The sequence below is a fragment of the Setaria italica genome, chromosome V (genome assembly GCF_000263155.2).
Source record: "Setaria italica strain Yugu1 chromosome V, Setaria_italica_v2.0, whole genome shotgun sequence".
In the NCBI taxonomy this organism is placed as follows: Eukaryota; Viridiplantae; Streptophyta; class Magnoliopsida; order Poales; family Poaceae; genus Setaria; species Setaria italica.
This window is the reverse complement of record NC_028454.1, coordinates 2,840,204-2,907,680: the sequence shown is the minus strand read 5'-3', so window position 1 is coordinate 2,907,680 and position 67,477 is coordinate 2,840,204. Positions and strand designations below refer to the sequence as shown.

The 67,477-nt window shown below is 45.2% G+C and overlaps 9 protein-coding genes across 10 annotated transcripts; 2 read left to right on the top strand and 7 right to left on the bottom strand.

Moving 5' to 3' along the window:
* Window positions 1-1,536: 1,536 nt before the first annotated feature.
* On the bottom strand, window positions 1,537-2,951 carry LOC101780714 (peroxidase 5). The gene is made up of 2 exons (XM_004971466.2): window positions 2,578-2,951; window positions 1,537-2,446 (listed from the first exon to the last, which is right to left on the bottom strand). The coding sequence occupies exons 1-2, from the start codon at window positions 2,821-2,823 to the stop codon at window positions 1,685-1,687; spliced, it is 1,008 nt and encodes a 335-aa protein (XP_004971523.1). The 5' UTR covers window positions 2,824-2,951; the 3' UTR covers window positions 1,537-1,684.
* A 14,703-nt stretch (window positions 2,952-17,654) lies between these two features.
* On the top strand, window positions 17,655-19,078 carry LOC101776768 (ervatamin-B). The gene is made up of 2 exons (XM_004967541.2): window positions 17,655-18,211; window positions 18,303-19,078. The coding sequence occupies exons 1-2, from the start codon at window positions 17,689-17,691 to the stop codon at window positions 18,893-18,895; spliced, it is 1,116 nt and encodes a 371-aa protein (XP_004967598.1). The 5' UTR covers window positions 17,655-17,688; the 3' UTR covers window positions 18,896-19,078.
* Window positions 19,079-19,184: 106 nt separating this feature from the next.
* LOC101779898 (peroxidase 1-like) lies at window positions 19,185-20,631 on the bottom strand. The gene is made up of 2 exons (XM_004971465.2): window positions 20,337-20,631; window positions 19,185-20,088 (listed from the first exon to the last, which is right to left on the bottom strand). Exons 1-2 carry the CDS (start codon window positions 20,544-20,546, stop codon window positions 19,345-19,347), a joined length of 954 nt encoding a protein of 317 aa, XP_004971522.1. The 5' UTR covers window positions 20,547-20,631; the 3' UTR covers window positions 19,185-19,344.
* A 5,196-nt stretch (window positions 20,632-25,827) lies between these two features.
* LOC101776368 (peroxidase 5) lies at window positions 25,828-27,947 on the bottom strand. The gene is made up of 2 exons (XM_004967540.4): window positions 26,927-27,947; window positions 25,828-26,821 (listed from the first exon to the last, which is right to left on the bottom strand). Exons 1-2 carry the CDS (start codon window positions 27,149-27,151, stop codon window positions 26,054-26,056), a joined length of 993 nt encoding a protein of 330 aa, XP_004967597.1. The 5' UTR covers window positions 27,152-27,947; the 3' UTR covers window positions 25,828-26,053.
* A 5,901-nt stretch (window positions 27,948-33,848) lies between these two features.
* Window positions 33,849-34,836, top strand: LOC111257180 (BTB/POZ domain-containing protein At5g67385-like). Its single transcript, XM_022826257.1, has 3 exons — window positions 33,849-34,161; window positions 34,203-34,238; window positions 34,341-34,836. The coding sequence occupies exons 1-3, from the start codon at window positions 33,849-33,851 to the stop codon at window positions 34,766-34,768; spliced, it is 777 nt and encodes a 258-aa protein (XP_022681992.1). The 3' UTR covers window positions 34,769-34,836.
* Window positions 34,837-37,456: 2,620 nt separating this feature from the next.
* On the bottom strand, window positions 37,457-39,126 carry LOC101775962 (peroxidase 2). Its single transcript, XM_004967539.4, has 2 exons — window positions 38,819-39,126; window positions 37,457-38,648 (listed from the first exon to the last, which is right to left on the bottom strand). Exons 1-2 carry the CDS (start codon window positions 39,044-39,046, stop codon window positions 37,830-37,832), a joined length of 1,047 nt encoding a protein of 348 aa, XP_004967596.1. The 5' UTR covers window positions 39,047-39,126; the 3' UTR covers window positions 37,457-37,829.
* Window positions 39,127-45,021: 5,895 nt separating this feature from the next.
* On the bottom strand, window positions 45,022-46,584 carry LOC101775549 (peroxidase 2). Its single transcript, XM_004967538.2, has 2 exons — window positions 46,239-46,584; window positions 45,022-46,073 (listed from the first exon to the last, which is right to left on the bottom strand). Exons 1-2 carry the CDS (start codon window positions 46,464-46,466, stop codon window positions 45,258-45,260), a joined length of 1,044 nt encoding a protein of 347 aa, XP_004967595.1. The 5' UTR covers window positions 46,467-46,584; the 3' UTR covers window positions 45,022-45,257.
* Window positions 46,585-53,701: 7,117 nt separating this feature from the next.
* Window positions 53,702-55,989, bottom strand: LOC101775150 (probable protein phosphatase 2C 2). Its single transcript, XM_004967537.4, has 4 exons — window positions 55,810-55,989; window positions 54,991-55,185; window positions 54,677-54,912; window positions 53,702-54,585 (listed from the first exon to the last, which is right to left on the bottom strand). The coding sequence occupies exons 1-4, from the start codon at window positions 55,987-55,989 to the stop codon at window positions 54,000-54,002; spliced, it is 1,197 nt and encodes a 398-aa protein (XP_004967594.1). The 3' UTR covers window positions 53,702-53,999.
* A 4,933-nt stretch (window positions 55,990-60,922) lies between these two features.
* Window positions 60,923-67,014, bottom strand: LOC101774742 (probable tRNA N6-adenosine threonylcarbamoyltransferase, mitochondrial). Of its 2 annotated transcripts, XM_004967536.4 has the most exons (13): window positions 66,670-67,013; window positions 66,507-66,551; window positions 66,245-66,319; window positions 66,061-66,157; window positions 65,630-65,720; window positions 64,913-64,962; window positions 63,857-64,047; window positions 63,667-63,752; window positions 63,067-63,145; window positions 62,907-62,990; window positions 62,719-62,833; window positions 62,147-62,235; window positions 60,923-61,292 (listed from the first exon to the last, which is right to left on the bottom strand). In XM_004967536.4, the coding sequence occupies exons 1-13, from the start codon at window positions 66,955-66,957 to the stop codon at window positions 61,164-61,166; spliced, it is 1,419 nt and encodes a 472-aa protein (XP_004967593.1). In that variant the 5' UTR covers window positions 66,958-67,013; the 3' UTR covers window positions 60,923-61,163. The 2 variants fall into 2 exon arrangements, 1 of the variants encoding a protein (XP_004967593.1); XR_001393219.2 differs by lacking the exon at window positions 60,923-61,292 and having other exon boundaries at window positions 62,719-62,823; window positions 66,670-67,014.
* Between the last annotated feature and the right edge of the window lie 463 nt (window positions 67,015-67,477).

Sequence of the window (67,477 nt, the reverse complement as noted above, 5' to 3'; positions counted from 1 at the left end):
TTAGTAGGAAGTAAGGGACGGCAGCACTTCTACTGGTTCTCGCAATTCACATTGTCCTGGATCAGTATATCTGGGAACTGCAAAGGGAACTGGTGATGCGTGGGGAGGTTCTGTCAGTAGTATTAAGACAGCCATTGTTCTTAGTCAGCTCATTGTCCCAAGGAAAAAACATCCGGTTTTAGTGTTCGGATTTTTACGATCTATTTAGATCCAAGAATTATTTTGAGCTGGTCAGTGCACCACCATTTCTTTTAATGGAATTTTCTGAAAAATATCGCATCTCCATGCTCTTGTTCATCCATCATTGGGGCGGGTGCTAGATCCGCTCCTAGCTCTGTGGCTGTTGAGTGTTGGTGGTTCAGTCCTTGTCGATTTGGTTCCCGAATTCCGCCGCTGAGCCAGCCGAGGTCAAATGGGCTCAAGTCGTTGTAGCCTCAAAGTACAGAGGATCCTATTCCAGTAAAGATAGCATACCAGTAATCATACTTTTTCATTTAATGAGTTTAGATTTAGAATTGTATTCATGGTTGTACACAGATCATTGCCTGGTTTTAACTTAGGCTAAATTTTTTTTAGAATGTCTTAATATAGGTTTTATCGAATTTAATTTTAAGAGATGTCTTTGTCACAAACTTTTGAAGAAGAATGGTCCAAGTTGTATGTCAAATGGAACGATCGTTTCTGAATCAAACCGGCATGCATAAATTACTCCTCCCTTGGCAACAAGATATAGGTCCTATTTAGATCCTTGCTAAATTTAGCTGAAGATTCGTTTAGCTAGTTGAACCTATCTAAATTCAACTAAACTGCAAAAGATCAAATTGCACTACAACTTCCTCCAGTAAAGTTTCTAAAGTGGGAGGGAGGGGTAGGATACGCAAATACCTTTTTAACTATAATTTAGCTAGTGGATCCAAATACCTTTTAGTTAGCTAAAATTTAGTTAGGTGAATTTAAACAGAACCATATTCGTACTATTCAGTAGCCAAAAAACGCTACGAGAGCGTTCTGGTTATAGACAAGAAACTCTAATAAGGACATGATAAAAGGGTGTTGTGGCCAAATCTGCCTGTAACTACCGTTACAATTAACAGCAAAGAACAACGACCCAACAGCCAGTTTACCTGTTACTTTCATAATATTTTTATTCATAATTGTTCTACACGTATTTACCAATTTAACTATATGTGGAAAATGGTTGTTGACTCTACTTACTACTTCATGTCAATCATAATGAATCCAAATACAATGTATTTACTTTTGAATGCTCAGTTATTAATAGTATATTATATATACGCTATCAAGTCCTAAGAGGACGTTTGATTAGAAAAAATACGAAATGATTTAATTGTCCTTATCTATTAGTCATATTCGACGCTAATCGACTGAAATTATATAATGACTTTGTTTTAGCCTTTTGGGGATGGAGTGAATGTGTTTGATTACCTCATTTAATTTTCTGTGCAACATCTTCTCCAAATATTTATGTAAAACTATATATTTTCTTACGCTATTACAACTTCAACCAGTCCAACACAATGCTCTATGCAACGAAGGTTGTTTTTCAGAAACTAATACAATGAATTTTTTTGAACTCCAAAAGAAACGGCCAATATCTAACTTTTCGCCAACTCAGCGACCGAAACAAAATTAATATGCATACAGAGAAATTAACTATAGCTAGCTAGTTTACTCTGTTGCAGAATTTCCTGATCTCCCCTTGGCTGCCGGTGAGCACGTCGAGGTGGCCCATCTTGACCATGGCGGCCGCGAACCGCGCCGCCCACAGCGTCCGGTTGCGCGCGTAGAGGTCGACAAGCGCCGCCGTGTCGTTCTGGCTGAGCAGCGTCACGTCCGACGTGAAGAGCACCTCCCGCGTCTGCACGTTCCTGTAGTACTGGTTGTCCAGCAGGAGCTCCGTCCTCGGGTCCAGGTCCACCACCCTGTCCCGGCGGCCCGTCGCCGCGGGGCACCGCTTCCTGAGGCGCGCGCCGTAGGTGGCATTCATATCCTCCGCGATCCGCGGGTAGAGCCGGAAGGAGAAGGCGGAGCAGTGGGAGCGGCCGAAGGAGTGCGCGCCGGAGAGCGCGACCATGTCGTCGGCGGTGAGGTTCTTGGCGGCGAAGGAGCCGACGAGGTTGGTGACGTTGGCGAAGGGCCCGGGGAGGTTGCCGAGCACCTCGGAGGCGTTGGAGACGCGGCCGTCGCGGCGGCCCGCTGGCACGGCGAAGCCGATCCCGCCCATGATGCGGCAGGCGTCGCGCGCGGCGAAGGCGACGATGTCGGCGCAGGAGACGGTCCGCCGGCACCGCCGCTCCAGCACGCGCTTCGCGCGGTCGATGACGCCGAACCCCCGGAGGCTTGGGTTGTTGGCCTGCGACGCCTTCTCCACCGAGGTCGCGTTGCTGCCGGGGGCGGTGTCCAGAAGCACGGACGCGTCGCACCCCTGAAACATATACAGTTAAAAATGGAGTGGTTAGCTTCACTACTCGCATCCATGCTTCAACCCTGTTGATGATCCTCTATCAAAAAAACCCTGTTGATGATGACGCAGGCGAACAGAGCTAGCTAGCTAACCCTGACGAAGCAGTCGTGGAAGTAGAGGCGCACGAGGCCGGGGCCATTGCCGGGGTCTCGCCGGATGGCGGCGTGGACGATGTTGCGGATGAGGTCCTCCGCCCGGGGACAAGTGCGGTTGTAGTAACCGACTTGTAGGCGCGCCACCTCCGATGACGCGACGGAGGAGACGGCGATCCACGACAGCAGAACGGGAAGAAGAACAGCCAGCAGAGGAACACCGGTGGTGCTGTCTCTCTTCGTCATCTACGGTGCTGTGGATTTTGTGTCAGGCAGCTCTTGGTCCTCGCAGCTTGTGAATTTGTGATACAGCAGTGCTGGATCAATGTGTCCCTAAATGGAGGTAATTAAAGAAGATGGTGGCGGTAATTTGTATACGTCAATCGATGCAGCCATGGACTGACGAGTGCGTAGTATGGCCACACTGGTTATAGAACCGAGCAAACAACTGGAACAAGAGTTGACCGGCCCATACGGAACAGCTGGCCTTGGGAAAGGGAGTTGCTAGTTTGAGTATCCGTTGCTGCGGGCAAGGTGAGCTCCGTGTATCGAACCATCATGATCCTGTATGGAATGCTGAAACTTTTTACAGGCATCATGTGGGGATAAAATCTTGTTTCAGGTCAAAATATTGTAGAGCTTTTGAGATACTTGGCTATTCAAACAAGATCACCTACACGGTTACCTGTACCTAGAAACGTTTTTCTTGTTTTTTTGGCAAAAAAATTCAAATAGACATGTTGGTTGTTTTAGGTACACCCAAGGTTTTTTTTCTTTTCTTTTTTGGAAAATTGTTATCCATGTTGATATGAACCATCCACTTAGTGATCAAAGGTTTCATTTTTTTTGGTTTCATTTTTTTTTCTCTTGTTATGGTATGACCGTATGAGGTTAATAGGCCATCTATTAACATGCGAAAGGATGCTAGTGCCAATTACAACTGAAGTAAATAAGACAATGAATATTTTTGGGCTGTGCAATTAGTAGTGACGTGGCTCTTAATATGTACTCCTAGTTACTAGCGTAATAACACCACTTGCTAAATTAACATTACTCCCTCCAATCACCAAAGATTAACGTTTTGGGGTTATCTAAGTCAACGTTCTGAACTTTGTTTATACATTATTTTTATATTTTAAGCATGGATATTTATTGAAAAATATACTATTAAGATTCATTTCGCAATTTAGTTTACTTGTTTTGCTTTCTATATTTTGTAAATATTTTTTTAGCAAAATGTATTAGTTAAAGTTGTGTTTATGCGGACCATGCCAATCACTACGGGAAACAGTAAAGTTGCTAAGTGTTTTCTATTTGCCGAGTGTTTTATCTCGGGCACTCGGCAAAGGAGGTGTTTGCCGAATGTCAGACTGAAAACACTCGGCAAACATTATACACTCGGCATAAATCCTCTGTATCGAGTGTCAAACTGAAAACACTCGGCAAACTCGTAACCGACACTCGGCAAATCTTAACCACGTGACCGGCACGTGCGGCGTCCGTTAGGGGGGGCGTGCCGGACGTTAGTCCTTTGCCGAGTGTCCGACGCAAAATTTGCTGTGTACTAAATGCCGAGTGTTACAATATTTTTAGACCTTCGCCGAGTGCGAGGGGCACTCGGCATCTTATTTGTTTCCCGTAGTGAATAACCAAAACATAACTTACGTCTGGCCGGAGAGAATATACAAATATGCTGAAGCCATCTCTCTCTTTTGAGATTCAGCATTTTTATATTGTAGCACACGCGCGGTTCCATCCTCAATAAGCATTTAGAATTTCATAGGATTATAACTATTTAGCAACGTCATCCTCACAGACGTTGCCTTGTTGCCCTTCGTGCCAGATTTGCTCTGCAGGGTATGACTTGCCAGATTCTTCTGTCTGCTTGTTCTTCCAACGGTCCTGAAAGCAGATGCTTTTTTTTGGGAAAGAAAACGTAAGCGGTTGGCCCAGTTGCGCACTGCGCAGCATCCAAACTTGTTGCCTATAATCCCTAAAAAATTGATACCCATCGGCTGCCACTGCCGATGCGCCCGGGGGAGGATGGAAGAGCTAGGAGGTGGAGCTGCTGTCGACGGCATTGGGTGACAGCAGCTCGTGCATGAATGAAGCGTCCTACTGCGTGCCCACGGTCGCCTCGCGAACATGGACCACTGCAGACGTGCAGAGAGGGTCCTGATGCAGACCATCCGCAGGAGGTGCCGGCGTCCATGGCCTCTGGTGAGTTCACTAAGGGAGTGCTCACTCCAAATTTTTGAGCTCCACTCCACCAACTCCACCACATTGCAGCTCCACTTCACCGACTCCAAAAAAAATACCAGAGCTGTCCACGTGTTTGGCAAAATGCATAGATCAAACTCCGGAAATAGAAGATCTTGCTGTGTAAAGTCCATTATACCCATGTGAATGGGTCCCACTTGTCAGTGTCCTTTACTTCTCCCCTTCTTCTCCTCTTCTCCTTTGCTCGGAGCAGGCAGGCCGCGCAGGACCGGCAGGTGGCGCGGCGCACGGCGGGCCGCGGCGGCGCGGCGGGTGGGGACGGGCGGGCGGCGCGGGCCGCGGCGGGCGGGGGTGGGCGGCGGGCGGCGCGGGGCGTGGGGCGCGGCGGGCAGAGGCGGGCGACGCGCGGCGGCGGGCGGCGCGGGGTGCGGCGGGTGAGGAGCAGTGGCGGGCGGCGCGGCGAGCGGCGGGCGGCGGCGCCGGGCGGCGCAGGGCGCGACGGGAGGGAGCGGCGCGGCAGGCATGGCCGGCCGGCGCGACGGGAGCCTTTTTTATTTCGCGAACCGTTACGTTGTGTAACGAGTGGCAGTGGTGGGTAAATACCCACCAACTCCACGAGGAGGTCTGTAAAGCAGATTTTTGGAGCACCTCTTGAGGTACTCCACAAAAAACGTGGATCTACCCCCTGCTCTACCTTTTTTCCTGGAGCCGGAGTTGCTAGAGCTAGACGTGTTTGGCTGCGAAATTTTTGGAGTTGGTGGAGTGGAGCAATTTTTCGTGAAGTGAAGTGCTCCCAAACACCCCCTAAACCTCTGGAGCAGTGCCAGAGCCGGTTGAGAAAATGAGGGAGCCGAAAATAGCAGCTCCGTGCGGCTCCTTCCCCAACCCGACATCGAAACATACGGATTGCCCCTGAAGTTCACGTTATTTACAAGAAAAATACCATCGCACCATCCTATCCTCCCGCACCGTACCGATTCGTCGTCTCACGTCCACCTCCTCGCGTCCTCTCCTCTCCTCTCTCTTAGATGGAACGTTGGCGAAACCGATGGATCCGGTGGTAGGGAAGATGACGCAGCCGTCGGATGGGCGGGAGGCCACGCATCAGGCTCGGGAGGCAATGCGCGGTGAGGAGGAGCGGTGGCGGCTGTGGCTATGATGATGTGGTGAAGTTTCTGGTTGCAGTTTGTGATGGATAAAACTTGTATTCACCATTTCAGCCAGTAGCCCAGTACTATTCACTTTTCATATCCATATTTGCTTGGTGAGAACTTGCACAAATGTCACCCAGCATAGTGAGTATTCTTTGTTAGCCTAAATGGATCACTTTCTTATTAACCCAAGAGCAATAGTCCAATTTTGGTACATATACAGGCTGCCAACCAAGAGGTAGCTTGGTGGCTAAGCAAAGGGGTAAAATAAAAATAAAAGCTAATAGAGCTACTAGACTTAACTAACAATCTCCCCCTAAGTCTAGCAACTTTTACATAGAAAGGAAAGCATAATTGGTGATAAGGTGCACGTAGGCACGAACCACCCACGGATACTAGTGCTCACAGGTACTAAGTACACACAGGCACTACTAATATATTATTCTAAGGACTTAACTCTTAGAACTTGACTCTTCCTGAGTGTTGATGTAGTTGCCTTGACGCTCCCTTCGTCCGCGAACTTGAGTGGACTTGCTATCCAGCATCCATCTGCATGCGTCAGGCCACGTGTCCCTCAGTCTTAGCGAAGGAGCGAGACTCACCGTCGTCGCGCGTCAGGTGAAGCACAGCACCGGTCCCGTCCCATCCCGGCACTGGCTAGTCGCCGAGAATGTCTGCCATGGTGCGATACCGCAGTGGCTAAGCGTAGTGAGAGAGGTCCTCGTCGTGAGAGAGCGGAGACCAAGCGGTCCAGTGAAGAGCTCGCCGTAGTCGGTGGAAACCCGTGGACTGGGGTAGGCACACTCGGCGAAAAAGAGCTGCCCACTCCCCTAACTCCCTTGAAGTCGAGCCACCGTCCACCATCTTACCCCGCACGATCTCCTTGTTGCCGAGCTGTGCCACCTTCGCGTAGAGGACGTAGAGGTTGTTCTTCCCCCTATCCACCTTGGCAAGGAGGCGGTGACATCAATCCCAGATGCGGAGCACTCTGCTATCGATCTCCACACGCGACCCATTCTCATCCAGCTGCCCGAGGCTGATGATCCAGTTCCTCTGCATGGGAATGTAGTAGACACTGGTGAGGAGCCAATGCTCGCCAGTCTTGGCGATGAGTACGATAGAGCCGATGCCCTTGATCTCCATGGCCGAAGAGTCGCCGAACTTGACGGAGCCGCGCACGTCAACATTCAAGCTGGAGAAGTACTCCCGACGCTCGGTCATGTGGTGTGAGGCACCACTATCCAGCAACTAGCTGTCAATCTTGTCGTCACTGGTACCGTCACCGAGGGAGATGTGCGTGCGCGGAAGAAGCTCGATGGTCCCGTGAGCCAGCAACAGAGCCGACTCCTCCTCCTCCTCCTCCTCCACAGCCTGCACAACGTGGGCCTGGCCGCGCTTCAACTGGTTGTACTCCCTGGCCCAATGGCCAGTCCTACCACAGTTGTAGCAGGTGTCGTCTCGTGCAGCCTCGCGCTCGCCGGTGGTACCGCCCTGGGCACCTCCTCACGTGCCACCCTTGGCGCCTCCTCGCGCCTTGGGCGCCTTGCACGGCTTGCCGCGCCTACGACTTCCTGTCGAGGAAGAAGGTTCCCCCTTCTTCCGCTCCCTCTGGCGAGCGATCCACTGCTCCTCAGTGAGGTGGAGCTTGCCACTGATGGTGATAGGCCCACTAGACGTCATCTCCTCGCGGTCGTTGAATGCCTTGAATCACCCCGTCAGCTTCTTGATCGACAACACCGAGAGGTCGAGTAGCGTCTCGATGGAGATAGCGAGTTGCGAGTATTTCTTCGGAACGACGCGTAGGAACATCGCCATGGCTTTCTCCTCGTTGATCTCATCATTACTGTACCTCTCCATCAGGCTGGAGAGGTGGAGGGCGAACTTGTCGACGTCCTCACCTGGCTCGAAAGCCAGACGATCCCATTCCTGCCGAAGCTTCTGCAGAGTGGACTTGCGGACGCGGTCGCTGCCAACTTGGGCCGCAACAATAGCATCCCAAGCGGCCTTGGTAGTCCTCTTCCCTAAGAGGTTCATCGCCATCTCCATCGGGACCGCGGCAAGCAACGCCTCGAGCACTTGCTGGTCCTTGTGGCTGTCGACGTTGCCGTACTGGACCACGTCCCACATCTCTCGCACCTGGAGCTTCACCTCCATCACCGAGGACCACTCCATGTAGTTGGTCTTTGTCAACATCGGCCACTGCGTGCTGCCGACGGACACCCGGATGATGGTCTTCATGACCCTCGGGGGTCGGTGCCCGGACTCGAGGTTGGAGTCGATGCTGGACTCGTGGATGGAGCTCCTCCTGCTCCGAGGACGCCCGCCGTCCATGCCTCGACGTAGGTCCTGGACCCACCGGTCCACCTCCGCGTTCCGCCGCCGGTCCGCCTCCTCCGGCTCGAGACGGTCGCCCTGCACCTCGACCGCGACGCCTTGCACCGTGCGCCTCAGCCCCATCTCATCACGACATGTCATCTCGCGTGTCACCTCCGCCTCCTCGCGCAGCCGGTCCGCCTCCAAACGCCGCTACGTGGTGGCCGCCGCTGCCGCCTGTGCCTCCTCCATGCCTAAGTGGGCTGCCTCGACTGCACGCGCCACCGCAGCCTCCACAGCCACCCTACGCGCTGCCTGAGCTGCAGCCGCCTCTTGCCCGTTGCCCTGCGGTGCCACCCACTGGTTGTGGCCGAGTGGTGGGAGGAAGAGGCCTGTGAGGCTTGCGAGCGGGCCGGGGAGCGAGCCGGGCGCACTGGCAGCTTGCCAACCGCGTGCACCGCGCCGGCCGCGCGCCCCGGGTTGTCCGTGGGTGCTGCGCTGGTTGTCAGAGCCGCGCCGGCCGCCTGACCAGCACCATCCGCGCCTTCTGTCGTCCGCCTAGAGCCGCTCGTACCTCCTCTGCTACACAGCTGCAGCCCGTGCCGCCGCCTGCGTACTGCACGCCACCGCCGTGTGTGCCATGCCGCCTGCTGCTGCCTGCCGCCCGCGTGCGCCTGAGCCCGCCGCGTCCGTGCCGAGCCGCCGCCCGTTGCTGAGCTGCCTCGCTGTCGCGCAACGCCCGCACGGGCCTGGGGGCCACCGTCGCCTGAGCCGCAAAACCAGTGTATCACAAGTTAAAATGTTTTCTTCATATTAGATCACAAGTTAACTGCATTTTTATGTACATTACAAAAATCTATACTATGAAGAACAGATTTTGTGAAAATGTTTGTTACCCACTGTATCACACCCAAAACCACATACAACTGTTATATGGGCTCTAAGATTGGTGCAAATGTTGGTATCCCCACCTGACATCTTAGCTGACTCCTTACCTCTGACACCAGCTCTTTGATTTTGGTCAGTTTATTGCGCTGGGCACATTAGTTAGCATGTTAGGTGAGGGAATCTCCCTTGCTTGTTTGTTTCATTTTGACCATAATCCCGATTATTTTCTTTATTTCTATATTTGGTTTAACCTTCCTGTGCAGACATGAGCATACATTACGCAGATTTCAATATTCTAATCTACAGTGGCGGAGCTTGAAGACAAATCTAGTGGATGCCAAGCTAAGGGAAAAACCTCAAATCTCATTCAACATGGTAAGATACCTTCGGCCATAACTAAGTTCCGCCCCTGTTAATCAATTAGGATTGTCACAAAATGGATCACATTCCCATGGCCTCTACAATGCTTCAGTAGCATATTCAGAGAGCAATCTTCAAGTTTTGTGTCGGTAATTTTTCTTTCCTTTATTTTACAGAATGTAGAAAAAAAAATCTGAGGTATACTAGATTTCTTGAAAAGAAAGGTCTATCCCATTCACCTTTTCATAATACATCCTTCCTTTTCAATCCGGACATATTAACTATTGTAATAATTGTTAAGTTGTCAGTTAAATTCAGTTAATAATATGTTATTAATGTGGCAAAGAATTCTTCCCTAGGCATATGAATATAGCAACAATTCCTAGCACATTTTCTGTTGGATATATGTCTCTTCATTATTCAAAGCCCTATCACTTGACTTTGCTGAGAAAATTATGGAGACAAACTAATGAGCATGAAGTTAATTGTGAAATATCATCATTTCCATTGCTTTCAAAAATAGATTATCCTCTACAGGTCATGTGAGGCTTCGATGTATCATTCTTCTCAGAAATGTAAGAAGTACATGTGGTCGTGCACAACTTGACAGTTTTGAAAACATTATTACAACTTTTTGGGCTATTTATAGAAGTAAAAAGACCTTTGACATTATTGCTCCAAGGAAAAAAATGAGGACTATGCTAGTACCAGCATCAACTCCATTGACTTTTTTTGAGCCGAACAGCATGGGAGGCCCCTACTGTTTTTTTCTATTTATATGTATAAAAGAGAGTTATGTACAGGAGTTGGACTACAAGTCCAAAGAGAAAAGAGGGGGTAGGGAGATAGTATCTGAAACATATCCACGTTTCCAACTCCATGATTTTTGTCCACCAACTGTAAACATTTAATTTAGTTACATTATGTTTTCATACTTTCTTCAGAAAGTGCTCTTGGTTAATTGCTTCCTATATTGAACTTTTAACATGAGCATTTGTCCTACAAAAATGGTAGTGGAGCTTCATGTCTTTTTAACTTGGAGAAGGTATGAAGATCGATCTTCTGACCAAGTATGTGGTGTACTAGGTAAGGTGGCTTGCCCTTCTAAAATTATAGTTCAGTATGACAACATAGATCCATGCTAGTCAGTATATACAAGTCAACACGCAATACTTATTCCTTAATGTTTGTTTTGGCAATGATAACTATTTATACTTTAGCCACACAATTGTACTCGCCACCTTGGCTAAGGATCCTGCAGAATTTTAAGCTGAAAGGAACTCACAAGGGAAGAAACAAGGATAGAGTCTAGTGTCCTGTCCTATGCTAACGATTTTTGTTCAGTTCCAACCGAGATGAAGAAGAGGCAAAGCACATGTACTGAAATCATTTTGGACAAGCATCACAAATTTGAATACCACTACTAACCTTGAGCTGCAGTAAGGTCATGATCCCACTGATTCCTAATCCATGCTTACAATAATATCTCTAGCATTATTGTCTCACATGCTCATCCCGTCCAATCCCATTACAATCATATCTAGCTTACTCAGCACAAATCAAATTAAACATTTGTCTAATCCTTGATGTCAACGCTTGGATCAGAGCAACTAATTCAGATCCATCCATCTCAATATGTACTCCTTAGTAAATCACACATTCTCCACGTGTTCTTAAGAACAAGTTAAACAAATATGTCCTAGCAAATGAAAAATTCAATACTTATTTTGTTATCGTTTGAATGCAGCATATTATAACTGAATAAATTATAGCCACGCAACTGTCTTAGCTAGTTTATAAGAAAATTGCAGAATTTGAAATGGAAGGAAACTCGACAAAGAGAGAGAAACAATAAGGATCGAGTCTACTGCTCCATCCCATTCCCATGCTACCGAGTTTGCTGGTTCAGTTCCAACCAAGATGAAGAGGCAAGGCACATGTATAGGAATCTTTTCAGATCAAAGGTATGAGCAACACATTTGAATACGAGTTATTGAGTTTGAGTACATAGAAGGTTCTTGACGCCAGTGATTGCTAATCGAACTTTACAACAATTTCTCTAGCACGGTGTTAGGCAATCTCAAATTGGAAATTTCACCTCTGTGTTTCCAAGAGTGCTCCATATGTAATTGAGCAGAATTGATTATTAAAATAGCATCTAGTGCATTGTTTCATTTTTGTTGTTTCGTAGGCAACATAAGCAAGAGAATATGTGTTAGAAGCGGTGTAGTCAGGGTCTTCCCTCCCTCCCTCCCTCCCTCCCTCCCTCTGGCATTCTATTCAATGAAAATGGAATCCCATTAGGATTGGGACTGGCCTTACATACTCAAATTCGACTATGGGATAAGCCTACCCAGCTCAGCATGAACCAAATTAAACATTTGCCTATTTCTTTCCCGTAAATGATAATGATGGGATCGCAGAGTAACTAATTAAGGATCCCTCAATCTCGGTGCATCAGCGAACCACAGATTCTCCGCGGACAAGTTAAACATGTAGCACATGAAAAAACAAGACTTGTTTTCTTAAGTTTTTAACTAATACTGTTCTGCATGTCATAACTATATAAGTTTTAGCCATACAATTTTGCTGGCCGCTGTGGCTTCTTTATAAGGATTATCCTGCATAATTTTAATTTGAAAGGAACTTGGAAAGGGGAGAAACAACAAGGAACGAGTCTGGCGCCCCCATCCCTTGTTACTGATTTTGGTTTCAGCCTAAGGATGGCAATAAAGAGTTAATGACGAGCCTTGAAGCAAAAGGAAGGTAATTCGACTCAAAGTCAAATTCGAGCCGAATTTGACCGAAATTGTAATTTGGAGTTGCAAATTTGGATAAATTTGGCAAAAATATGAAGTTGAGGCTTGAGGGTGTTTAGAACTCAAAGGCGTGCAGTTGGAGTTTAATTCTAGTCTTAAACCCCTCAAGAATGTAACCGAAAAAGGAATCAACAGAGTTACTATTTCCCGTTCGAAAATACGCGATTCTGAAAATCATAATGAGTACCCAACTTTGGAATTAGTTCCTGCATAATTTTTCATACAAGTGAGCAAAGGTTTCTGAACAGCAGTGAGATATGGCCCTTAGACAAGCTAAGTGTGATGTTGTTGGCCAGAGAAAGTGGAAAACTCAAATTTTAAATGAAGCTCAAAATCGGCAAATGAGCAGATTTCAGCCGAGTTGCTGAAATAAATCCTCTAAGTCTGAAAATAGCAGTGGATGACCATGTTTGGAGCAAGTTTCAGGGAAATATAGTGCAAAAGGTATATGAGTTCATGTGCAAAATGGAATCTTTGTTAGTTATAGAATACGAATAGATGAGGGTTGAACCATATGGAGCAAGTTTGAGCTACTCAAATTGAGTCAAAAGAAGGGCAAATGGACCTGTTACAGTGCCTGACGAACTGAATCAAAGGGGTTTAGTACAATTCGGTTCTGCGAACTTGGGGCTTAAAAATTTCGGCCCTAGAGTGCTTATCTCGGGTAGAGGCCAATTTATCAATTGAAGTGCTTGAATTCCTCTACGAGTTTTCTTAAAGGACTTTTGGACCGAAGGATTCGAAATCGACCGATTTGGAGGACTAAACTTTGGGGCAAAGGAAAGTGGAAAGAAGGAAAGACAGGGAACAAGCAGGAAGCAGAGTCGTGTCGCCGCCGGCACTCTCGCCCGTCGTCCAACGTGATGCATAGGGCCACATCCGCACCCACGCAAGCCTACAAGCTAGTCAAGGTGGCACTCATGCACGCGGTAAAAATTTCGTATATGTACTGTTCCTGCCGTTGCGCTTATCCCTTTTACCGCATCACTCTGTTTTTCACCATCACGAGTAGAGCACGGCCGAGCTACTATCGCTGGCCGATTCCGCCATTCCACCACTTCTCGCATCGATTCCTCCCACCCAAATCCCCACCAGCACCTCGCCAAGAACCACACCTCCCCGTTCTTCCAGTTTCCACGCCGGCGAGCTCCTAGTCGCCGCCGTTTCCATCCGCCCGCCGCCAACGTCCTGCTCACGGTGAGCTCCTCCTTGCCGCCATCCTCTCTTCGTGTGGAAAGTCTTGGGTAAGTCCATAGGTCTCTAGGGAGTCTTAGGAGGAGTTGAGGGCCGTGTGTGTGCCGTCGTCGTGCTTGGCCACGGCCGGTCGCCGGCCAAGCCGCCCGCCGCCGTGGAGAGGCCAGCTCATGCCATCTCCCGGGGGGGCGCCGCCGCCCATGGGTGCGCCGTGGCCTGGGGGTGCCTCCCCGGCCCAGCCTCGTCGCCGGCAGGGCGCCGGCCGTCGAGCCGCGCTGCCCCCTATCGCGCCCTACTTTTGGGCGCAGGGAAGAAGAAGACCCCGGCGCCAAGGGGCCCACGCGCCAGGGGAAGGAGAGAGAGAAGGGGTGGGCCGACGGGTAGAAAAGAAGGGGAAAGTAAGGCCGGTCCAGGGGGGCCAGCGCGTGAGAGAGGAGGTAGATAGAAGGGTAGTGAGAAAAGTTTGTCCGAAGGTTTTGGATAATCATAGGTTTTTCCTTTTGTAGATAAATAGTTTAAATTCGGTTTTCACCATTTAAATAACAGGAAATTATAGAAGTGTCCAAAAATAGTGAAACCAATTTTTTTAGGATTTTTTTATTTTCCTTTATGCATTAAAATTTTTAAACCTTAGGAAAAATAATAAAATTTAGGTATTTATTTAATACCTTTTGATTAAGGTATTTAAATAAATGCTTAACCTTTATTAAATGCATAAAATTTTGGATAATGTTTTATTATTCACAAATTATTATTAAACTATAGGAATTAAGTTTTGAGATTAGCAAATATTTACAATGCTTTTCTAAAATGAAAGAAAAGGCCTAAGGTAGGTTAGTAAAGAGATTAAAAATGGTGGGTTAATCTTTATGGGTAGTTTAGTGTTGGCTTGCAACTTTATCATGAAAATAGGTTGTATAGTCACTTGTTGGCTTGCAACTTTATCATGAAGGAAAGTTGTATAGTCATGTGTTCAAAAGTTTGCATCTCTAACCCCTGCATGTACTAAATCGTAGACACTGAAGCTCCAAAAGTGGAATTCTTGGATTTCTCTGAAGAACCTTCGGAGTTTGAGGAGATTTTTGAGTTGATCCCCTGTGAAGCCGGACCTTCGGACAACACTAACCTTTTTACAGATCAAGGCAAGCCCCGGTGCATCTATACCTACCTACTTTGGAGTTATTATTTCATGTGTTCAATTGTTGGTTATTTTCCGTATGAATGCATTAAGTCTAGGAGTTGATTGAAACCTATTCTTGTGCATGATCCTACCTGATTTAGAGGACATCTTTGCCACTTGTTCACTAATTAGTAACTATCCTATGCTTAGCAATGCTTAGATACTTCAAGCAACTTGGATTGCTTAGCTCTAAGGAAAATTTTGGTCATACATGTTAGTTAAGGAAAAATAGCCTGGAAATTGGAAATGCAGACAGAAGCTAGAGATGGTAGTTCTGTTTGCTAAGTTAATTTGGTTAAGGCCCGATCGTTGTCTTAACCTTTGATCAAGTGAGTTCTACCTGGTTGCTTACTGGGTATGGGACCAGTAAAGCCCGGTAGGTTAGTTGGCTCTTTGATCGGGAATATTTCGTACCCGTGCTTGACGTGCTGGAGAATGGTAGGGGCATAGCCTGAAACTCACATGGAGATCAGGCCAGACGTGGGGTCCCATGTGGGGTGCGTCCCTGGGTTCGGGTAGTCATGTTCCCAATTTTTGGGTACGGCTAATAGAAAGGTCATTATATGCAACCTAGACAGTTGTACATAGCTGGTGGTTGGGTATCTCCTGCAGGATGTAAATTGATCCGGATCGCCGCAATTCTCGGATATGAATGCACTTGATCACCGTTAAGCATCATACTGTAATCCAGTTGAATATAATGTTTTTCCTAGAATGAATATGCTGTATGACTTAGTTCCACTGAGTGCTCAAAATGTTTTATTCATCTAGACTGGTTAGGTAACAACTAAACAAAAATAAAAGAATAAAGTTAAGGTTCCACTTATAGTAAGCCTTTCCGCAAAAATGTGAGTCCGCCAGTATACTAAACAGCTATCATTCAGTTTTTGGAAAAAAAAAACTATCTATATTGGTTAATCGGGTCAGTCTTGCTAAGTACCCTCGGACTCAGGGGAATCCTTCGTTGCTATTTCAGAACTACAGCAAGAGTCCGCCGAGGGAGAAGCCCCGAAGAATTAGGGTATTTTTACGAGTCTCATAATACCCTAGAAATAAAACTCAGATGTTTAACTTTCACCTGGACTAGTTTATGTTTTAAACTCTTAGAACTGTTCTGACCTGCATTGTTAAGTTTGTTTCAAATTATGGTTGTAATAATTCGCACCTCGATATGTATGTAAAAATGTAATATTTGTTGATACCTTCCCATCGTGGAAGTGATCCTGATGTATGGCTATGGATCACGTCGTGGATGTTTCGAGGAGTCCTAAGGACACTCGACGGAATACCGGACTTAGACTGTTTTAAGTGCGTTTCGGATAATTGTTGTTCTGATAGCGATTAGACGCGCTTAAACCAGTTTAAGTTGGGCGGTTCCGCCACACTATCCCTTATTACTGATTTTGGTTTGGTTTGGGTCCATCCGAGATGAAGAAGAGGCAAGCACATGTACTGGAATAATATTCCTGGATCGAAGGTATGAGCATCACACATTTAAATGCTAGTATTAAGAAGAGGCAAGCACATGTACTGGAATAATATCCGAGATGCAAGTTTACAACAATAACTCTGGCATTGCATCACCTGCTCAACCCATGTCCAATCACATGATAATCCTACCAAACTTAGCACGAGCTGAATTAAAATTTTCCTTAATCCGTTTTATATATGTACAAATGCCACCATTGCCACATAAATGCATAAGTTCTTCCCAGATAATTCTATAGGCCACCATTGCTATTTTATAAGAATCCTTCAGAATTTTAAGCTGAAAGGAACTTGACTAAAGGAGGAACAACAAGGATAGAGTCTAGTGCTCCATCCCATGCTACAGATTTTAGTTCAGTTTTCAACCAACAAGAATTAAAATTTATTTTCTAGCAAATGAAAATTCAAGGGTCATTTTCTTAAGGTTTGAAGTTATACCATTTTGCATATATATCATAAGTATACAAACTTTAGCCATATAATTTTTGCTGGCCACACCTTGGCTACTTTATAAAGACCCTGCACAATTTTAAGATAAAAGAAATTCGGCAAATTAAAGGGAGAAACAACAAGGAACGAGTCAGGTGCCCCATCCCATGTTTCCATCGAGATGAAGAAGGGGCAAAGCACATGTACTTGAATATATTGGATCGAAGGTATTATCAGCATCAAATATTTGAATACGAGTAGTATTAATAACTTTGAGCAGCGCGGAAGGTTCTTATGGCCTCAGTGATAGCTAATCTAACTTTACAATATCTCTGACATTGCATCACATGCTCATCCCATGTCACATGATAATAATCCTACCAAGCTCAGCACGAGCCACATGAAATTTCTTAATCCTTTTTATATATATATATAAATGCAAAAGATTGGATCAGAGCAAGTAGCTAAGTATCCTGCATCCCTCTTCATGTCCATGAATCATATCCCCGATGAACCACATAACCTCCTTTTATTCTTTCAAAACAAGTTAAAAAATTTTGTTCTAGAAAATGAATTTTTAACTCTGGTTTTCTTAAGGTTTGATTTTTTTGCGTCTATATATAAGTTCTTTACAGATAACTGTACCTTTGCTAGTTTATATGAATCCTGCAGAGTTTCAAGGTGAAATTTAAGGAACTTGGAAGTGGGAGAAACTGAGGATCGAGTCCAGTGCTTTATCGGTTTATCATCCCATACTAATGATTTCTTTTTGTTCAGTTGCATGTTGCAACCGGGATGACGAATCGAATATGCAAATCACATGTACAGGGTTTACTGGCATCTTTTTTGGATCGAAGGTACGAGCACCGCATTTGAATATGAGCACTGACGTTAAGCTTCGTTAGTGGGTGAGGTTTTGCACTGTGTAAATTTCTCTACTCGTGATTCCAGTGATCTGCATAATGTCAACGGCCGTATAGGAGCAACTACTATTTAAGCATCCATTCGCCCATCTATTTCGATCAACGCTCACTGAAACATCTACATTCTCCACACGTTGAGCTCATCCATGGCGGCCTCCTCCACCAAACGCTTCCTGCCATGCGTACTCCTCCTCGTGGCCGTCTCCCTCAACGGCTGCTTGTCAGCCCACAGCCTCGCCGACGATGGCGTGGCTGACAACAATGACGATCTGATGCTAGCAAGGTTCCAGCAGTGGAAGGCGGAGTACGACAAGTCGTACGCGACCGCCGAGGAGGAGCGTCACCGTTACCAGGTGTACGCCAGCAACGTGCGCTACATCGAGAGCACCAACGCCGACGCCGAGGCGGCCGGGCTCACGTACGAGCTCGGCGAGACGGAGTACACCGACCTCACCGACGAGGAGTTCATGGCCCTGTACACGGTGCCCCCGCAGACGCAGCTAGCTGAAGAAGACGACGACGAGGGCATGGCGGTGATCACGACGCGCGCCGGGTCGGTCGATGCCACCGGCCACGCGGCGGCGTACACGAACCTGTCCGCCGCGCCGGCGAGTGTGGACTGGCGCACGAAAGGCGCCGTGACGCCGGCAAAGAACCAGGGCGCGTGCGGTAATAACAAGCACTACAATTATTTTATTTCTGACATGCACGCGTCCTTCGTTTGGTCGTTGCGTTAACCAAAACAAAACTGCTCGTGCAGGGTCGTGCTGGGCCTTCGCGGCGGTGGCCGCAGTGGAAGGGATCAACAAGATCCGGACGGGGAAGCTCTTGTCCCTGTCGGAGCAGGAGCTCGTGGACTGCGACACGCTGGACAAAGGCTGCAAGGGCGGCATGCACTACCGCGCGCTGCAGTGGATCACCAAGAACGGCGGCATCACCACGGAGAAGGACTACCCGTACAAGGCCCGGCAGGGCAAGTGCGACCGCTCCAAGCTGAAGAACCGCGCCGCCACCATCTCCGGGTTCCGGCGGGTGGCCACCCGGAGCGAGGCGTCGCTGCAGAACGCGGTGGCGATGCAGCCCGTCTGCGTGGGCATCGATGCCGGGGGCAGCAACTTCCGGCACTACAAGAAGGGCATCTACAACGGGCCCTGCGGGACCAAGCTCAACCACGCCGTCACCGCCGTCGGGTACGGACAGCAGGGCAGGGACAAGTACTGGATCGTCAAGAACTCGTGGGGGGGCAAGTGGGGAGACAAGGGCTTCATCAAGATGAAGAAGAACATCCCCGGTAAGCCGGGGGGACTGTGCGGCATCGCCATCCTCCCTGCCTTCCCACTCAAGAAGAAGTGATATGTTTTCCTTCTTCTCAGTCAACCTAGCTATATGGTGGAGTCAAACTTTGTATTTTTCATTTTTTTACTCCTTTACTTGTTAAACTTGTTTTTTGTCCGAAGTCATATGTGTAATAAGACTCACCATGTTTGAAAGCGATATGCAATTAAAGTCAGGATGATTCTTGACTAGCTGAAGTGATATGCATAGTGTTTCTGAGTCAATTGATCAAAATCTTATCTTTCAAAAAAAATTGATCAAAATCTAAGGGTCCAAATCAGAGTGTTGGGCCTTCCCAAAGCACTCGAGCGCCACGTCCTTCCAAAACACTCGAGTATGAAGTAGAAGACAAATAAGCGAAGTGCAAGTGTGCAACACGAAGTGCATGTGTCGTTGGACTCGAGACTTGTCATGCGACCCAAAGGCACGGCACCCGCACCGAGTAAATCGGGCCATACGAAAACATCTTAGCCGCTGTTGGTGACGTTACAGAACCTCCTGACCTCCCCCTGCGCCCCGGTGAGCACCTCGATGGCGGCCATCCTCACCATCGAAGCCGCGAACCGCACCATCCACGCCGTCGAGTCGGCGGCGCTGGCGTTCACCCTCGCCGCCGTGTCGCTCCTGGTGAGCAGCGCCGCGTCCGACGTGAAGAGCACCCGCCCCTCCAGCGCGTTCCGGTAGTACTGGTTGCTCAGCGTGTTGGGCGCCACCGGGCTGTTGTTCACCGCCCGGTCGGCGCCGCCGCTCGGGCACGTCGCGTTCAGGTCCGCCGCGTAGGCCGGGTCCAGCGACGGGTCCACTGTCGGCCGGAGCCGGTTGGTGAACGCCGAGCAGTGCGCGACGCCGATAGCGTGCGCGCCGGAGAGCGCCACCAGGTCGTCCACGGTCAGGTTCTTGGCGGCGAAGCTGTCGACCAGCTGCTGCGCGCCGAAGAACGGCGACGGGATGCTCGAGAAGACGGAGAACGCCGAGGACGCGGCGCCGTCGCGCCGGCCGGACGGGATGGGGAAGGTGAAGCCGGCCGACCTGGCCACCGAGTCGCGCGCGGCGAAGGCAAGGATGTCGGCGCACGACACCTTCCTCGGGCAGACGGACTCCACGGCCGCCTTGATCTTGTTCACGGCGTCGTAGCCGCGCAGGGGGATGGCCGTCTTCTCCGGCTGGCCGTTGGCCGCGGTGGGATCCAGGAGGATGGATGCATCACAACCCTGACGAAACCAACAGCCAATCAAGTCAACAAAAACATGCTTGCATTGATCAATCATAAAAAATAATTATAACACTACCGCACTACGACTAGCAGTTTTACCAAAGTTAAAATTTCTCCAAAAAATGACTACGCTACGAAATATGACCTTCAATTCCAACAATTTTTCAAATAAATGACAATATAAACACCACGCGGAAAATGCCTAACTAGATATTTTATTGTTGAAGAGATACTAGCATTGCGTACCATGACAAAGCAGTCGTGGAAGAGCAACCGAATGAAGGCCGCGGGCATGGTCGGGTCTGCGTCAAACATGCCATTGACAACATTCCTCACGGTCTCCTCGGCATTCGGGCACGACGAGCTGTAGAAATTATACTGCAAACCTGCAGACGACATGGTGATGAGCGTGGCCTGGAAGGCTACCATGAGCAGCTGCAGCCATGCCAGCTTCATCCTAGTCTTTCTCCCGAGTTCTTTTGGGGGAACAACAATAACCAAGGAAAACGAATGTGTGTAAGAAGTTCTGCCCAAAAAACTGACGTCTCTGATCTGATGGTGGGATGGGCAAGCTATTTCGCTGTATTTATATGGGCACCAGAGGAATGATGTACCTCATGGTTTATGATGAATGTATTTGAAGAAGTAGACTGAATAAGAGATTTGAGGAATATTTGGGGTGCAATTATACGAATATATGAGCCAGTTCGTGTTGTCAAATAACATGGGGAGCAGCGTAGCTGCTTGATTGCAGAGCGTGTAGGCGTTGACATCAATCGTCAGTTCGTCACCTGCCGTAGTGCCGGTGGATTTGTATATTTGGATAGGAATTTGTGGAAGCATTAATAGTTGACTAACGTTTAGACCAAGCGACGTCATGAAAAAAGGATGATACTTACAGTATTACTTTGATAGTATCATTATTTGAGATTACACATGTGTATCTTTGTTTGTAAAACCGTGCGAGATATATTACTCTATCACTGTTGGAGGCTCCTTTTCAAACCTCCACGTGAAGCCACCTAGGATTCCTAAGTGGACACTCTAGAAAATAGAGAAATCCTAAAAATTCTCTCAAAAAATCAAAACATCTGGCCATTAATTCGGTAAACTAAAATATCATAGCCGTTGAATCTGTTATGTTTTATAAAAAAACTACCCACCTCTACCATTATGAAAATAGCCTAAAGTAACCCTCTAAATTTATATCTAAATTACCCAACCCTTCCACAAAATAAACTAAAATAACCCCTAATCTTCATCTAAATTACTCACTTATACCATTATAAAAATTATTTAAATAACCCCCTAAATTACCCACCTCACCGCCGGCTGCACCTGGTACTCGTGCGCCTGGGAGGAGGAGGGTGGAGGGAGGCGGACAGGAGTGATGGTGTGGGGTGGAAAGGGGCACTAGCGCATGGGAGGAGGGAAGAAGGAGGCCGGAGTGGGCAGCGACCGCTGCTAACCAGGGGCGCGGCCGGCCAACCCTAGCCACGAGTCGCGACCCGAGCGTCAGCCGCGGAGAGAAGTGAGAGAGTGAGAGGGAACCGCGGGGGAGAGGTGACGGGATAGAAAAGAAACATTGAAGGAGTATGCTCTTGAAGTCAATTGTACGGGGTTACCCTTTTTGTTGGTTTTTGGTTTTTTTTGAAGCCAAAGCACTTTGAAAAGCCCAACCAAAGGGACCTAGCACTATTAGTACAGAAAATAATAATTAAGGTATATATAGTGTATGTCATCATTTATAAATATATAGAGGAAGTGATGAGAATATAGATTTTCATGTTAAAAATATAGCTCAAACTTAGAATTCATTAAAAAAATAAAAAGTCAAGCGTGCGATGCAAAAATAAAAAAAATATTATAAACAAGGATGAAAATGATATAGAGTACTCCCCCAATCCTAAATTGTAGGTCGTTTTGATATTTCTACGTTCATAGAATTTGCTATGTACCTAGATATACACTATATCTTGATAAATAGTAAAAACTATGAATTTAGAAATGCCAAAATGACTTACAATTTAGGACGGTAGTAATTATTAACTAAAGTCTATCACAATCGAATGAATGTAATAAGTACATATCCATATAAGTATTGTGTTAGAATATTTAATAAATAAAAGAACTCAAAGTAACATTGTTAACTATGTGCCTTAATTTTCGTTAATTGAATACTCTGCAGTAATCTTACGAGATACGCTAGGAAAAAGATAAATTCTAAAAATTCTCAAAAAATCAAAAACAGTTGGGCATAATCCTATAGACTCTAATAATCAGCTATTGGTCTATTATATTTTTAAAAAAATAACCACAACTATCATTATGTAAATATTGTAAAATAAAATACTAAATATATATCTAAATTATCCAACTTTACCATTATAAAAGATAATCTAAAGTAATCTTTTTCTAAGTCACCCATACATGTCATTTAAAAAATAACTTAAAAAAACCTTCTAAATTTATATCTAAATTACCCATGTATGTCGTTATTAAAAATAACATAAAGTAAACACATAAATGTTAATCTAATTATCTACACCTTCATTATATAGAAATATCTAAAAGTAAACCAATATATGATTCTAAATTACCTATTTCTAATATTATTAATATAGAAATACTAAGTTTAGATATATACATGCATGACGGGTCACCACGTAGACCATTTATATATGTACGGAAGGAAGCAGTAAAAAATACTGATTTTCTTGTTAAACACAATGTATGAAGGTGTGATGTAAAGTGAAAAAAAATGAATTTGGATGAACAGTGTATAAAGTAATTACTGATTAAAAGTTAATCATAACTATATAAGTATAAATACACATCCAAATGAGTATTGTATTAGTATATTAAATTAATGATAGAGTCGTGGTAAATAATCTTGATTATTAAAAGGGGTCTAATTTTTGAATAACTTTGTAATACATCAACTCTTAAAATTATTAGCCCGTGCGGTAGCACGGATTGATGAACTGGTGATACTAATTAGAATATTTGCTCTTTGCTGGGCATTGTGGCTCAGTAGAAATGATTTTTTTTACAAAACACGTATTGATCATATATGCTGGGGAATGGGGATCTATAGGGTGACATACCACCTTCAGCATTGGGGTTTACTTCAATGCATTGAGGTAACAAAGGATCATATACATGCACCGTGCCAGGCCTTAAAGACCTCAGATATGCAGATATTCACACAACACCGGTAGAGATTCAACAATAGGATATGTTCTGAATAAACTCTCGGATTAAATCTTTGTGGTTTTGTGTTTCATTTTGTTTACCATCATGTTCTGTGTGACGAACTCTATCTTGGATCTGATTATTCTAAGGTTGAATGTGCGGTGCTTTAAAGACCAGAAAATGTTTTCCATTATCTAAAAAATTAAATAAACCAATATTAGCATATATGTTTGGAAAAGTAGCCAAAATTGTGGACATGTCACAAGGTAAATCAGACCAGAGGCCGAATCGTCGGGCGGTAGGGCAATGGTAACCTTTTAAAATAAAAGGCACTACAATTGCAAGGAAGCATTTTACCGAAGAATCACATAAAGAATCACTTGAGCAAATAGTTCGGAATTCAGGTTGAAGTTTCTTTTGAAGTTGGAATTTAGTTTAGCCTCCGGACCTGGCGGCATCTAGGTGCGGGGTACAATGGTTGGCTGTCTATGCAACTTAATTAAAGATAATCATGTAATATGTAGAGGATTACGGCCTTACGGCTCAAAAGACAAGTTTAGTAACCTGGATTCAAAACAAAATATAGTGGAGTCAATTTTGGCCTCATCATTGACGCATTTCATAGTGTACAATGTACCATCATCAAAACTTGAGGGCAAACTGCTTACAATTCTTGTTGACCTGTTGGGAGGCAACCAACACTAATTGGTGGCCAATAAACAATGATTAGCATGACTTTCAATATAATTATACAATAACTGCAGCATATGAGGTGACATCCCATGTTTCCACGCATATGCATGCATATTGAGTTTAGATTTTTTTTTTCTCTCTTTTGGCTACGGCACTGATTAGTGAGGTGGAGTCAAATACTGCCTCCAATCATGAAAACATGACACTGTCCAGACATGACTGGAGGGGGGTATTTTCTTAACTTGGAGAGAGAGAGATAGTCACACGTTACCACATTTCTCCTAAACGTTTCTAACTAAACATAGATGTAACAATTTACCAAAATTACAATAGATAAATGCATTCCCCAGAAAAGGCGATACTCCTTGGATCGAAAACATAATCTCATTTGGATCCAAAATATCAATGTCAACATGCACTCCATGGCTAAGTTTTAAGTAACAATTTTGACAATGATCTTATTTTAAAATAGATTTAATTGTAAGTTACGCATATAATTGTCGTTGTCAAAGAACTGTATGTTATGAACATAATTTCATACTGCATCTCGTAACATCAAGTTTTTGTTCCTTCTCTATGTAACATTTTTTTTATATTGACCGCTACTCGCCAGCAAAAAAGAAATGCTCAACCGACATGTTTCTAAAACCATCTCCATTTTAGTGTGGAAGTCATATAAGGTTGCGTAGAAACATTTACAATAAAACGTATTTTGTGATGAGGAAATCAAAAGAGCTGCCACACATTCTGGTCATTGAGAACCTTGGGCCCATTGGACTACTAGAGTACTAGGGAGAAACCTATACTTACATCATGGAAGATGTGGGCTTTAATTTGCTTCCACTGCAAACAGACCTGCATGCGTTGCAAAGTTGCAAACATCATCACAGAGCCAGGGACTGTGAGGACAGGCCACTACACATGGACACATGGTCTGTCTGGACCGGTCAGGGTAATGGACGGCAGGATCGGAGCTGGTTTCAGAACTTTTAAAGTTCAAATGCATTGACATCTGAAATTGAATTAATGTTCACTTTCTGTTTGAAAATAATGTGTCATTCACAACTAGTTATGTCCATATTGAATGTATTCGTTTTATTTATAATTTATGAACAACATTTGACAGTTCACATTTGCAAATATTTTTTTTCTAAAAGGTACTATTGTTGACATGTTTATGGATAATGAGGGTGAAATTATTGTATGCCTTCAAAGAACATTACGTAGACAAAAAAGAAGAATAGGAAGGATGGATATTTCCATTCGTTGCGTGTTAATTCAAAAATTGTGGCAACAAGTACTTAAAATTGTTGAGTGCATATTAACTATAAATACATATATGCATATTTAATAGTTTATTAATTTTAAGAAATAAAAGATATTTTACCTCTGCTCGCTGGTCTAATAGGTTTGTCATTGGCTCTGTGAGAGTGCATTTGTTTCGTCCAACAGCATTCTTAGCTCGAGAGAATAGAAAGATGTTAGGCCCCGTTTGGGTCCCTTCATTTGAAGGAATTGGAATCTATTTAATGGAGTAGGCTAATTTATGCTGGAATGTGGCATTCCACAACTTTCCAAAGTTTAGATATAAGCCTCTCTTAAATTCATGGGGTGGGAGATGGAAATTGATTCTATAGATTATGGTTATTAGAATGGAATTCAATTCTTATAGCACGCTCTTGGACTCGCTTCTCTCTAGTAGAAGTGCAGCATATAAGTATCTCTCCCATATCACCAACTATAATATACAACTATATTCCACATACAATTATATTAGCTTAATTAATTTATGTCTAAATTATGATTATTAGGATGGAATTCAATTCCAATGATCCAAACGGGGCCTTAGTGAAATTTTACAAGTGGCACAGTTGCAATAATGATTAGATAACAGAAAAGACGGTCGATATTTAATTTCTATGTATGACTGTACGTAACTAAGGAAAAAAAAACTTTTGTGTCACTGGACTACTGGAGAGAAACAGTCCAAGCAATGCAGCAGTAGCGACTGGCCATATGTACGTTGTTTAGGACGTCTCCATTTTACACTGTTTCGTCGGTGACGACGTGCTCAGTCAGCCGCTGTTGGTGACGTTGCAGAACCTCCTAATCTCTCCCTGGTCGCCGGTGAGCACGTCCAGGGCGCCCATCTTGCGCATGGCGTCGATGAACTTGGCCGCCCACTGCGCCTGGTTCGCGGCGTTGCCCTCCACCATCTGCCTCGTCGTGTTGTCGCTGATGAGCGCCCAGTCCGAGTTGAAGAGCACCTTCCCGGCGAGCACGTTCCCGTAGTACTGGTTGTCGAGGTCGGCCGGCGTGCCCTGGTCCTGGTCGACGAATACCGCCGCGCCGTCCCCGGCGTCCTCCGCGCACCGCCGCTGCAGCCCGGCGCCGTACTCCGCGTCCATGGTCTCGCTCACGTTGGGGCGTATCCGCTCCGCGAAGGACCCGCAGTGGGCGCGGCCGACGGAGTGCGCGCCGGAGAGCGTGACGAGCTCGTCCTGCGTGAACCCCTTGGCGGCGAAGAGCTCCGTGAGGCGGCCAAGCTCCGCGAACGGCGGGGGCAGGCTCTGGGTGGCGTCGGACGCGGCGGAGGCGAGCCCGTCCCGGCGGCCCGAGGGGACGCCGTAGTTGATCGCCCCGGCGCTCAGGATGTTGGACGCGTCGCGGGCGGCGAAGGCGAGGATGTCGGCGCAGGACACGGTCCCCGGGCACGCGCCCTCGAGCTGCCGCTTGGCGTCCTGGATCACCTCGAGCCCGCGGAGGCCGCCGTTCGACGGCGAGCCCTTCTCGGGGTCCGGGTTGACGGGGCTCGGATCGATGAGAACCGAACCATCGCAGCCCTGGCACGTACACATCACGAAAGCGATTGAGTTGCTGTACATGCTCATGCCAATTCAACATTTCAACTTCATGTCAAACTACCTGCCACAAACTTGGGTTCGTACCTTGACGAAGCAGTCGTGGAAGTGGAGGCGGATGAGCCCTGCGCCGACGCCGCGGTCCGCGGAGACGTACTGCTGGACGACGCTCGCCACGGTGGCCTCGACGTCGGCGGTGCAGTTGGTGTTGCTCTTGTAGAAGCCTTCCTGCAGACCGGCGTCGGTGATTGCCGGCAGCAGCGCGTAGAGAGACACCAAGAGCAGCGTCACGCCGGCGCCGCAACGCGCCATGCCACGTAGGAGGGAGGCCGAATCGATCCAGAGGCAATGCTTGTGCGAGCTGAACACTGGATCGGAGAAGACTGCAAAAACGGCTGCAAGATCTGGCGAGGAGCTAGCAAGTGGTGCTGATGGAGTGGCGAGTTGGTGAGTGGTGACTGATCTGATGAGAGGATCGTGCTAGAACTGCAGCTTGCGATATGCGTTCGCATATATAGCTGCCACCTGCACCCTGCTGAACACAGGAGAAGCTTCGGCCATGGCGCCGACACATGGAGCGTTTGACTTTGGCAGGCCACCACCTGGGGATTCCCATTCTCCTGCTCACCATTCAGGGTGGCAATGGCCAGTGGAGGGATGATGGACAGCCAGGACTCGATCGCAAGAAGATGGGAGGAGGATCATGCAGCAGCCCGGTTCGATCGGAGCAGCAGGATTTCCGCTGTTAATTCCATCTGGGATCCAGGACTCATGGACCACACCACTGGAGAGTGGAGACAGGTCGCACCAAATTTTAATGTCGTCCAGGTAGGCATTGTACCATACGCCGTCGAGCATATCAATGCATGCATGGGTAGGACAGATCCATCCCGATGTGATCCTGCCGACAGCAATGACACGCGCACAGAAGTTTTAAACGTCCGCCGACCCCGTTTAATCTCCAAGCAGAAAAACTGTTTCTCTGTCGTACTTATTCAACAGTTTGCTACTGTTGTGGAATTTGTAGATGTCTTGGTCACTGAACCTCCCAAATTGTAAATTCTACCTTTTCCTTTTCTTTTGTTAGGGAAAAATCTACTTTCCTGTCACTCATTTCAACACACAGTCACAAGGCTCTGCTTGGGCTAGCTTGCAATTTTGTCGAATCTTCTTGCTGAAAAAGCCCATGAAAAACATGCCCTCATTATCTATTTAATTCTCATATTGTGCTTATTGATAAGCTGCTATATGCAGAATCCTGGTAGATGTTGGGCACATCTTCTACTCCATCTGTGGAGAAAAATAAGAAGTGGCATGTAACAAAACAGGCCCGTATGTCATGTGTTGAATTTCTGGTTTTTTTTTCGAAATACTACGAGTTGAATTTCTGGCGACGGATGGCATGGCGCAGGTAAAGTCATATAACATACCGACATTATTTGGCAAGGTAATACATTATTATTGTGTATCAAACTAAAATTTATGAAAGTATTTCTCGTGATGAATTTTGACTGTCAACCTGGATGAGGTAGTTCGCACCCTGGCCGTGCATCCTCTAATTTTACGCTCTCAAAGATATACGTAATTGTCTTTATGTCCATCAAGCTAATCCCATTGCAAGTTTCATAGAGGTTTTATGCATATTATTAAATACGGTGACGTATCAGCATATGTGATGATATGACAAGTTAATTATGAAGTGAGAGAGGGAAAGAGTTTCATCACGATGAAACTGTATATGCATTGTTTTCAAGAATATGAAACCTGTTGAAACTTGCATTAGGGGATATAGAGTTTCATTTCATCTTATCATATCCAATCATATGTCTTGTAATTAAATGGTATGGGTAACCTATGAAATTGTAAAATGAAACTCTGCATCAGGGGACATTGTTTCGCTCATCAACTCAAACCTCTTTTGATGATGTCACTCTTGAAAACTGCAAAACTGCGAGATGAAACTTCCCATTGGAAATAAACCTTACATCGTTTATAAAAAGCTCAATCGACATAATAGATTTCTGCAGCTGCCCAAATCCAGCAAGCGGCTCACGGAAAAATTGGCCTCTCTAGTACACAGAGTCTGAGTGGCCCATTTTCGGGGCAAAAGAAGTCTGAGGGAGAGTGACCCAATAGATTAATGGGCTTCAGCAAAGATGTTGGACCTATTTGGACTTGGACGCCTTTTGCCGCCTCAAAAACAGTCCCAGTAACTGATGTTCCGAGAAATTTGCTTGGAACATGCAGGCACTATGCTTTCGGAAGTGGTGGCCTTAGATTTGGCTAACTTTAGCTACTAAATGAACTAAGGGAAGAGCAAGTACATTTGCTACATATCAGTAGTCTTATAGTTGCTACATCTCAGTAGTCTTATAGGTTATCTCATGCAATATCACATAGAATTTTTACTTATGGGGAAGAGAGAGGGTTAGGAGAGATAAAGGGGTCATTGTTTTGCGAAACAACCACCTCAAAGGTTAGATTTTAGGACTATGAGATAACTGCTCCACCATTGTACGAGTTGTTATTACCATGCAACTCATAATATTTCTTTTTTTTTCTATGAGTCAACTTAAAAAACAATCAATTGTAAAGATGGTTTGTTAAGTCGTCTTAAGATTACATGTCAATGCATGAGATCGTCTATTAGACAACACCAATGTACTTGCCTTAAGGTGGCCAAATAAGAGGCTACTACCAGGACAAAATTTGGCACACAACCAAATGATGACTAAAATTGGTCAAAGTAGCCAAAATTTAGATTGGCTACCTAGCTTGGGCACATTTTGGCACAAACCAAACACATTCTAATTCTTTCATGAAGCTCAACGGTGAACGCTTTTTGCATTCAACAATCACACTTTAAACAACGTATTGCAGAACTGACTTGCGCTTAACAAAAATGTAACCAACCCACAGGTACCGAAACTAAAAATCTATATTTGAACAGATTGTATTCTACAAGAGACCTTTTCTTTATTTGTGCAATATGTAAAAATTATTTAGTATACAAACTGAAATAAGAGAGGAACCAAATCACTGAATCAGAGATGAAAATACTTAATTGGACTAGATTCCCATCAACTTAGGTTGGCTAATTCCTTTTTTTTTTGCAAGGAGGCTCACACCACCCGTAACCTGCAAAAATAACTGAACAAAACAAAAATCATGCAACCACATTGGACGCAACAAATAAACCCAACCACTATACTTGCAAAAGATTAAAAAATGTAACGCGATTTTGTCACCAATTAATTCGAATCTTAATTTTGCTTCTTGCCATCCGCAGATGTAGCGTAGCTACGCGTAGGTAGTGATCAGTAGTTAGTGGCACGGCACGTCTTCCTGATCTCCCCGGTGCTTCCCGGCAGCATGGTCAGCTTGCATAGCGGGGGGTGTCGGATTTAGTAACCGGCAGTCCACTTAGAGGGTATATAGATGGTGGATTTGTAGGCAGAGAGGATCGCAAGACCATGAACTTGATGGTAACGCAAGGTACAAGACAGAGATTTATATAGGTTTGAACCGCTATTGTAGCATAATACCCTACGTCCTATTTTGGGGATTGTATTGCACCCTACGCTCGGGTGTTGGTTGTTGTGTTGAGGGATTGGATCGGTTGCCCTGCTAAGGGTACCCCTACCTCCCCTTATATACTCCAAGGGGTAGAGTTACATGGCAAGACCCTAGTCAGTTACTATAGATGAGATCTAGTCGGATTACAATACGTAGGGAGCTCTAGCTGGACTCTATCTTCTACCTTCTTCATCAAGTCGGGCCGGCCCATTAGTAGTCGGCTGGACCCTCCATGAGGGTACCCAGGTATCTATAACCGTCAAGCCTCCAAGCGGTGTGGAGTTGAACAGCAGCCCGACACGAATGCCGAGTTGGATAAGCTTCGCCCGAGTGCTTTCGTCGTCTGTTTCCCGAGAAGCTGTGCAGTGCTCAAAGAAAAATCCTTGATCTTGTAGTCTTTGTTTTCTGAAACGCCATGGACGCACGTCAAGTGATATCCTACGCCCAGCCTTCGAGCCCCCCGAGCGCGAGGATTAGCAGAGCCACGGAGGCACACCGATCCTGTTGGCGCTAAAAATCAGCCGATTGAATCTCAGCATCGGACACACGACCCGGGAGAATCTGCTTAGCTCCTGTTCGGGTAATCGCCCTGGTGCGGATCGCGCGGCGTGCCAGCCAATTTGACCTGTTGATTGGCAAGGAAGAAAACGTGTCAGATCCCAGAGGTTGCGATCGACTAAGGTTCCGATCTTGAGGAAGCTTATCAGCGAATCGGCCGATTTGCTATAACAAGGTAATCGGCTATGGTGCAGCCGACAACTAGGTAACATTTGTGAAGAAAACTACCAGAGTAAACTAGACAACGCTACAGGAGCAACACTTGAAACAAATCTAATCAGCTATGCGAAAGCGATAGATAAGCAATAAGGATAAATAAGCCGAAAGCTCTAATTTCAAGCTAGATAACTGGTGATAAAACTAGAACAATAGGTAAAACCTAGAATTCTAGTAAATATCGATAACTGGTGAATAAATCTAAACGAAACGATAGCGATGCGCCCGAAGTTAAAGCTTAGATATTACTCGATAAACGGAACTTACAGAATCGGCCGGAGATCGTGTCGATGCAGCCCTACCAACCTGTACGAACTCGTGAAAAAAGAAAAGTATTGGCGGAGTCGCCGACTGGAAAGTAAAGTACGAGGAAATAGTAGATTGTTGTATTGATTTGATGTTGTTGTTACAGATCTCTAAGGATGGCTATTTATAGCCTGTTACAACCAATCTCTTAACCGACTAGGATTCTATCTCTAATTTTAAACGAAAACGAATATTTACAAGTACAACTCGCATCGGAGTTGGTCGTTGCGCCCCTGTGGGCCAATCCCCCTTCATCTTCTCTTTGCAATTCACTTTAAGCCCATACTGGCCCAATTGCCCCAGCCTCTTAATCGGCCGATTTCTACCAACTCCATCCGCCAAAACACTGCAGTGCCAATTGGCCGATCTCCAACTGTAGCACCAATCGGCCGATTCCCAATTGTGACCTCTTCGACTCGCCGCATCGGCTAATCCTTTTTCCTTTCTTGACGCCGATTCCATACGTGTCAAAATCTAGCATAATAGTTTGCAATATTTTTCCTATTTCTCAAAATAAAAAATGTATAATTATATATTTACCTAAATGGACGGTCTACGGTCACTTAGGAGCATTGTAGCAAAACCCACAAACAAGATGAAATACTTCTAGAGGTATAATTGGTTTATTCCAGTACATTTTGAAGAATTCAAGATCTAAGAGTGTCTTCTTCGCCTCACATCCGACAATGATTTAGGAATGGAGGATGGAGGAAGCACAAAAAGGTCAAAGAGAAAGTGAAACCAGAGGGTTGAAGTAGTGCCTTGGTTAACATAACGATGGGACCACAGCTGGAGGCACGATTTCAAGGAAGCTGGAAGAAGTATGTACCTCTAGGCAGGGCAGCACGGATGTAGCTTTGGCCAGAACCGGGGAAGGCCATGCCAATTCTGAGAGCCTGTGCAATTATATGCGCCGCCTATCATATTTCCAATTTCGGTTGTAAGCTGTCAAAACTATGGTTGCTGAGACCAGATTCATTTCCTTAATCTAAGAAATCATATTTCCAATCCAATTGGAGGGAAACAAGATAACCAGAATCCTAATAGATACAATCCCTCTGTAGCCTTACTGTTTTCAGGCCAACTATAGGTTCAATTCTTGCAGGGTGATTAAACCCAAAAGCAAGATAGGATTTGGTGCCCCCCCCCCCCCCCCCCCCACCCCACACACCAAAAAAAAACAAAATTTAAACTGTGTTTAGATGGGTTTCATGTACGTTTTACCGAGATTTGTGGCATGCCCTAATCAGCCCAGTGGCCTCATTTTCCAACCTGACTGAGCCCATATATTTCCCAGTGCAGCCCACCTACACGGCCCAGATGGACCGGTCGGAAGTGACCAACCCATGTCTGCAGTGTTCGTAGACCGACCATTTGATTGATTGAGCCACTTGCATCGCAATCATCCTAGTTGCAAACTTACCTTTTTAAATAAAAAAGCGTGCATCCAACTCTGGGATTGCAATGCATGTGGCTGTACATCATCGTTGGTAGGTATTGTCTCGCGTGTTCTGTCCAAGAAGTGTCCAACATGCATTGCACTAAAGGGATATCTTGAGCCAAGAAATCGATATGGTTGTAGCCTGATGACACAGAGTCACGGATAAAAGAACGTGTTAGCTACTGCTAAAAGTGACATCCCTGTCTTTATACAAGTACTCCCCTGTTTATTTTCATATAGATTTTACACTAGATATATATTATGTTTAGATACACAATAAAATGCTAAAAACGACTAATAATTAATGTCGGACGGAGGGAGTACCACACGTCACTTTAGTTGTCTTAATTTATTTTACTACCTCTGCATCTCTTTTACTCGCCATTCTGGACATCGATCTAGTTTACAATTTGATCAGCAGTTACATAGACGTCCTTACTCCTTAGTCATCCCCTCGTGATCTTTTTCTAGCCTCTGCTTTACCATCACCAGTCTTCGACCAACATAGCAAGCAGCTGGTGGCCTGTCACGTTGCCGCCCATTAGACCTAATCATGGGCCACCCGACCCGACGAACCCGGACCGACCTGCTTGAAAAGAATCTGACCCGACAAGTGCACGGGTTGGGCATGGGCCTATTTTTTGACTCACAAAGAATTTCGGGTTGGGCACGGGCTAGAATTTTAGCCCGCGTGCCGGTCCGACGACCCGACTAGAACAGCATGCACCATTTGTTTCTGGAATATTTAATTATTTGCCATCTTTAAAATGAGCGTTCCTTGAGATGCCAGTTTTATAACAGCACTACATATTTACCACCGGAAAGAAGTTTTACCAACACATTTACCATTTTCTCCGACATGGCACGCCAAATCACACCTCCACACTGGAATCGTCACGCAAAATGACTCCCATGCCCCTGGCCTTACCCGCTGGAATTGAGAAGCGGATGTCCTCGCACCTCGGGCAGGCTGTGCTCGACGACCTCCTCATCCCGTCCTCCTCGCTGGACGCCGGCATGACGTTCGACGTCGACGCGGTGCAGAGGATCCTGGCCGGGTACCTTGAGCACGAGAGCGAGGCGGCCCAGCTGGACTACAACACCGACGACGACTTCATCTCAGCGGCGTCGCCACCCAACGATGTCGGCATGATCGGCAGGCTCATGGAGGCGTACCTGGCTGAGATCGCATCGGACACGAACCTGCCCATCGACAAGTTCACCGGCCTCGCCGAGATGATCCCAGAACGCGCTAGGTTTAACAAGGACAGCATGTACCGCGCCATCGACATGTACCTCAAGGTAAGAATCTCAGATCAATTTTTTTTTACTGCATTGTTGGCTATGCTTTGTTCCTCAACTCGATGATTCTGTTCACGATGGGGTATGGATTCCTTCCTGCAGGCGCATCCGCATCTGAGCGAGCCGGAGAGGAAGAAGGTGTGCAAGGCGATGGACTGCCAGAAGCTGTAGAACGACCGGCTGCCGGTACAGACGATGGTTCAGGTCCTGTACCACGAGCAGCGGCGCCTGCGCGAGGCGCCCACCCAAGCGCCGAGCGGCGCGTCGTCGTTCCGGCGCCCACCCACGGCGGCGAGTCCCCGCCCCCGTCGTTGCCGTACAAGCCGACGCCGAGCCTCATGGGCCGGCACACTCGGGGCGGCGCCGCGCCGGCGGACGAGGTGTCACAGCTGCAGCGGGAGAACGACGAGCTCAAGATGGAGCTGCTGCGGCTGAAGATGCGCCTGAGGGGACCCGTCCGCGCCGCTCCCTCCGACTGGCGGCTTTGTATGGGAGTCATTTCGCAGGGTGATTCCAGCGTGGAGGGGTGATTTTTCGCATGGTACGGTGATTCCAGCGTGGAGGGGTAATTTGACGTGCCACGTCAGAGAAAATGGCAAATGTGTTGGTAATATTTCTCTCCAGTAGCAAATGTAGGTGCTATTCTAAAACTAGTATATCAAGAAGTACCCATTCTAAGGATGACAAATAATTAACGGATGTGCTAGCACCCGGACGTCCGATAAATTTTTTTTATCGTACGTTCCGTCGCAACATTGAAAAATAACTATCGAAACATTAAAAATCAACACTTGCAACATGAAAGTATGCACTAAAAATAGTTTCGGAACTCATGCACGCCATCCATCTTATTATAAGATAAAAAATCCCCGTGCGCAGCATTTTATCATGTTTCACACAACATTCATCAGAAGATAAATTTGCAATACCTTTACGTGCATGAAACATCTTGAATCGTTTTGTGCAACATTCAAAATAGACATATTGCAACAAATAAAAATCACAAGTTGCAACATCTCGAATAGAAACAATCTTGCGATCTCGGCCAAATCAAGTGCAACATCTCGAATAGAAACAATCTTGCGATCTCGGCCAAATCAAGTATTGCAACAATAAAAAAATATCTCTTACAGCATTGCAACAACAAAAAATATCTCTTACATAATTGGAACAACGAAAGAAGAAGAGGCCGAAACAAAGAAAACAACTATATGCAACATCGTGAACAAGTTAGTGCAACATCCGATTGCTAGCAAGTCGGACTGTTGCAAACAGATGAAATATCAAAAGCTAACTTTTGCAACATCCAAAAAATTCTACTGCAACACCATGACGTACCTATTGCAACATGGCCGTTGGGAAGAGAATTATCTTCAGATCTACAAACAGGTCGGTCGCCGGACCCGACGACCCGTGCAAGTGAGCTCTGGTTGCTAAACCACTCACGACACTGTCGCTTCACCGGCAGGCCGGTGGTCGGCAATCGGCGCGGCGCAGGCGCGGCAGGCAACTAGCAGCTGTTAGTTTTTGGGTGGGTGGGCGCTAGCGGTGGGTACGCACCTGCCACTCCTGGAGGCCCTGCACATCGTGGGTGCACTTTTACTCATTGGGCTCGCCAACACATCGTGGGTGCGCACAGGCACACAGCAATGGCAGGACTGCAGCACGGGCTGATGGCCCTCGTGGATGGAGATAGAACAATAACAACTGGAGACTACTCCGTTGATGGACGGGTGTAGAGGAGGTTCAGCTGGCAGCTGGGTGAAAGTGGCGCCACCGCGGAAGGGAACTCGCCGGAGAAGTGGATGCTGTTAGCGGATTGGAGAGCAAGGGGAGAGAGATGAGGGGGCCCTTGGCACTCGTGAAGCGAACTGGGAACAGCTCATCTTGCGTGTGTAGCTCATCTCGGAGAGAGAGGAGGCGTGTGCGGTATGGAGCAGGATAGGGTCATCGGACATGAAAAGCAGCTGTTAATTAGAATGGAATAAAACCTCGGGTCCGGTGGTTTGTTATCATCAATGCCATCTGACTGCTTGCCCAGACAGTACGCCACATGCGTCCGATCTGCATAGCTCGTGTCAAACGCCCGGCACATAGCATTTCCGAATAATTAAACATCCTTTGTTTCCCACACCAGCCCTCCATCCAGGCCTCCATCTTGCACATTGCAGCCCGCCCAACAAACCCAGCCATATATATACTGCACTCTAACCCTAATCCCCTCATCTCCATGCCTGCAGTCTCCTCCCCATCTCATCCACCGTCAGGCGGCGGCCGCATCTCGCTGGTCCTCTCATCCTCTGCCGGTCGCTTGGGTTGCGGGCTTGCGGCGCACTCGGCGGGCGGCAGCAGCAGGAGGACGCGACGAGCCACGCCCTTCCCTTCCCCATCTGTATCCGTACTCCAATCACCGCTAATGTCTCCTGTTCTTGGCTTGACAAGTTGACTTACTCATTTGTCATTTCTTTCTATCTGTGCGGAGCTCTCTTTGTTTGTGCAGTTGTGCGAATATGCATGCTACGGGTGATGGCCACATGGAAGTCACTGGGAATTGGCTTGTCTGATGTCCGCTTGTGTTGCTTATTGCGTTTTTTTGCTTTTGATTTTTTCTGTACATATGTGAACTGAGTATGTATGTACTATGGTGTGCATTGATGAGTTGTGAGACTTTCTTGAATCTGCAGATTGTGATGGTGTGGGATTGTGTGCAGCTCGTGATTTTTCACTTGTGTTATATCTCTGCATTGAACTTTTAATCGATCAATCGAGTTCTGTACTCTCGGCTCTGAGAATATGCGTTAGCGTCGGGTCATGGGTCAGCCCGCGGGCCGTCGGGTCATGCATCGGGTCGGGCGCAGGTCACAATTCCCAGACCGATGCTTGGGTCGGGTCGGGCGCGGGCCAGCAAAGGAACTCATCGGGTTTCTTTTGGTCCGACCCGAACCCGACCCGGCCCAGCCTATGATCAGGTCTACCACCCATCCACATCCAGCGTGCACGGCCACCCCATCCACATCCACATCCCTTTTTCATCTCTCCACTCTAAACCCAGGGCAACGGTAAACCCCAGAACCACAAAGCCTAATAATATACATAAAAGGACACCATAGATGGTTCGCATCACCAGACAATAAGCAGCTCTAGCCGGCCAGAACACGAATCATCACGTAGGATCAGAGCGTAAAAAAAAACAATTCTCCTACACCAAACCAGTCGACTATTCTCTAGCATACCCATGTTTATAGTTTATTGCAGTGAGACATGTACACAACTGTTTGACATATATGAGAAATACACAAAGGGAAAAAAAGGTATTTCCTTCGTTCCAAATTGTAGGTCGTTTTAGATTTTATAGTTCATAAATATTATTATGCACCTAGATATCTAGATGCAGAATAATATAATCTAGAAAAATTAAAACGACCTACAAATTGGAACGGAGGGAGTACAACCAATGCAAACCAAAAGAATGAATGGAACCAAGAAAAACCACAATGCAAGTTTATGGCTCAACTTGATGTCAACATTGTGCTGGCTGGCATCGCAAGGGCCTCTTCTTCGAACTACCTGCATGTGAATTTGGCACCCGGCTTAGTACAGGCGGTGGTTGATGACGCTGCACTTCTTCCTGATCTCGCCCTTGCTCCCGGCCGGCATGGGCAGCTCGCTGAGCTTAACCAGCGACTCGGCGAAGTCCTCGTCCCAGAGCGTGCCGTTCTCGGCGTACTCCTTGACATGGCCGAACGCCTCCTTGTGCGTCAGCAGCGTCCAGTCGGAGTGGAAGGTGACGATCTTGGCGAGGTTGTTGTGGTAGTACGAGTTGTCAAGGAAGTCGGGGATCTTGCGCACCCGGCTGACGAACCCCGGCATGAACCTCGCCACGACGTCGTAGTCCTCGTCGCGGACGTTGTTGTCCACGGTCGGGTTGGAGCCCTGGGGGCACTTGTAGTTGAGCAGGTTGCGGTAGGCCGGGGTGATCTGGTTCGCTGGCTCAGAGAGGCGGCCGGTGAAGGACGAGCAGTGGCCCTGGCCGATGGAGTGCGCGCCGGAGAGGATGACGAGCTCCTCGACGGTGAAGTTCTTCCTGGCGAAGTTGTCGATGAGCTTCTGCGCGTCATGGGCGGAATCTGGGAGCTCCGCCTGGGCTTCTTCGGCCTTAGAGACGAAGCCATCGAGGCGGCCGGCCGGGACGTCGAAGTGGACGTGGCCGTTGCTGAGGATGCTGGCCGCGTCGCGGGCGGCGTAGATGAGGAGGTCGGAGCAGGAGACGACGCCGGGGCACCTCTTCTCCACGGCAGCCTTGATCTCCTCCAGGAGGTCGAAGGCGGCGAGGCCGATGTTCACCGGCGCCTCCTTCTCCGGGTGAGGGTTGTCGTAGGACGCGTCCAGGAGGACAGAGCCATCGCAACCCTGCATGGTGCCATGGTTATGGAAACTATTACACCTCATTAACTTTCAGGTCTAATTTTGTATGTATAGTTACTGACTACGTACATTTCACCACACATAATTGAACTAGCTAGTTTAGGTGAGATCAGCATGTGATGAATGGCATATATGCATCATGCAAGTGTGCCTACCCTGACGAAGCAATCATGGAAGAGGAGGCGGATGAGCGCGGCGCCGGTGCGGCGGTTGGCCTTGAGCGCCTTGATGACGTTCCACTTGACGACGTTCTCCAGGCCCTTGCATTTCTTGTTGTAGTACCCGACCTGCAGCTCGCCGGCCTGCGCCGACGGCACGGCGGCGAGGAGCACTGCCGCCTGGACGGCCACAAGGGCGAGGAGCACAGCCGCCGAGAGCTTCATGTTTCTCAATAAGGTTGACCAGCTAGGCCGCTAGCTAGCTGATTGATGCTGAGCTCAGGGGGCTTGTGCTCTGCGATGTGATGTTGCGCTCTGGGGCTGGGCCTGCAGGGGTTTATATTGCCGGTTTTGGCCAGCAGTCGAACAGTTGTGCTAACGAATTAGTTTGCACCGATAATGAGAGTACAGCGAGAGGGAACGTGTCCGCCTTGCGACTTTGCTGAATTATGAACCTAACATTATGACTCTATCATTTTAGGCCTACCTAAAGTGGTATGGTGTTGCCGCTGACCTTGATAAACGTGATATTACAGGCTGACACAGCTAGGCCTGTTCCAAAACTCCAATGGCGACCACTTCTCTCCGGACCTAACCATTTCTAAGGCTATATATGTACAGCCGTACTGAGTTAAGTATCGAAATTTTGTTCAATGCAACACAGATTATGGTCTGGAAGTACATATGTATCGCTATTTCTAGTTGAAGACTTGTTTCTATAGCCTCCTGTTGGCACCCGCAATGAACATATTTTATTAATCATTTTAGTGGCCTAGCCTCGCAACTAACATTAATCTCATTTCATATATGTTGAGACTACCATTGTTCATAATGATAAAACAAAGTCAATATAACATAAATAGATAACTTCAAAAAGAAGATTCCATGAATTGGTTTCTGGAAGGCCAAAGACGATCAAGGAAGGGTTCAAATGCTATAGCCCAATCGCTATCATCCCATTTGAAACCTAACCAAGCCCATAGCAACTCAATGCATTGCTCCTAAACGGCGTGTTTGATTGGAGTCTTCTCGAGTTATTGGTGGTAGTAGGTCTCCCATTCCGCCAGATTCAGGTGGCCATTTTACCAAAGTAACTAGGTCTTCAAGAAATCCCCCCGCAACACGCTACAGATTGAATGATGAGGTTAGGTTTTTATCTGATTTTTCATGAATAGATGCATTCACTTTTCTAACGTTGATAGATGCATTCCCTTTTCCGACATATTTATGTGTGTATAGGTTAACTAGTTAGAACCCTACTGAAATAGATGCTAACGTTTCAGTTTCAAAAGACTTCTACCATTTCTGAGTTGGTGTGAACTAAGTTTTTTATTCTATAGTTGAAGTACTGATCTGTCTATTAGATTGTTAGTGTTTTATTGATCAGTTTCATGTTATATGCATATAGCAGCAAAGTAGGGAATATTCATTTAGTTGGTTAGTTGTTTTTTGGATAATTTGGTACACTATACATGGAGTTTGACAGTGAGGCTTACACTAGTTAGTACACATTCAACCCGGAACCTAAAGACCAAAGCTAATAGTTTTTTTACCCTTCCATTGTTGTAATAGGCAATTTATCTTTGTTATCTGTGAAATGATTTTGATGTGCTTCCATGTTACAATAGTTGTAAGCAATAATATACTAAGCCACGGGAAACATGACTTTGGTATCATGAAACAGTCACATAACAAAAATAATATGTGAATGTCAACTAAATCTTCCTTTATAGGTTTATTAATTCTTTATTTATTGATCAAGTTGCTGCATTAGTGTTACTGATTAAACTATGAGTAATCAGGGTAAATGGTGCATATGATTTCACTATGACTATTACTAATTGATCTATGAGTAACTAGGGTAACTACTTTACATGATTCAGTATACATTTCTTCTACTTTACATGATTCAGTATTAGTAATTAGGGTTGTATCACATTCATAAGGGCTAATTATTTCCTGCATTTTCAACGTTTCAACATATCAAAATATTATGTATTATATTTTCTGAAATTCATTTCAACATTCTTTAGCTAATCCACCATTTCTGTTTGTAGTCTGATGAAGATGGTGATGATAAGCACATCAAAATGCGTTGGTCCATCGCTCATGTTGTGAAACTAGTCAAAATTCTTCATCCCAACCAAATAGAATATATTGAAAAGCATGGATTTGGTTATTTGCTAAACATCAAGTGCTTCAGGATCCCTATTGGATCCATTGAATGAGTCATGCATAATACATGTGCATCTTCTCAAGAGTTCCTCTCGAAGAAAAGATCCATTCATTTCACTAAGGATATGGTTATCGAAGTTCTGGATATCCTGTTGAAGTTGATACTACTAACTTTGAGATTGAAGCATTGGTAGAAAAGTATAAATCTGAGTACAAAGATGGCCATACATACCCAATAATGTTTGGATTATATTCATGTATGTTCATTTCAGACAGTACATCTTTCAAGTAGATGATATTTGAATTGATAAAAGAACACTAACTTTATCTATGTGATCTAGATGTTGATTCAACCCATATGCAATGTTCTACTTATATAAATTGTTCAATTCAGAGCAGCAAGACTGATTACAACACAGACAACGCAATCATGTAGAGTTTTCTTACTTATACATGAACAAGAAGAAAGTGGTAATAATTTATTTCATTTTGGTATTAAAGCTTCCTCTAATTTTTTTTTGGGCTAATCAATAAGAATGTGCTCTGATAACTTTGTTCAAATAATTTGCTACTACCTCCATCCTACTTTAGCATTCAAATTTTGTCTCACAATATAGCTAGTTTTGAGTTTCCAAGTGGCTTATTTGGCATAAAAGGTTTAAAATTCCCTCCATGCATCCAAATCAATTATGGCATGAAGATCTGCATGCAAGTCTACCAACAATTAAATAGGAAAGGTACAATTATTCTAATGAGGGGCAATATAGACTTTTAATCTATATCCTTAATCTATCTGAAAAACTCTAGAAGTAGCTATATTTTGGAATGGAGGATCTACTCATGACCAATTCTCTTTTCCACAATGATGTCAAATGCACTTTTACACAATTTGCTCTTGGAGTCAAGCTCGAGAATGTTGATCATGTAAGTGTTATTCCTTTTTCTCTGCCCACATTTTTTGGCTCATTATGCTTATGTAGCAACAGTTCTTCCTTTTCAATATACTGCAACATATTTACTATGTTCATCTGTTAATAACTACTCTTTATATAGGTTTTCATCCCATGTGTTTCCAATCATCAATGGTTTGTTATTGTTGTAAAATACATTCAAAACAAATTTGACATTCTGAGTTCACAATATGGAACCGGTGATTGCCAGCAACTAATCAATAATGTGATACACAACTTCAAATGCTTGTTCTTATTAGCTTATCCCCATTGTGTCCATTTCAATATCCGAGACTTTGAACCATCTTAAATGGTTTAAATGGTTGTACCAAAGCAAAAATTCAGGTCCTCACTTCTCTAAAAATGTAAACTACAATACATGTAGTATTTAATTCTACTCATATATTTGATGAAAAATCTATGAAAAATATTTCAAATGTATGAATTATGTTTACATTCTAAAATTTCATACTTATCCAATTTTTTTCCATTACTAATATTCTAAAGATTTTATATACCTCAGGATGATTGTTGTTATTACGTGAGAAGTTACTATTTCAGCTTCTATCTTACAAGCAAAATAAGTTTCAAGCAAAATTTATTGACCTTCTGCTCTAGTTCCAAAGATGCTTAAATGATTTCATGTACTCTTATAAAGTTTTATTTTGTCTCAATTTACCAATATTTTCTAAAATCCAGATCACTATTACCGACAGTAATGGTGAGCATCATTACTAATCAACATCATTTTTAAATTAAGATCACCATTAGTGATTGTAAAGATGCTTATAGATTGTTCAATCTAACAGTTGTATAAATTAACTTCAACATTTCAAATATATTGAATCAATATTTAATAGATTTATATTCCACAATATGTTAATAAAGTTCAACACTTTCAATTATAATCTACTGAAAACTTTGTAATATTTTAATAATCAATATCAACAATAATGATTGTTATCAAACATATCTGCTTCTAGATTGTTCAATCTAACGGTTGTATAAATCTACTTCAACATTTCAAAATTACAAAATCAACATTTCGTATATCCATTTTCAACAATCTGTTAATACAGTTCAACATTTTGGAATATTATTTACTCGGCATTTCAGATTGTTCTAGCTAACATGTCTATATATGTACTGCAAGTAATCTAATTATGATCTTACTTATTTCACTTCATAGGTGCAATATTTCACAACAACATATTAAGATTGCAGAATAATTGACTCACATGGCTTCCTTCAATCTCGTTACATTTAGATTTACTTTCATAGCTATAAATTTTGTATGAAGAAATAATCTACCCTTGTCGGAGATGCCCTAGAGTAGTAATAAGAAAGCACAGGTGTATAGTCACTTACTTATGTATGATATGCCAAGCACATACACAAGTGTATCTATGAAGAAACATTTGATGATGGGGTTCAGCAAAATGCATAGGGATTCATAATAATGCACAAGAGGCAGCACTGATAATAGACTTCCTGCTATGATAGAGGATATGTGCGTGGTTGAGGTCCATGCCGGGGGGAATGTATGCAATTCTAATAGAACACTTAACACAAAATGTGACCACTAGATCTAGTCATACATAATTCTCATTTGGTTTTGAAGTTACTTCAGATCAAGTCATTCTATCATACTAGCAATATCACACTTAATGTGTTACTGAAGTTAAATTGATGTGTTCAGGCATCTTACATCGATGCAGTAAAGTACATTTGTGTCATGGGATTTTGCTATGATTCAATTCATATTTGCAAGAATAATTGCGCACTATTTCATGACAAGAAATTTACCAAAGCCGATGTGTGCACATCGTGTTGTGAGTGGATTACCTATTTCTACCATTGTTAATATAGAAAAACCTAACCAGTATGCATGCATGATATGTGTCTTCATGCATATTTATTTCCATGTTAAATATATAGCTCAAGCTAGGATTTCAAGTAAACCCGTTCTGAAACACATGGATGTACGATGTAATAGAAAAAAAAACTATGAAAAAAGTATACATAGTAAATGGTAACTAAAGTATACCATAGTGGAACAAAAATAAGAAAATATCGATATAAGTATTGTGTTACAATAAGAACAAATGCATGAGACCTATAAAAATAAGCAATTTTGATTAGCCTATGAGCCCACATTTATCCATGAATGTCTAAAAACTATGTCTCTTTAAATTACTAGTATGTGAAAGAGTACGGGTTGATAAATTAATTTTATTAAGTACAAGTTGAACATGTGTAAAGCCGACCCTCGGATATGCGCACAGCATGGTAAATTTTTCTCTCTCTCCCTACAGTCCAATTTGACACAACTACTATTCCAGATTCAACAAAAGCGTCTTACGAACTTTAACTCATACAGAGGCATATGTACCTTAAGATCCAACAAATGCTCAAAACTCCAAGGTTACTGAAAATACAAGAAGCTTCCAATCAACTCGATGGCATGTGGTTGCACATCTTTGTTGCCTTATTGGTGTTGGGTAGGTATTGTCTCACGTGTATTCACAATACATTATAGGTATAACGTTACCTTTTTTCGGCTTTATTTTTATTGCTGCTGAAGGGACAGGCTAACTGCTTATTATGAGATCCATTTGTTCGTTTTAGCTTTTAATTTTTTAGGACGCTGCAGAAATATTTTGGTGTTTCCACCCACATGGTGGAGATTGTGAGCTCAACCATCCGGCTCCATCAAAATTCTCTCGAACTGTTAGCTTCGATCAAGTACATTTATAGTAGCATTTCCAACACCCATTGCCTAATAATGAATGGTTAATTAGGTACTGAAGTTTCCTGTATCTAAAGAACATACATCGTCAAATTTGAACCTTGCTTATTGACTTATTTTTACCGCTTGCATTCTATTTTTACTTGTCGCACTGAACATTGGGCTAGTTGAAGTTATGTATCTGTTTGATCATTAGTAATATCCAAATTATACATACATAGCTGGCTAGTTTGAAAGGTTGATCACACACGTCGTAGCATGAAGATGGCATTTTGAACAAATGTAGCGATTTCATTTGCTTGAGACCTTTTGCAACTTGTAAGACGTGTCAGGAACATACATATACATAATTTATTTCCTTAAGACATGTATAGTATGTAACAGATTGGCTGAGATGAAAAATGGACAACAAAGTGTAGTACAACCAATGCGAATCAAAAGAATGGATGGAACAACAAAAACCAAGCTTAAGGCTCAACTTGATCTATGAACGTGTGTGTTGGCTGGGCACGCAACGGCCTCTTCTTCAACCTCCATTGCTGCAACAAGTACGTCAACCTTCTTAGTACAGGCGGTGGTTGATGACGCTGCACTTCTTCCTGATCTCGCCCTTGCTCCCGGCCGGCATGGGCAGCTCGCTGAGCTTAACCAGCGACTCGGCGAAGTCCTCGTCCCAGAGAGTGCCGTTCTCGGCGTACTCCTTGACATGGCCGAACGCCTCCTTGTGCGTCAGCAGCGTCCAGTCGGAGTGGAAGGTGACGATCTTGGCGAGGTTGTTGTGGTAGTACGAGTTGTCAAGGAAGTCGGGGATCTTGCGAACACGGCTGGTGAACCCCGGCATGAACCTCGCCACGACGTCGTAGTCCTCGTCGCGGACGTTGTTGTCCACGGGGGGGTTGCCCTTGGCGCACTTGTACTTGAGGAGGTTGCGGTAGGCCGGGGTGATCTGGTCATTGGGCTCGGAGAGGCGGCCGGTGAAGGACGAGCAGTGGCCCTGGCCGATGGAGTGCGCGCCGGAGAGGATGACGAGCTCCTCGATGGTGAAGTTCTTCCTGGCGAAGTTGTCGATGAGCTTCTGAACGTCGTCAGCGGAGTCGGGGAGCTCCGCCTGGGCCTCCTCGGCCTTGGAGACGAAGCCGTCGAGGCGGCCGGCGGGGACGTCGAAGTGGACGTGGCCGTTGCTGAGGATGCTGGCCGCGTCACGGGCGGCGTAGATGAGGATGTCGGAGCAGGAAACGACGTCAGGGCACCTGTCCTCGACAGCGGCCTTGATCTCCTCCAGAAGGTCGAAGGCGGCGAGGCCGATGTTCACCGGCGCCTCCTTCTCCGGGTGAGGGTTGTCGTAGGACGCGTCCAGGAGGACAGAGCCATCGCACCCCTGCATAAAAGTAACAAATCATTAACTTCCATGCCCATTTTAATTACCCGTAGTTACTGGCTACGTGCATTGAACAACCGCACATGGTTAAACTAGGTTAGGTGAATTGCCGATGCATGAAACTATATTAGAAGGTGAGATCAGCATGCGAATGTGTGTGCTTACCCTGACGAAGCAGTCATGGAAGAGGAGGCGGACAAGAGCGGCGCCGGTGCGGCGGTTAGCCTTGAGCGCCCTGATGACGTGCCACTTGACGACGTTCTCCAGGCCCCTGCATTTCTTGCTGTAGTACCCGACCTGCAGCTCGCCGGCCTGCGCTGACGGCACGGCGGCGAGGAGCACCGCCGCCTGGACGGCCACAAGGGCGAAGAGCACAGCCGCCGAGAGCTTCATGTTTCTGAATAAGCTTGACCAGCAGCTAGGCCTCTAGCTACCTGGTTGATGCTGAGCTCAGGCCTCAGGGGCTAGCTGGTGCTCTGCGATATGATGTGATGTTGTGCTCTGGGGATGGGCCTGCGCAAGGGTTTATATTGCCGGTTTTGCCACGGTTAATGATTGAGTGCGTGCCACCGATAATGAGAGCACAACGAGCTAGGGAACGTGTCCGCCTTGCGACTTTGCTGAATGAATAATGCGTCCATAATCTTATTAGCTTCATAATATAGTCCGCACCTAAAAGGTGATGCCTGCTGACCTGGCTAAACGTGCCATTATATGCTGATACAGCCAAATAGGGGTTGTTCCAGGAGCCTAAAAACTCCAAAGGCCATCTCTCCGGCCATAACCATTTCTAATTAACAACATTATTGTGTGGTATATAGACATTTTATTTGTCCAATTGCAGTGATGATGATTACAGTAGATTATATTTCACAATCAGACGGTTAATGTCGATGTGAAAAGGTACTCGATCATGTGTTGAGCTCTTAAGTAACATTAATCACATGATAGAGACTCACACACACCTGGATGCGATGTGCTAAATAGCTTAGTTATTACACCAGCAACGGTATGGGTGTATGGTCGTGTGCACCGGTGGGGCTTCGATTAAACGAGAGAGCATCATCGATCCATCATTTGTGTGCGCATCTACCTAACGTTCAACAACCCTACGGCAAGAGTACGTGTACTTGCTCATAATCAATTCAAGGGAAGAAACAAAGGCACACGCCGTGTGTTGGGGCGTTGCTCTAGCAAATGAATGAATGATCATACATGAACGTCCAAGCAGGCTCCAAGCCAGTGGCGTCGTCACCACTGGTCACATCCCAGCTTGTTAGCCGGGTTGGTCCACCCATCCGTGATGCGTGGACACGCGACACCCAAAGATCTTCACACCACCGTTATGAAATGGTGACTGGGATCGAAAATCCGGGGAGGTTTTGTTTGTTGGGAGCGTAGTGTTCGTTGCACCAACTACTAGCTCCTTCCTGCTTGTGGGAACTTGTCGGGTAGGTTAAATGCCTGCAGCAAAATGTAGAAAGATTACGTCCCCAGAAATATTGGTCAGGGTTGCGTTTCTAGTTCATGGAAACCAAACCATGTCTGATCTATATAAACGCATGAAAGGGGATACGTTTGATCTCTATCATCTATGAACTACTCTAATATATGGTCTGCTTAACCATGAATTATATTTAGCGTGAAAGGGCCCTTATTTAATAGTTAGACCACCTAAAAAGCACCCAGCGTCCGTGTTCAAATCCTCGCATGGGCAAATTTACATGGCTTGTTTCTTAAAATAAAAATCCCTTCACTAGCAAAGCTGGGGTTCGGGATTTTTCTAGTTCAGAAAAAGGTTGCTTCTTCTTAATAAAAAAAACTTAGGGCGGTCTTACCTACAGGTCTTGTTTCTTAAAAAATCACCTCACTGGCAAAGCTAGGGTTCGCGAGGTTTTCCAGGCTGGAAAAAGGTTGCTTCTTCTTAATAAAAAAAACTTGGGGCGATCTTTGCCCCACCGGTCTAGTTTATCATTTTTCAAAAATGAACTATATTTATGTATAAAAGGCCTCATATCTTCTTTAATGCATGCCTTACCATGTTATAACATGTATCACAACAAAAGTGATTACTAACTCAGTTTGTATGGGCAAAGATATATTTCCAGTATTTAAGAATAATATAAAATATGTTAAATTTTTTTTACAAAATTCTACGAGTTGATAGGCTAGTTTTTTAAATTAATTAGGTTTTTAGAATTTATTACAATCTAGCAAACTTTCTGAAGAAATATTGATACTAATTGTCTTGTTTTACTCAAGTCGTCGGTAGTAGCTGATTTTCCAAGTTAAAGAATTAGTACACTTTTAATATAAATTTCACATTATCATCATCTTTTGTAAGGTAACTTAGATCTTGCATATGCTGTTATGCATAAGTCTGATTAAATCTTTGGATTTTCTTTTGTAAAACATAAACCCAACACTCACATACACATACTTACATCTATGAACACCGCACGCACATCATGCACCTATGAACGCCTCTGAGAGTAGGCCAGTAAACTATTATCTTCTTCTCAAACATCAATCCTTGCAAAATCCCCACAATTATCCTAAGTAACTCTCCAAGTAATCTGCTCCATTTCATCATAATAATGTCAAATGTAAACTTATGTCCCGGGTTTTTGCCTATTTCCTACAGTAACTAGTAGCCGACAAATTATCTGGCTTTAGAAGCAGGAGAGCAGTCGCTGTTCTGCACTCATAAACAAATTGTCCAGTTTCTTCTTCTTAATCTTGTTAATGAGTGGAATGAGTTGCTGCAGTGCTTTCTTTGAAAAGGTCGGTCTGCTCTTAGACTGAGAACATCTTCTATCTAAGCCCAACTTCCTTTGAAAAGATACGCCCATAGACTGAAAGAACTTTTTATAACTCAGCTTCTGAACTTGTTTTCTTTTGTAAGTAGACAGGTGGAGCCGCATCTTTTGTGATGTGTTTGTTTTGACAATTCTCTATGGGTGGCTAGCAAAGGTCTAAGTAAAATCCAGTTGTGCAGTCCTTTAAAAATTACAAAGCATACCGATACATTTGAACAAATTCAAGTTTAAACTATATAACTTATTGAATCTGACATATATATAATCACCATGAGCGAATCTCCGTATCTCTTTAATTAATTCATTAGTTTCTTGTTGATCTCCATCTGCTTGCTGCATCTCAACGAAAATATAGAGGTACTTCCCAGCTAGCAGTTTCTTTTTAATCTTTGGATGTACCAGTATTAACTAACCTAAGAATTTTCCGCGGCGCGTATAAAATTCTAACGCTTTCGAGTCTACCGGCTTGATGGCCGGATCGTGGCGAACACGGGTGCCTCTCCTCTCCCCTTCCACAAAGCTTCTTCCAAAGAAACGTTCCCTCGAGGAGGTCGATAAGCATATACAAATTTAACAAATGGCGCCGACAGGTCACCAGTCTTCACGAGCGCGATGCGATTTCTCTAGGCACAGCCCAACCACCGTAAGCCGACGCATCCCTAGTTTTAGCTGTCTGGGCCAGTGGCATATCTGCTTTATTCCCCTACTTGTGTTCATAATAAACACATCATTGGCCTGTTTTCTATTGTTCAACTTCTTATCCATGAAATGATCGACTTGAGCTGTAGCACATGCATGCTCCGAGTTCTGGTCCCTCGAGGAAAAGAGGGAGGGTATAGGCACGCATGTGCAGGGCTGCACTTGTGTTTGATTTGCTCTCATTTTAATATATAGGAAAAATAAAGCCTTGTTATACGTTTGAGCCGGGGATCATGGGTATGGTTCCATGGACAAGTCATATGCATGAGCTCGATCGCAACAACTAGAGGCCGTACGCCCCCGGTTTGGTTGTTTTAAATTGGTGAAGTGGCTGCTCACGAAACTGGTGTACGTACTGCGTGTGTATGATTTGCACGATCGATGTGTGATGAACTGTGTGTCGTGCATGAACGATGGTATACATGTGTAGTAGTTGATCCCAACTCATCAGGTGCTTTGAATTCGAATCATGACGTTTCGGCCCATGAAAGAGTATGTACTATGTGTATGCGACATTTTCCACACGGTTGTTGATTTGATTCGGGAAGAACTTGAAGCTCTCAACAAAATATTAGAGCACAATATGCTTGCAGTGCATGTTACCAGAGTGCATAGTCCTCATTATTATATATATACACACATATATATAATGCTAGAAATTGATGAAATACGAAATTCAAGTTGATTAGAACAAGGGAATAACATAACCTAAAAAAGAATACACAAACAGGAACAAGGAAATTAGCTAGAGTTGCGTATGGAGCAAATTACGCCCTAGTCGCACAACAAAACAAGACCATTTTGCAGTTGCGTGTGGACTTGATCGCCCAGCTAACTGCACGATCGAGCACTAGCTAGGTTGTTCAGGAACGAAGCATTTCATACATTTTCTTCACTGGAATAATTAAAAAACTGGCAGAAATGATTGTTACTCGTTCTCTGGTCAATGCCTTTTGCTCGAGCACAACACTGCTAGATAAAGCATCTTGAGTACCGGTTACTAACCTCCTTTAGTACCGGTTGTGCACCCGGTATTGCTACTTCGGTATTAAAGAGGGACCTTTAGTACCGGGTCAAATAACCGGTACTAAAGGGGTACTAAAAAAGAAATCTGCCGACCGGAGCACTGGCCGCACCCCGCCACCGTCCGCCAGAGCGCCGGAGCCTTGGCCGCACCCCGCTGCCGTCCGCCCAAGCGCCGGAGCCCCGGCCGCACCCGTCGCCATTCGTCAGAGCGCCAGACCCTCGGCCGCAACCCGCCGCCGTCTGCCAGAGCGCTGGAGCCCCAGCCGCCATCCACCCAAGCACCGGAGCTCCAGCCGCACAACACCTGAGCCCCGCACTAAAGAGAGGGAGGGAGGTGGCGTACTTACGCTGCTCAGCCATCACCGTCGGTTGACGCCATCACTGCTCCTCAGCCCGCCAGCTGCCGCCGTTGGATCTGAGGGAGAGGTGGTCGCTACTCCAAGATCCACGCGCTCCTTGCTCCGCCACGCCTGCCGACGCTCCACTGCCGCGCCCTCCCGCCGGAGCTCTGCCGCTCCTTGGTCCGCCACGCCCTGCCGACGCTCCACCGCCTTGCCGCACCCTCCCTTCTTGCCTCCGCTGCTCCTCGCCACATGTAAGAGGTGAGGGGCGAGCGGGAGGGGGAGGAGAGGGACGGCGAGGGGATCAATCTGTACGGGGGGAGAGGGAGGGGATTCAACTAGGGAGAGAGAGGGGATTCCGCAGGGAGAAAAAAAGGGAGAGGCGCAGGTGAGAGGTTGGATAAGGGGGACGAGTGGATAAGTACGTGTAGGGAGAGGGGTGAGAGAGAAGGGGGGCTGACGCGTGAGGGGAGGTACTCCTTTAGTAACGGGTGGAGGTTTCACTCGGTACTAAAGGTTACCCATTAGTACTGGTTGAAGCCTCCAATTGGTACTAATGTGACTGAGGGCCTTTAGTACCGGGTGAAGCCTTCACCCGGTACTAATGGGTGACCTTTAGTATCGGGTGAAACGTCCACTCAGTACTAAAGGGGTCAGGGGGGCTCCTCGGGGATCAAAATGCAACCGGTTTTGAGTCCGGAAATGCTAAGTTTTCCAGTAGTGCAAAGCACGTACCGTACCTGATCATGATTCATGAAATAACATCTCGTTCTTATTTGTCGCTGAAATTGAAATTAAATCGGCAGAAACGATTGCTCGGTCCTGGTCAATGGCTCGGCCAGGGCGAGCTTGCAAGCACGGTTGGTGCATCTCGGTACTTTATTTCCTCGTGTGCCATCTGCACGAAAAAGTCCCCTCGCTTGAGCTGCAAGCACACGGGATCGATCATATCCACCGATTGGCACACACGGGATGATTACATTGTCAACAAGAAGGGAGCTGCCGTGGATCGGTCGATTCTTTTTGAACTGTGATTTAGTTATTTTTTGAAAAATAATGTATACAGCATGAAGTCAGTGTCATCATCTTTGGATCTCGGTCCCAATTAAATTTGGAGTGCTATGGCCTCGCCGACAGTCTCTTCTGGTTACTTTTGGTTTTCTTTTCGTGCATGAATCCGACGTTTTAACAGCCCGTTCGTTGGGGTCTAATGAAATGAGACGAGTTCTGAGCGTCATGCATGCGCACAATCCATATAACACAGGACAAGCTTGAATGATTGGGTATTTGCTTTCTTCTTCTTTTTTCTTTTCCTTCATAGTGTTGAATTTGAGTTTTGCTGCTGGTTATTATTTCTATAGAATACATGTTTATTAGGCGGCTTCTTCAAAATATGCCCGGCATTTGTCACATCATCAAGTGGAAGGAAAAATTGCCCGTCCATTAGGCGGTTTTATTTTTAAAAAAAAACGTCCACTAGAAGGGTGACAAAGTAGGGTCCATTATTTGCTTCATTTTTTATATGGTGACTGACTAACTGGCAACAAAAGCCTAGTTTGTCATTTTCTTAAGCGTATGTGTTAAGAAACTCAGTCAGCCGGTGTAAGGATGGGCCAAGCTTTCTTTAGAAAACGAATGATGGGCCAAGCTGGATCACGTACGTATCCAAACGCACCCTTGGATTTTGCTCCACGCTATGCCAAAGCATCGATCGGCCGCGGCCGAAATTCGGCCGACGAATCGGCCGCCCGGATATGGCAGGCCAGACGCCCAAAAATGAAGTGCAGGAATCAGGCCCTGCCAAATCGTGGCCAGCGGTCAACGGCAAATTTTCGGCTTGGCTGGCAGGGGGCTCACATTCACAATGTGGGTGGTCGGCTGATGGGCTCAATTTGGCCAACGGTTCCAATGGGCTAGCCTTGCCGGACAACAAAAGAAGGGAGAGCAAGGCCGCCGATTAGGTCTGAGGCCAATGACAAAGGGAACGATTACTCTCTTCCTTGGTGATGATGGTGGTGGTCAGGACGTCTGGTGGATGCAACTAATGACAGAGAAGAGGATACCTAGGTTCCAGTCAGTCAAGGCCGTGGGGCTAACTCTTTTGTGCGGCTGCAGACGCCGCCGAGAATCCGACCGACCTCTCGTTCCAACCTTTCTTTGCTTTGGCTCCCCACCTTTTATTCTGGTCAAACAACGCGGCCGCTCCTGATTTCTTCCTTTTCGCTGATGGCAGCCGCATGTGAGCGCATTAAGCCGATGCAACTAGTTCCGGCAGCTGATCCCTCTTTGCTCTTGGTGACCCGATCACCAATCTTATCCCGGCGTCTGCCCTGCCCAACAGTGAGCAACTGTATCGGCACCCAGATATTTTAAGGCAAACCACGTTTGACCGCACTAGAATCCAGCAAACAGATACCAGGACAGGAGTGTAGGACAAGCTCCGATCAGCTCGAAAGAGGGCAAAAACTCGCCTAATCAGGTTTGGAGGGTGCTGTCCCCTGAAAACCCTCCCTAATGCACGGTGACGTCTCTCATCTTTGCTCAGACCAAACATGGCCTCCGCATCACATGACAGCCAACAGTACACAAGGCAATGCTAATTACCGACAGCCAACAGTACACAAGGCAATGCTAATTACCAGATGCTAAACTTTAACAGCTAAACATGAGCTAATTATAAAATTAATTGCAAAACTCCAATCTATTAAACCTATAATTAACCTATATTTAATAATATCCGATATAGTATTAATTGGTAATGTGTCAGGAGTATCTAAATATCCGACGTGGTCCGATGTGTCAGGAGTTTAGCAGGGGTATCTAAATCATCTGGCGAGCCGAACAACAGCAGTGAAACAATGGTATGTACATCCAACAAAATGGGGTAAACAAAAGAAACAGCAACAGCGAAAGCAGCCGCCAGAAACTCGCTACAAAATTGCTGGCTGCGTAAGCACAGCCGTACTAGACGGACGAACATCTGCACCGATATTTACACAGCCACAGCACAGGACAGAGGCCGGCTTCTCCCTACAGCTTGTCTACTCGTCGGAGTCCAGCCATCGCCTCAGCTTGGAGAGCGCCTCCGGAGACAAGCTCTTGCAGCACCTTAGCCTGCTATTTGAGTTTGACGCTGCCGGTTCTAGGGGCGCCGAGCCCCCACTAAGCTCGGAAACGAAGCAGACCACGATCACCGTGAGGTTGTCGAAGGTCTTGAGCCTCTTCGCCTCCATGGCAAGCTCCCGGGCGCACCGCTCGGGGTCGTCGTGCCGCCGCAGCCCCCTGCGGACCGTGCTCACCGCGTGCTGGCTGGTCATCACGTCCCATATCCCATCGCACCCGATGATGAGGAACTCGTCGTCCTCGGTGAGGGTGGTCCAGCGGATCTCTGGCTCGGCGATGAGAGGTGACGGCGAGCCGTGAGGCAGCTTCATGTCCCAGTCACCCAGAGCCCGGGTCACAGAGAGTACGCCATTGAGGTAGCCATCTTCGATGTATCCACCAGACTCGATAACCCTTTGACGCTCCGCGTCGTATGTTGGCCTGTGATCCTTTGACATCTCCACTGCTTCACCTTTCCTACACAGGACTGCACGGCAATCCCCAGCATTTGCAATCAAAAGTTGCCTGCAAGATAGAAGAACAAAAGAGGATGAGTACTGCTGCATTAAACCGCTCATCATGATGCAAAAAGGCTTAGTTTTCACGTTCAACTAACCTCCCAAGGACTAATGCTGTCAGTGCTGTGGTTCCAGAAGAAAGGTTGATGAGTGAATCATCAGCCAGAGCAAGGTCAGCCCGCAAGAAAGCCTTGCGGACTGAATCCTCAACAGATTCAGCAAACATTTCATCATCTTGTGATGCTTGTGGGAATTCAGCATCCTCGAAGAACAACCTCATTGCATGCTTTTTCATGTAGGCAGCTGCATCTGAACCCCCATGCCCGTCAAAGACCTAAATGCAAAATTACAAACAGTTAAATTGGGTCCAGAAATTTACATTGCAATTAGCTGAACCAGTCACAGCACATACCCCGTAGAAGGCACTAGGTGCAGAGAACATCAACAGTGAGCCAAGATGACCAGAAAGATCATCAATTCGAATATGTTCATCTTCCATGTACCGCCTAGGTCCAATATCAGCAAAGCTACCAGATCGAATGCTTGGGACAAACTGCAGTGGTTCCGCAGATACACTACTCCCAGCATTAGAAGACCTCTTCAACTCCTGCATCAAGCACAAAACTGTTAAGTATTATGGTGTCTTGCAGCCCTATATATAATGTGAACAGCATAGAATTTGCTTCTCCAAAACATGTTTAATGAACCCAAAGCACACCCTAAAGCTCTGTTCTTTTTATGATTAACTGCTGCCAACTATGATGTAGTGAATTGACCAAATAACTATTCTTTCTGTTCTAGGAGAAAACAATCAATTGATTAAGTCGCACAGTATTCCCATTCCCAAGACCAAACCAACAATATGTCACGAGACCGCACAATCCAGATGACTTCAGCAACGAATTTAGGGGAGTCTACACAATTCACATACGCAACAGATCATATGTCCTAGACAAATCGACCCGTTCTACTTCCAACGAACCATAATCAGATATCACAAAAAAACAAAGAAAAAAGCCCCCGTCCTCTGAATATTATCCTACTGCAGAAATTAGTCGACATCAAGTAAATACTATAAGAAAAATTACCTCTTTCAATGATACAAGGAACATTTGACTACAGCACAGGTAAAATTCTCATGCAATGATTTCAGGCCATATAATTTCTTATCAAAACATGAATTAGAGCAAGAAAGCCGAAACCTTTGCTCAGCTAAAATCGAAAAACTCACCAGATCGGACACCTCGACGGCGACCTCCACCACCGCCTTCGGCGACGCCGCCAGCTGCACCGGCGCGGGCGCCACCGCGACCACCTCCTCGACGACCTCGACGCTCTTGACGACGCACCGGTGGAACGGCGCCTCCAGCAGCGGCACGACCTGATGCATGACCTCAGCTCCGGCTCCCATCTCCGCCTCCAATCCGCTCAACAACCGATTTTTCCCCACCGCGTGCGGCAACACGAACTCCTCCCAAACCCCCCGCCTTTCCGCACCCTCCGAGCCTCAAGAACTCCGATCCGATTCCGACCTCTTCTTGGCCTCGGAAAATTTCTCCACCCCAAACAGCTCGATCCGAACCCCGGTCGACTAATCTCGACGAGAAACACGCGCAAACCTCCGAAAGAAGCGGCCTTTCAACAATCCGAGAGAAGGGCGACACGGAAGAATTTTTTTTTTTTCTTTGGACACAACACGGAGCACTGACCCGATCCGAACAGGAAGTCAGGAAAGAAATGGCGGAGAAGCTGAGAGGTGTTTGCTATTTATTCGCGCGTGGCGGAAGACGCGAGAGGACGGCGCTGCCGGTGGGCGACGCGGGTGTGTGACCGGCAGGTGGCCGTGGCGGGGCCGGTTGCCTTAGTTATCGTGCTCGGGCGGGAGTACAGGGCTACCGGCTGACCGGCACGCGTGCGCGACGCGAGGTGTTCGCCGACCTCGTTTTGGCTAGGGCAGAATAAGCGATGAGGCGTGCACTCGTTTCACACCTTCTGCGTGTGGGAACCGGGGACGGGGAGCGCCCTTTTTTTTCCTTTTCTGAACCTGGAATATTTAGAAAGGAAACTTTCCTTCGCCTATTTCTTTATTTCACAATCAATCACCTAAAATTATATTCTGCATAGCATAGATTGCAATACTATCTGATACAATAATCAAATTAATCCTTATGAACTTGAAAAATATTTCGACAAACATAAGTTGAAAAAGGGAAAAAATGGATAGACCCCTTTGCGTTAAAATAACCTAAAATGTTAAAAAAAATATTATAATTACTAATTTATTGTTGTGATTTTTTTATATTACCCCCTCCAATATCTGATCATGCATCATAACCAAGGAAATAAAGACAGTATGAAATAATTATTAATGTCCTAGTACTCCTTTTCATCCTGAAAATAGTATACAAGCATTTGAAATTTGTGCCTGATATAAGAGATTTGAGGATAATTATCACTCCCTTCATTCATTTTTCCATCTCTAGCGTCCCACTCTCTCTTGACTTAGACCAGTCTCAGTGCATGTGTTTCAGTGCATGTGTTGGGGGTAGATTCTCAGTTGGTAGGAATAAATCGGACTCCTACTGGAATTCCATTGTAATCCTACTTACCCTGTAATCCTACTAGGACTCCTACCTTATAATCAACCACTAATCCCGTTCCTTGGAGTATATAAACGAGGGCAAGGGTACCTAGATCGGAAGAACCATCATCAATAGCTAACAATCAGACTACACAACTGAGGACCAAATCCTCAACACCAAACAACACCCAAGCGTAGGACGTAATATACAACACCCCAAACAGGATGTAGGGTATTACGCTACTCTAGCGACCCGAATCTGTATAAATCCATGTCTTATGTCCTCGCTTTTACTTTCAAGTTCCAAGGTCGGCGATTCCCCACCAACCAATCTACTACCTCAGAACACCCCTCGGTAGGTTGCCGGGTATAAAACAACAACACTATTACTGAGACTGGCATGTCAATTTTTCAATGAAATAAAATAATTTTGGACAATGTCAGAAAAGTGTAAATGTGCAACATATGGCATTCTTTAGACTTCATTCAACTTTTTTTTTCTGAAAAAAAAATACTTGGTTCAATTTTAGTGTATAGTTAAATTTTAGTGGAAGTGGATAAAACTAATTATAAATTCATATGGTTATTCTGAGGGGGTTATGATTTGTGAACATGGCATTCTATTTTGTTGCTCGATGGTTTCTACTTTCACGCGTAGGTCCGCAAAGAAGCCCACGTTTTGCGTGCTTTACAGCAGGCGAAAGTCGGTTCTGGTTTACGTAGCCACGCCTAATTATATAGCATCTCGTGGTAAGTTGCCACGTAGTATCGTGCTTTTAGCCAAATAAAGACGGACTAGGTGCTGCATGGACGAAAACGTAGAACAATTGCGATCCTAATTCATTCCAGTAGAACAACTCATGCGCAGTTTCCCATGGACGAAAACGAAGTCAAAGTGCCCCTGGTGCTGCGGCAGGGGACGGCGCGTGGCCTCCACGCCGCCGCCCTTTTTTCCCTTTTTGAGAAGAAGTCAACGCGGGGTTTCCCGTTTTGGCGTTTCCCGTGGCTTCGTCCTTCCCGCGGGTTCCCGAGCGATTCCCGCGTTGCCTTTGCCCTACCCTTTCCCTTCCCGCGCGTCGCGTTTCCCTCTTCCTTTTTTGTTTTAGCCGCGACGCGACGGCGTTGCCGCCTTGCCGGTTAGAAGGAGGAGAAGAAGAAGAGGTGCCGAGCTGAGGGGGGCGGGTCGTTTCTTGTTGGCGACCGGCCGACCGCGTGCGTGAGTCGTGACGCCCCCGGCAACTCCTGCCGCTGCCCACCGGGAAAGAACGCCAAAGGACGCGGTGGTCAGCTGCTCAGCTACGACGACGACGACGGCTTTGGGATGGGAGCGGGTCGGGGCGGGGCCGATAAAAGCGATGCGGGGGAAGGTGGCGCTTGCTTCGGGCGACGCGTGGTCGTGCGCCGAGCCTGTAGCTACACAGATGGCAGGCTTGAAGCTAGCTGCTGGGCGCTGGATGCTGCTTGCCAGCCCGCGTCGCGTGCCCGGGACACGCGTACGTGCTCCTCCTCGTATAGCACGCCCGCTCGGTGGATGATGGGGTCTCTGAAATCACGTTTTGGCTTCTCGTCCTACTGCTAGCATTGAGTAACCGATGATTGGAGCACCACATCTGAAAGAGAAAAAGGGAGCTTACGAATTACAATCTTGCGTGCCCAACCCAGGCCATAAGGCAAAGGGATATGTGTCTGATTGGTTGCATAGTCTGACCTGGCTCGTATCTGTGAGCCAGGGCTCACCTCAGTCATGCTAGGTGTATGTAAACTCGCTATATTTGGTTGGTTGTATCTACTGAGTCTGGTTGAAAAAAGATGATATTTGGTTGACCGCACAAAGACATGTTGCACAAGATTAAAATTATTAAAAAACCATCATCTTCATACTTTTTTGTCATAATTATGCTCAAATAATTCTTAATTTATCTTATTATAATATTCTTTAATATACAAATACCACTTGATATATATATATATATATATATATGCTAATGACATGTTAAATACATCGTTAACCATACGAAGCACTGCACCGTGCGAGCCTGATCCTCAGGAAACGGCCATTGCCTAGTTTTCTGGCGAGGCAGGCTCCGACCTTCTTTTTGCATGCGGAGAGACGATGGGGACTCAAGCAACCAAACTAACCTCACCATCCGCGCAGCCCGGCCCTGCGATGTTCACCCAACCAATCACCCCAAACTGATCCAAACCACCGCGTCTTGTGCACGCAAGCCCCCTGGCGCTTCTTTTCTTTTCTGCCCCCAAATTGGAAAAGCTAGGTTCGCTTTTTGTACGGTGGTGATAAAAAGAGCGAGGGGAGCTAGATATTCACGAGTCAGAGGACTCAGGGCCGCGCGCTGAGCTGAGCAGGCGCGCAGGTTGCTTGCTTGCTCGCACTGTTCCGCCGATCCCCTTCCTTTCCTTTTTCTTTTTTAATATAAAACAGGTTCCCTTTTCTGGAGGGCACACCTGTTGCTCTCTCTCGGCGACGGGAGGCGGCACAAAAGACACGCAGTGCCACACGGCAAAGCGTGGGTATCACAAACGTCAATCCACTGAATCCTTCGAGGTAGTACTGTTAATTACCTGCCTGATTGCGTTTGTGGAAACAACAGCAACAACGTGGTTTCATTTCTTTTATGTTCATTTACCGGTCTAACATAAAGGTTAAATACCTGTCAGAGAAATCTCTTGCACAGGGCACCGTGTCGACATTTCAGGGCTTCACTTTTTAACCTCCTTTTTTTTTTTGAAAAGCATATAGCACCCTATTATAAAGTGCAGTATACATAGTCCTGTAATCTGTAGCAGCAGCTACGTAGTAAGCCAGGAACCTTGCGATTATTTTCTTGCCAATAGTTCACTAGCATTTTGCCTTTGCCCGAACCATTTGGAGGTCGACAGGCCACCCCCATGAGACCCACATATTCGGAGAAACAAAGCACTACTGCTTTTCAGCTGTTTTGCTGGCCTCTTCTTTTTCAGCTCCTGGAGATTCGAATTGGACGCAATAGGATCCAATTGTTCTTGCAGCACCATCGTGCGAGTGCCTTTTTCACTTTCGATGCAAAAGAGAACGGAATCGATGTCCCGCTCCAGACGGCTAGCGCACGTAGTCATCCCAAAGATAACGGGCACTTGGCAAAAAGAAGTGTGGCGTTCCGAGCTTATCGTTGCCAACTGTTGTTGTCTGCGTAACTTCACGTCTTCTAATGGTGCACTGGTCCTGGAAGCAAACAAACGAGCGCCAAGCATAACTCAGTGGCGCGCAAAGCTTATGGCGGGAATTAGGCATGTTCGAAAAATAAATGAAAAAGAGCAGTTTCGACTTTCTAAGGACACCTTTCCTGGTCAAAAAAGAAAATCCTTATGACTAATGAGTGGTTGAGCCGTTGAGACCTGGATAGAGATGAATCGAAGGAAATAAAATTTGGGTTTTTGCATGAAGTACTCCCCACCACGCGTTCGGCTGCCAGTGTTTGAGACGCAACGTGACAGTCGATCGGACCTGACCCCCAACACAATTTTTACTGGGACTAGGACAGACGCATTTGACACCAACTCCTATCAGTGCACAGTACACAGTACACACTAAACCAAGACACGCGTCAGACTCTCTGATCACCTGCGACTGCAGGTCTGCAAGCAACGGATTAGCTCCACGCCACGGTGACTCCAGAAGTGAATGCCCACTCAGTTCTCAAATAGATGTCCAGAAATACACGTCATCGACCTTTCACTACTTTGGTTAGCAGTGCACACAAGTGAATGCCAGAAGCAACCTTCATATATAGTAGAAAAAAAATGATGCAATAATATGTTTATATTTTTAATGCACTGGATCGGTGTACTGCCTCTTATATACAACTAAACCAGTTCAGCTCCTTTGCAGCTGCAGTTCAGCGAATACAAATAATGGTCAGCTATGATGAATCGTGAACCCAAAACTGAAGACGAAGGGGGACTCCACGGCACAAAGCAGCTGAGACCAATGATTGGTTCCAACTGAACTACTTTTGAAGAGAGCCCTGTATCATTGACGTTAGTGACGGATGGACCCGAGCAGTCTTCAGCGATCGTGCAACACTTCTTCCTTCCGAATATTCTTCACCAAGAGGCCATCTTGGCCGCAGCTCATACTGTACCACACAAGAGCTGATCAGCTGGAGAAAATAGGGAAGTGGCTCATGAAAATTTTTGCTGCAGCAGTTTCAGATTCTCCACTGCTAAGACACCTTTCAGAACAAGAAATAGGACTGATTCAAAAGTCAAAACAGTCCAACATGGTGCCATTTTAATTAAAGAAATTGAGCTTCAACAGTAGAGCTAAATGCAGTTGTTCAGGGATCAAATAAGCCAATGTTGAACTGTAATTGGATTCAAAGTTTGAAAACAACTTCAAGAATTATCTCCCACTTGGATGACAATTGGATTGCTGTTTGTTTGTCACTTGCTTTTTTCCCTTTAAGTTGACAATTGATCATGGAAGAGACGTGCCCTTGGCTTTGTCTTAAGGGAGGAGTACTGAACCCTGTAGGGAGGTACTCACACAACCACCTAGGACCTAGGTGGGCGGCCTCTCAACAAGAGAGGTACCGAGCTATTGCTTGGTTCTCAAAAGGCCTGATTATGCAATGTAAAAATTCAGAGAAGCTTAAGGTGACATGACAGGAAAATGGTCTAGCGTGGCTGCAACTTATTACTTTTATGGTCATGCGGTAAGGATGTAGAACAGCCCTGAGCTTCAGACAGTGAGTAAATAAACATAAAAAAGCATGGATACACAAGAAAAATGGTGTAGAGTAGCTGTAAGGATGTTAAACAGCCCTGAGCTTTAAACATGAGTAAATAAACATAAAAAAGCGTAAGGAAGAAAAACAAAAGGGCCTGCATAAGCCAGCCATATAAATGGTTAAAGAAAACGGAGTAAATACTAGTTAAACTTAAACAATGAGCACAGATGCACGAATAAAATGCGAACCAAGCTGCAGACCTGCATATCATCAGGCTCATCAGCAGCAGGTGGGTCCTCAAATCTTCCTGCAACAAAGTGCTCAATCCCAGTCCAAGCGATCATGACGCCTATGCAAATGCAGCAACATAGTATAACTGGTTATTGCTAAGGAATATGGAAATAATTAAGAATAAAGTTGTAAAGACAGCTACAACAATTAGGGGACATACTTCAATATGACATACAAAAGAGAATAGTACAGCCTACTAGCCTAGGGTCTATAGTGGAAAAAAAAGAACTTCAATGGAGTGTATGGTACTCCCTCCGTTTCAAAATGTAGGTCGTTTTAGTTTTGTCCTAAGTCAAACTCCTTTAAGTTTGACCAAGTTCATAGAGAAAAGGACTATTATCTACAACATCAAATTAGTTCCATTACATCAATCACGAAATTTTTTATAAACTTGGTCAAAGTTAGAAAAGTTTGACTTAGGACAAAACTAAAATGGCCCACATTTTGGAACGGAGGGAGTAACTGACTTTGAATACAGGACAATTTTATCAACAGTACAATACATTACTAAGTTACTAAGATTTTTTCAGTTAACGTGTACCATTGTCAGTACAAAGGCTTGGAGGAGGAGTTACGAGTTGTAGGCCGTTATTCTCAGCAACTTGATTCAGGCGAGTCCTAACATACTTGTTTGATGCGACACCTCCTGAAACAACCTTTAATAATTGGATCAGTCCACATACTGGATGAGTTAAGAGGATTTAAACAACATCAAGATATCTGGATTACAAAGTATTTGATCGAAGGTTCAATCTTCAATGCCCATTCAACTGCTCGTTGGCATCTTTCTTCCAAATGTAACACAGCAACTCGCTGCATAAGTCAAAATTATCAGGACAAATATCGAAATCCTCGGTAAACAATGAATACACTGTCCATCGTGTAGAACCTGAAAAGAGGCAGCAATGTCCGCCCTTGTTTGTCTGTCTTCCTCTGATGCAGATGAAATGGGAATATCATCTGTGCATCTATCATGGTATAAAAATAACAAATCAGTCAACGAAATGAATAATTATTACCATGTAAACTACAAAATCCTCTATGAGAACATGTTTTCTGAAAATGATAAAGAGCTTACCATATTTTAAGACCAAGTTATTAGAAATTGTATAGATAACTTGCACAGTTTTTGGCACAAGTCCTACTTGAAATAAATACTCCCTCAGCCCATAAATATATGCCGTTTAGGACAAGCTAGTTAGTTTGTTTTTGAACTAACTAGCTTGTCCTAAACGTCATATATTTATGGACAGAGCTAGTACATTTTAAGTGTAAAAGAGAATTTACATAAGTGCATTTATGAGTTTAAAATGAAGTAGCTATTTCTAAGTTTAGAACTTTGAACTTGAGGTATAGAGAAAGTACCAAATACTAATATCTCGAAGAACAATAAGTGGATGGTTCTACCAGAAACACTAGAAAGCCTGTTCATATTATGAGAAAAAGGAGAGGACACGGACTGAGACCAGACAGGATAGTATGTGCTTACAAATTCTTAGATTCAATTGCCAATCTGACTTGAGTCTTCAGACCAGCATAAGAAAAATTGCAATCTTTATGTTGTCGCATTGGGACCTGAAAGTATACAAGAAAAATGGTAAGCAATTACATGATGTAAATAGTAATAAATGGATAACAACATTTAGCTAGTTAAGGAAAAACTACATCAGCAGACTTACTCTAAAGTTAACAGCATTCGGGTCACCATCTAGAGCAAGCTCTTCAAGAGCAGGACCCCCGCCTTTCCGCATATCAAGGCCCAACCATCTTGCAGATTTGTCATACGCCTCACCAATCGCATCATCTATAGTAGTCCCCAGTTGAACATATTGCCCAAGGCTATGAGCAAGAACAAGGAGATTGTGTCCTCCTGAACAGATTAACTTGTTAGATACCTTAAAACAATATGAAAGAATTCAGGAAACAAGGATATTTCTTCTCATCACACTAGTTTTTCTGCCAAATTAGCATAAATTCTTAAGGGACTTATGTTGAGGTAGTTCTGCATTGAGTTACACGCCCTTTGTCAACAGGCACAAAATTCATTTTGTAATTGATTAAAATCATCTGTCATATATATTTCATTTCAATAATTTTAACAGGAGTGTAGGGCATAACACAGTAATCAGCTTATGGATTTGGAATAAGAAGGAAGCATTTCAAGTAGCAAATATAGTGCGGAAATAAGTACTTGCTCTGTTCTTCTATACATGATGCTGGTTAGTTTAAAATTGAGCTAATCAACGTCATATATAAAAGAACAGAAGGTGTAGCTAAGATGTTATAAGTTAAAAGGCATTAAAAATAAGAGACCCCATGATCATGGAATAATGTTGGAACAACCCAGGTTGAAATAGTATAAAGATATGACTTAGCAATACTAAGATATGAAGAGTAACAATGTGATAATTATTCTGTGTTGTAACAGGTGGGAAAATGCAATTATGTTTTAAGTGTGTTGAATATTGAATGTGGCATGGGCTCGTATGATTGGAAACCATAGCTTGCCATATTTCTCATAGGCAGGCTTGGCAAAGTTATCAAGTGTTAGAAACAACATCTTATATGTTCCAAATGTTTTTTTTTCAGCTGGGTCCTGGGTCAAAACCATCGGAGACTAATCCAAATTGCGAAGCCATTGAGAATCTTATCAAGACCTATTGATCCACGGGAAATTAAGAAAATAGTAGCGTATACGGATACGGCTGAGACATAGTACTGTAATTAGCATATACCTGAAATTAGAAGAGCCAAAAATGGGAAATCAAGGTCCTTGTTCACTAGCCTGACAAGTATCAAACAACATTAACTGCGAGTGCAGTGCAGGCATACAGTTAGAAATATGGTGAGGAAATTATGCAATCTTTTGTTTATGTTTGTAACACATTGTCTTTAGCAAACACATGACTATCATGCTCTAAGTAATTTAGCTTTGAATTTCATTTCTTTTGTTCACTACGAAACACACATTAGACAATAGGTGAACGATGTGGCATCAAGGATTAGGTAGCTTATAGGTTCAAATCTGCTCCTAATCTAAACAAAAGAATTGTTTTACACAGGTTAAAAATATGAAACTTTTTGTTAAAAAAAATTGTTTGTTGACAGCTTATGCTAATATGCTATTAACCACCTTAGTTTAATTAATATCTAGATAAGTATGTATGACACTTTAGAAGGATGCCAAGAGGCAGCAATGTTTAAAGTCTAAACAGATGTGCAAATTTGATGTAAAACCAGATAAAAAATATCAACAAAAGCACGTAATTTATAACAATTACAAAAATGACTTTGAAAACGAATTCAGAATCCTTTATTCTTGAAAACAAAAACCACTAGACCTTCTATTTGATTATGACAAATTAACTTGCACAGCATAAAACAAGGGTCAAAGTCCAAAAGATTTAATATCAAGGCTAATTGAACAGCAAAGGGGCCTATGAGTTAAATACCTGGAAACTAATGCATGCGCCTCCATATGATGAACTCCAACAATAGGCAAGCCAAATGATTTTGCTACTTGTCTAGCTTTGTGAACACCAACTGCAGTTTAGATATATAATTGCACTAACATTAGAATAGGCAACGGATAAGACCATGGAGACAGCAACAAGAAACTAGGCTCCCTTGAACCCTGATGTATTAACATGCTAGCATTTATCCCAAAGTATGGCACATTCCAAGCACGTCAAAAGACCTAAAGGATGGCAGAACCAACGCAAATTTTAATTGAACAACGAGTTTTTAATCTGATCAAATTCAACTCATTTGGAATTTGGATCAAGTATTCATGTGAACATTTAGAACTACAGTAAATGGTATCTAGTGAACACTGAACAGACACTTCAACAGCCCAGTGAACGAAGAGGAGGTACATCCATACCTCTAAGGCATAGACTCAGTCCTGGTCCAACTGTAACAGCGACAGCAGAAAGATCACTTCCCGACAATTTTGCATCATCGAGGGCCTTTTGAACAACCTGGGCAAAAAATAAGTACGAGCAATTAACATAAATGCCAGAGCTTCAGAAGGATGTAGAACCTCTGTCGATCTAAGAAAGCCACACCTGGTCAATCACAAGAGCATGAGCTTCCTCGGCCATCTTAGGAGCAACACCCCCATACCTTGCAAGCAAATCTGCCTTCCAAACGTTGGCCAGCGAAAAGCCACAGAAAAGCAGACATGGTCAGCAATGCACAAACGTTTTCCCTTCCTATATATGGTACCAATCGCCATGTTGCATAAGCAGACCGGCTCAAATTTACTGTCGGAATAAGACTATAAGAGGTCAGAATGTAGAAATAAAATTGTGCTGGGAAATGGCTTACTTGGGAAGACACCACTTGGCTAAGGATCTCCCCATCGCCTCTAACCTGCAATCAATCAGCCAAACAGCAGAGAGGCAGCTCAGCGCAAAAACCTAAAGGGTTCGCTCCACGCCTCCGTCGCAGGTAAAATCAACTGAAGGGTGGAGGAAGCAAGCACTCGTACCACAGCGGCCGCTGTGTCGTCGCAGCTGGTCTCAATGCCGAGAATCAGAAGATCGCGGCGGGCCGGGGCGGCGCGAGCGGCGGTGGAGGACGCCGCCACGGTGGAGAGGGGGCGGAGGGGAGGGGGAGGGGTCGCTGGAGAGGACGAGGAGGTGGAGGCGAGAAAGCGGCGGAGAGTTTGGGGAGGACGAAGAGAGGAAAAGGGCTTCGCTGGGGCTCGTCGGAGGAGGAAAGCGGCGGCGGCGCGGGAAACGGGTGGCGATAAGGTCGGGAGAAGAGCGACCGCCATTCCTTCCCTCCGGGGCTCCGCTCCGGTTGCTGCTGACTCCCCCTCTACCAAGAAGGCCGACACGGGATTTGAAATGAATCAAGCCGGAACACAGCCACAAGCCCATAAACTGATTGGGCCACAAGCAGGCCGACGCAGAGCTGTTACCCAGCAAGCACAGTTTTTTCCTCTCAAAAAAAAAAAGCAAGCACAGTTTTGTGTTCAAAACGACCAGTGAACCTCATGGCTCGTAAACATGAACCATACACGCAAAATCATATGAATCAACTCACAATGCTATTTTTATTAGTTATCTCTTCTACACATTATATCGCTGCACAACATACACCAATTATGCTCGTCGAGGGCCTTATCCAATTATGCTCCAATATAGTCTAATTTTTTGCGAAAATAGAATGTTCTCCAAAATACAATGCATATGCGAAAACAGGGTTATTTTAGGTGCCAAGTGGCGGGTTAGTATAAGAATATGTATAAAAAACCACTTAAATAACACTAAAAATGTGTCAATAACGAGCGT

Coding starts and splice junctions, on each gene's coding strand:
- LOC101780714 (XM_004971466.2), bottom strand. CDS start 2,823: ATGACGAAGAGAGACAGCACCACCGGTGTTCCTCTGCTGGCTGTTCTT. Junction 2,447..2,577: donor TCCACGACTGCTTCGTCAGG/GTTAGCTAGCTA, acceptor TATATGTTTCAG/GGGTGCGACGCGTCCGTGCT.
- LOC101776768 (XM_004967541.2), top strand. CDS start 17,689: ATGGCGGCCTCCTCCACCAAACGCTTCCTGCCATGCGTACTCCTCCTC. Junction 18,212..18,302: donor AAAGAACCAGGGCGCGTGCG/GTAATAACAAGC, acceptor CTGCTCGTGCAG/GGTCGTGCTGGGCCTTCGCG.
- LOC101779898 (XM_004971465.2), bottom strand. CDS start 20,546: ATGAAGCTGGCATGGCTGCAGCTGCTCATGGTAGCCTTCCAGGCCACG. Junction 20,089..20,336: donor TCCACGACTGCTTTGTCATG/GTACGCAATGCT, acceptor TGGTTTCGTCAG/GGTTGTGATGCATCCATCCT.
- LOC101776368 (XM_004967540.4), bottom strand. CDS start 27,151: ATGGCGCGTTGCGGCGCCGGCGTGACGCTGCTCTTGGTGTCTCTCTAC. Junction 26,822..26,926: donor TCCACGACTGCTTCGTCAAG/GTACGAACCCAA, acceptor TGTACGTGCCAG/GGCTGCGATGGTTCGGTTCT.
- LOC111257180 (XM_022826257.1), top strand. CDS start 33,849: ATGCCCCTGGCCTTACCCGCTGGAATTGAGAAGCGGATGTCCTCGCAC. Junction 34,162..34,202: donor GCCCATCGACAAGTTCACCG/GCCTCGCCGAGA, acceptor AGGTTTAACAAG/GACAGCATGTACCGCGCCAT. Junction 34,239..34,340: donor CCATCGACATGTACCTCAAG/GTAAGAATCTCA, acceptor TCCTTCCTGCAG/GCGCATCCGCATCTGAGCGA.
- LOC101775962 (XM_004967539.4), bottom strand. CDS start 39,046: ATGAAGCTCTCGGCGGCTGTGCTCCTCGCCCTTGTGGCCGTCCAGGCG. Junction 38,649..38,818: donor TCCATGATTGCTTCGTCAGG/GTAGGCACACTT, acceptor GGCACCATGCAG/GGTTGCGATGGCTCTGTCCT.
- LOC101775549 (XM_004967538.2), bottom strand. CDS start 46,466: ATGAAGCTCTCGGCGGCTGTGCTCTTCGCCCTTGTGGCCGTCCAGGCG. Junction 46,074..46,238: donor TCCATGACTGCTTCGTCAGG/GTAAGCACACAC, acceptor ACTTTTATGCAG/GGGTGCGATGGCTCTGTCCT.
- LOC101775150 (XM_004967537.4), bottom strand. CDS start 55,989: ATGGGAGCCGGAGCTGAGGTCATGCATCAGGTCGTGCCGCTGCTGGAG. Junction 55,186..55,809: donor CCGTCGAGGTGTCCGATCTG/GTGAGTTTTTCG, acceptor TGCTTGATGCAG/GAGTTGAAGAGGTCTTCTAA. Junction 54,586..54,676: donor ACAGCATTAGTCCTTGGGAG/GTTAGTTGAACG, acceptor TCTATCTTGCAG/GCAACTTTTGATTGCAAATG.
- LOC101774742 (XM_004967536.4), bottom strand. CDS start 66,957: ATGGCGGTCGCTCTTCTCCCGACCTTATCGCCACCCGTTTCCCGCGCC. Junction 63,146..63,666: donor GCAATTGAATCTAAGAATTT/GTAAGCACATAC, acceptor ATACCATGATAG/ATGCACAGATGATATTCCCA. Junction 62,834..62,906: donor AACCTTCGATCAAATACTTT/GTAATCCAGATA, acceptor CAATTATTAAAG/GTTGTTTCAGGAGGTGTCGC.